Raw genomic sequence first — 72,089 nt, forward strand, 5'->3', positions numbered from 1 at the left:
TCACGTCCCCGGTGCTTAAATTTCGCTGGCCGAAAATCGCGAGGTGTTTCGCTGTGTGGAAACACACCGTTAGCATCTCCCCTTTGGAAGTTTGACACAGTAGGAAACGTCACTTGAAAATCCATAACTGACAACCAGTTGGTCATAACTGACCAATTAACTTACCATACTTACAACCGGACCCGCGTCACACAGAGCAGGTTGTTTGCGCCATGCCCCTTTTGAGGGGGAAACATTCCCTCAGAACAAGCCAGAGTGAACCGGGTAGACATGTACCAACCACACAGCTAAGAACCCTCCCTGAGTTTCTTTTGCCTACCATGTCCTCAAAAAAAAAACCTGACAGAAGAAAATTATGGCTACAAGCCATAAGAAGAGAAGACCGTATGACACTTCTGGTCACTGAGTGGGGTTGTTGCACCACCGTAGGCTACTTGGGATACTGAAGAGACGTGTTTTTATATTAATTGAATTAAGCTTTGTAGGTATCTTTCACGGTCAACGAATCGCAAAGTGGTTATGTATTGAGTGGTCATATTGATTTGTGGTATTTTTTGTTATTATTTATTCCTCTGCGATTTCTGTAATACAATTACGTTTATTGACCCTAATTTGCGTTGGAGTTAATGAGAGGGGTTGTTTGTTTTCCCCCCGAAAGGGGCGGGAACGTTTGTCACAAGTCAAGTTCCCGGATGTGCCGGTCTAACGTATAGCGTTAAGCAGTCTTCTAGTCATAGGTGCAAAGAATGCCTTTATACATAGGGAGGGAAAGTAATCTCATCGCCATCTAGTGGTTGCGTTCCTAGAGTTTAGCGGAGTGGATGGGATTTTTTTTGTTAAGAAAAAATATATCTCGGTGCACATTGGGATCTTAATTTAATGACTTCCATATGTTAGGCACTGGGGTCACCTCTATTGCTTCAAGTGATCATACCTTATTTTGGGGATCAGTTGAATTGTTTTGAGTTTTTGTCGTAACACGGTGATAAGGAACTACAGCTGCATGTGACGTCACATGTTTGGGCGCTTAATCTCTAACGAATCTATTTCACGCCGCCATTTTGAATATCGATAAACCGTAAACCCACTTCCGGAAACTAATGTTATTGGAGCTATCTACAAGTTTACAAGGAATTTGCGGCATCTGCCAAATACTAATCGGTCACAGGTGGCAGATATTGTGTAACATCACACGAAAACTAAGCGATCCAAACTGGATCGGGGATATAAATATGAAGGTAAAGTCAAGTCAGCTAGCTAGATGGCTAATACCAGATAACTAGATGGATAATACTAGATAAGACACAACAGCTTGTAAATGCACTTCAATAAAGCAGTGTAACAAAATTATCCTGTAGCCTACTTTTACTAAACCATCAGAATTGGATTGTGGATAAAGATTGTTCCATGAACAGTTTATGTTTTGTGAAGGTAATGTTGATGTCAGCTAGCTAGGTGGCTAACATCAGATCCAAACAGCTTGTAAATGCACTTCAATAAAGCTGTGTAAAGAAAGGATCCAGTGTTTTATTTTGAAATTATTACATGCATGTTGTTTTTGTGTAGTCTCCAACGTAGTAGGCCTAGATGGTAGTGTCTTTGTGAGATCACTGTGCTACCAATCTCTTAGAAAAAACGAGGAGCCGCACAAACTAGGTGTAGTGAACATTGAATCTGTCAGGGGCAAAAGGAACAAGTGCGCCGAAATAGCTATTGTTTACAACAGTCTTTTTAAAGGGGGTGCGTTGGCCAAATAATATTAGAAAGATTCAACAAAAATGGTTATGGTTTGTCAACAAAAAACGCTACCTACCCTGTTTTTCGTGCTAAACGTCACTGAAGCCTAGTTGATTGAAGGATGACATCTTACTTGCAACAGTGTCGATGTCTGAGACCTGGGCGATGTTTGAGCATCTTGCAATGTTAATAACAAATGCACCTTCCTGTGTAGACTACAGTAAGGAGCCAAACTTGTGAAAGTTAGGTGTGTTTTATGGGGAAATGTTTTGGATATCATAGAAATGATGGTCATATGAAGGACAGATATACACACGAGGCATTTAATCAATGATATACCAGCTTGGCTTTTTATGTAAGCTTGCCTTTTATGTAGGTACATTGTAAAAGGCAATCTTGCATAAAAAGCCAAGCTGGTATATCATTGATTAAATGCCTTGTGTGTATGTGTCCTTCATATGACCATAATTTGTATGATATCTAAAACGTTTCCCCATAGAAACACACATAAGTAGCAAATTGTTGCAACACTATGGAAGACAAAGCTCTTATTTCTTTCCCAAAGGTTTTAGTTGTTGTTCCACGAGTTAAGGTTCAGAAACTTTGGCTAATATGTTCCATTCACCGTGCTATTACTAACACTACTTCGGCCAGCAAGACTGCGGGGATATGCTGTTTTGTGTGTTTATAGAGGACTAATCACATTGTTGCACATGCCACGCACTCAGGTAAACGTAACCTAACCAGTTGGTCGTTAAAAAAACAAAAACATTGGGACGCTGCAGAGTGAAATCCACATTATATATGCCCTATAAAAGGTTAGTGTCAAAGTAACAAGTAAACAAGAAACATATTTTATTGAAAAACTTGTGGACATAATAGAAATACACAACATGGAACAATACATGAACACCCAAAATGAACACAATGAACAAACTATAAACCAATTATATATATATATATATGAAGAGTTCAGATGCAAAACCCTCTAAATCCATCTGACCACATTTCTTTTAAATGAGCATTTAAAATCCGGTTGCTATAGGTTTTTGCATAGAAATTGATATTTCAGACCAGGAGGAGAGTGTTATTTAGTGGGTTTGGAAGTTAAATTATTTGATTAACGTATACTATGTGAGGAGAGCATTCACTCACCATCTTTCTCATTTTTGACGTAGGTGGCATTTTGGCATTTAGAGGCTTTTGCATCTGAACCCTTCATATATATATATATATATATATATATATATATATATATATATATATATATATATATATATGTATATGTACACCCGGTGCCACCTGTGGAGAGCAGGCTCACAGCAAGCCATGAGGTCCTTGCTGCCAGGAGAGATGAGACCCAGCAGTGGTTGGCAGGGAGGATCCTCACGGGAACGTGGCAAACCGCAGATATGCGGCAGGGGCTGGAGCCAGAAGTGCTCCACCACTACTTGGATCTCTGGTAGGTCAAGGTCTCCCACTGCAGCATCGTTATGATACATCTGGGTGCAAGCCTAGATTGTCAGGTGGTTGATCCTTAGCAGGTTCCCTACTTTGTACTAATGGAGGTGAAATGGCCAGACATCACCAGCATCACGAGGCACCTCACATCAAGTTCGTTGGGGGGAAACCTCAACTAAAAATGAGTCACCGGAATTTCACCCAGGTGCAAGGTCAGCTTGCGGTCACTGGCCTTCCCTGGTGTGACAGTCACTGACACCAAGTCAGACATTTCCGCAGAGGAGAGGGATTTGGTGAGACGAAGTCCTTCATTGAAGTTCTGAAAGACAAATTAGATATTTTTTATCGTTCCACATTTATGGACGTATTTCTTCAATAGTATATGTGTGTGTGTGTGCATGCGTGCGTGCTTTGTTCAATTTTCAATTTGTCTGTTTTACAATTATTCTGTTGATCAGCATGTGGGCGTGCATGTGTGTGTGACATATTTCTCGATGTATTTTCTTGATTTCGGATTCAGTGATTATTATGACCGCCCTGCAGCTTAAGCGGCGGTCATATAGGTTTTAGTCAGATTTTTTTTTTTTTCGCATGCCCAAATTTCCGTCAATGATTCCCGGACACTGAAAGACCGGGTACACGAAACTTGGTGGGCATGTAACCCCATATGGATAGCATGGAACCATCGTTTTTCGTTTTGATCTGTAGCCCCCTTGCTGGACTGGACCCCCTGAAAGGAGGGTGGGGGCAGACACAGTTTTCTGTGAATATCTCAAACCGTAAGGTTTAGGAGGACCACCTTTTTTGTATGTTGATCTCAAGGGCCATGTCAACCCATTCCATAACCACTCATTTCATGTATAGCGCCACCTAGTTAAACACAAAAAGTAAAATTAGGTGTTGTAATTGAAGGTATCTGTGACCTAACATAGTCAAAACTGCACGAAATTGGAAGTGTAGGATCATTATGACACCCTCTGTATGCACGCCAAGTTTTGTGGAATTCCGTTCATGGGGGCCCACACAATAAATTAATTTATGTTACTATACACCAACTGGCCTGTAGGTGGCCGGAGACAGTTTTCTGTGAATATCTCGAGAACCGTAGGGCTAGGAGGTCCACTTTTTATGTATGTTGGTCTTAAGGGGCATGTCAACCCATCCCATTACCACTTATTTCATGTATAGCGCCACCTAGTTAAAAATTAAAAAAGCAAAAATTAGGTGTTTTCATCACAATATCTCTGGCTGACAAGGTCAAAACTGCACGAAATTAAAAGTGTAGGATCATTATGACACCCTCCGAATGCATGCCAAGTTTTGTGTACTTTCGTTCATGGGGGCCTTACAATAAAATAATTTATGTGTACATTTAGTGACGCACACCAACAAGGATTCCCCGGACACTGAAAGACCGGGGTACACAAAACTTGGTGGGCATGTACCCCCACATGGATAGCATGGAACCGTCATTCTTCGTTTTTGATCTGTAGCCCCCGCTGGACTGGACATCCCGAAAGGAGGGTAGGGCAGACACAGTTCTCTGTGAATATCTTGAGAACTGTAGGGCCTAGGATGACCAATTTTTCCGTATGTTTGCCTCCAGGGGTCATGTTAGCCCATTCCATGTGCACACATGTGCATAAACAGATACACACGCACACACATACATTTACAGTAATCATACATTATGACACATACTCACACAGTAGACATATGTACGCATGCATGCACATGCACAAACACACATACGCAGGCAAACACACAAGCACGCACATACACACACACACACACACCCACACACATAAACATAAATTTGTACACGCACACATGCACACAATTCAAGAATTTTTCCCGGCATCTACTCCCCTGAATTTTTGGTCATTGATACCGGGACACCGAACCACCGGGTATATGAAATTTGGTGGGTATGTAGCCCCACTAGACTTTTACGGAAAAATTTAATTTCGTCCCCGCTGGGCCCCCTGAACCGCAAAAAAAAAACAGTTTTTCCTAAATAAATACCTGAACCGTGGCACTGAGGATGAAGAATCTTTTATGGTATGTTGGTCTCAAGGGCCCACATCAACCTGGCTCATAATCACTCATGTGATTTGCACCCCCACCCCCGTAAAAATGAAAATGCAATATTATTCTGCTTTTAATCGCCCCTATCTTCAGTTAAGATGTTCAGAACTGCACTAAATTTTATGTGTATGATTGACCTGGCATTCTCTGGGGTATGCCCAGTTTCGTAGAATTTCATCCATGGGGGGGTCTAATAAAATTAGGTTATGTGTACATTTAGTGACTGTACACTCATTGGCCTGTAAATGGCGGTGCACACATATACACATGCACACACACACAGGCACCCACATACTATCGGTATTAGAACGGCCGATACATAATTACAAATTCAGTAGGATTAAAAGAAAGCCAAAATAAATATTCATCATCATCATGGCTGCATTTTCAGTATTGGCGAGAAGTAGTCGCTTGTCCACTAGATGGCGATCGCTGCAGTGAGGCGTAATTTTGTTGGAAGTTAAAAGTGGGTTGGAAAACAATGGACGCTTCCTACAAGGACTGTAATTTACCGCGAACATCTAATAAGGATAGGACGATGTTCACATGAAGTGTAATTCCCATTTCTTCTTGAAGCCTAAATAAATCTGAGGATGTTTATCGGACATGCTTGGTTTTACTGCAGGTACGTTAATCTTGTAATATCAATAAGGACCTAGGTAATGTTACCGCTAAGCGTTGGTTGAGTGATGGAGGCATTTGATTGATTGCATTTGTAGAAAACTATAAATGCGGTTATACCAAGCAAATGTATAGCAGCACTGTTTGTATCTTTCGACTGTCATTTATTGCACGTATACAAAATCATTCTGTGCAATGGAAGATTTACCAACGCTACAATCGGTCTGATACAGTTTTGCCTATACATGCGGAGACTGAGACGCCTGTTTATTTTGTTTTAAGTGCAGCAGGGTGAGAGGGGAATCGATGTGCTTTGATTACAGCTTGGTAGTTGTAGTCTGTGAAATTAAAAGCACGTGTGTGAAGTATCCAAACAATGACACCTTCATTTCATTATGGCTGCTTTAGCAAAACACCTTAAGCTACTGTGTAGTGGGTCCCATTTAGAAGTGGCTACTTCATTCGCCGCTTTCCTTGACTCATGGAGCTGCATGAATGTTATTACAACTTTTCATACGATATGACAGTTTAAGTCCGCTTGATACTGTAAGGCTTAAACCATTGGTTTCCAAAGGAGATTTTATTTGTGTCGCCAGCATAGCCTATTGACAATTTATGTTGTAAATAGGCCTACCTTATAATCCTACCTGTAGCTTAGGGAAGCTAACAGCTTTCTATTAGGATCTAGTTTGTTAGTTACCGTTTTGTCATAACTCCCTGATGCATTTTTGCATTTAGAATAGCCAGAGCGTATATCTCAATCGGAAAATTAAACAATATCGGGTGCCTATGGACTAGGCTGGGTGAACCAGCCTGATCTGCCCGCTATTTATTTTTGATTTCTTAAAAGATTGAGCTTGGTCTGATGAAAGCCAGACTAGCCATGGACCTCAGTTAAACAATGCAAGGGAACATGAATCAGCCTATATTTGCACGAACAATAACGACAAAAAGCTCTTCAACTTTGGGTCTGCTAAAATGTGTATGAACAGTCTAGCTTACGATTTCATCAAGGCCCATTTGACATGTCAGTTATTTGCACCACTGGTTAGATGTAAAACAGCATTTCGTTTCAGACTAGGCTACTGTTATTAATTTGTGCATTAACAATAACGCTTTCAGACTACTGTTACTTAATTTGTGCATTGACAATAAAGTATTTACATGAACTAAAGATGACTAAAAATCTTATGTAGAAGAAGAAACATTCACAAAAAATCCATCCATCCAAAATGACCTTTGTTTTGATAGCTGTTGAAAACGACATGGAACTGACAGAGATGTTTTTGTTTATAAATACATAAAAAAAAAAAAAAATAACATTATGCTGATACCTTTGCTTTTCCCAAATACAATGTAGCCTACAGGTGTAAGTGACCTTTCATCAATCCAGTTGCAATGGATGAACTGTGATGAACTGCCCTACTTGTGATTGTTTAGAGATTTTAAAGGTTTTATAACAATGCTACATCTTCTTTGGCTATTCTACAATCTATTCACCTTTTCAGCACCAGTAGGCTACTTTCTGTGCAGCCGACACACACACTCAGGCATGCCAAACAAGCATACACAAAAGTTTCAAGAGTGGGGATGGAGTAAAATATGGAGACAAATTGAAGTGTGATTTATTTTCGCGGAACGGATGTACAGGACTGAGCGGCGGTCATATTTTGTACCGCTATGCGGTACATCTAGTTACTAACAACTTAGCATGTGGGAGCGTATGGGTGCGTGCGTATGCATATATAAGAGCAGGGAAGTGAAAATACTCACGTGACAACACCAGCACCTCCAGTTCCACTATCCTCGTGTGAGCTGCATCCAATGCACCTACCTGATGTAAACAAATAGACAAGTAGAGAAAAAGTAGAGAAATAATGAAACAGATCACAGCACCTCTTTAAACTCAGTCCATTTCAAGAATAGCTTATTTTCCTGATGCTGACATCCTGCTCAAATGTAAACAACAATGCTTATTAATTAATTAAGGTACACTACAATTACTGTAGTGTGCAATGATGACATATTGTAGTAAGTTATGAGTGCTGTTACACAAAATAACATCACAATAATCTGTGTTTCAGTAAAAGGTGTATGAAATATAAATGTATGAAATAATCTCTCGTTTAGTTTAAAACAGACACACTAACACAATTTGCTGTCTAAACCTAGCTAACATTACTATCTATATCTTTGCTTTGTTACCTAGGGCTATTGGCTCTGTGCACTAGGTAGAGACAAACTCCACGTAGTGCATGTAGGCGGGTGGAAGCTAAAATCACGTAAATATCTACTTGAAACAGAGCAGACTGGCACACAGCAGTGCTCCTTGGAGCTGCCCACGGGTTTAAGAAGCGTAAAACACTTACAGCAACTGAAGCATTCATCTTTAGGTGTTTTTTAAAAGCGATTACAACGAGCGAGAAACGTGTGCCGTTCACCCACCATAACACAAACACGAAGTTCGTCTTTCATGTAATGCCGTAGCTGGTGTATTTAGGAAAAAGGTGGAAGCTAAAATTGCGTTTAAATATCTACTTGAAACCGAGCAGACTGGCACACAGCAGTGTTTCATGGAGCTGCCCACGGGTTAAGAAGCGTAAAACACTTGCAAACATTGTATTTCATACATTTTGGCACAACTGAAGCATTCATCTTTAGGTGCTTTTTAAAAGTGATTACAACGAGCGAGAAGCGTGTGCCGTTCACCCACCATAACACAAACACGGTTCGTCTTTCATATCATGCCATAGGCTGGTGTATTTAGGAAAAAGGTGGAAGCTAAATTTGTGTATAAATATCAACTTGAAACCGAGCAGACTGGCACACATCAGTGCTAATCAGTCACCCATGGTTTTAAGAAGCTTAACACTTGCACATTGTAATGTTATTTCTTACGGTTTTGGTACAATTTAAGTACTCATTATCTAGTGCACAGAGCCAGTAAAATCCTCCAAATAAACATAATGTATATGCAAATGTACACCTGGCTATTTATCTCTTGGGTTGTGTCAGAGACCCATGAAAAACAAAAGGTACCGCGTCTTGTTTAACTCTGGTTTGTTAAAACCACTTTTGGTGTTTTGTACAGGTCACTGCTATGGAAATGCATACTAGAAACGACTGTGCTATTAGAGACGTTAAACAGTGGGCCTTCCTCTCTCCTGATGGCTTGAATCCATTTTCTTCGATGGTCCACATTGCGGGGGAAATTATGAAAGCTCAAATATGGTTGTTTTTATCTGCTGTTGGTACACAGAGGTACATAATACCGCCTTGTGCAAATCATCTGTGCAATTGCCATTCACCGGGAACGGTGTTCCGAATGACCGGAAGTAGCGATCCGTCTTAACGTAGCAAAACGGAAGAGACGCCATTTTTAGATGAGATAGGCTTAACTGGCTTAACATATTTTCGTAATAACGGAACGTGATGTAAACCGCGTGGTGATAACCTTTTGTCTGGATAACTGGTGTTGTGCTTCTACTCACATGAAGAACTGGCTGTAAGTGTCAATGCTAACCAGGCTAATAAACAAACCATGCTACCGTGAGTAACGTTAGACATTCTCTGGTAATGTCGAAGGGTAAAGTCACGTGACTTCTTTTGTAGTTCGTTTATAGAGCTGGTAAGTCCCGCCCTTTCCGCTGGACCTCTAGATTGAAAAATCGTCAATGTAAGTGAATGTGAGAAAATAATTATTTTCTGGTCCCGTTTGATTTGTGCCATGAATGTGAACATATGTCGTCTGTGAATTTTTAATATAATTTTTCATGTTACGAGTTTGACAGTATATTATATGATTCTTCGGTTATCAGTTGTGGAAAAGACATAACGAGAAAGACTACATGTCGCCTGTGACGTGAGCTAGCTCTAATCGCTAACATTAACTGAGATGCTAGTTTTTGTAACGGCAGGAATAAACACACATGGTAACAAAAATATTTGAAACATGTCTAGCTTCACTCAACACATAACACTACGATACAGTGTGATTGTAAAGTTGTATGGTTCACTGTGTTCAAAGTCGATCTTAATAACCCTCTACATCTCGACCAACTGATGGTTGTTATGGGAAACTAGTGATCTGTCGTCTAGCGGAAAGTTGTAGTCCACAAAGTGCTCTCACACAAAGTTTAACCGCATCAAACTTCTACCCGCTCAATTGTAGCATTCTTTACACGAAAATTTATATTAAAAATTTCACAGACAACATATGTTCACATTCATGGCACAAATCAAACGGGACCAGAAAATAATTATTTTCTCACATTCACTTGCATTGACGATTTTTCAATCTAGAGGTCCAGCGGAAAGGGCGGGACTTACCAGCTCTATAGAGTGGTGAAGTCCCGCCTTCTCCGTTTGCCTCCATGGGACCTATCTATCAAAAAAATTTGAACGGCAGTCTATGGCGAAAAAGAAATTATTTTCTGGTCCCGGTTGACTTGTGCCTTGAATTACCCATATGATGCTTGTCAATTTTAAAGACAATTTTTCATGTAAAAATATTTGCAGTTTGTTTCGTAACTATTGAATTACAACATTGTGAAAGATCGTAATTCCAACGACTACAAACCCATCAGTCGCGCTAGTGACGTTAGCTCATTCACAGCCACACTAGATTGTACAAGCATACCAGCAACAGGTCTTAATTGGGCTTTCCTTGCCCAAGAAAATACCATGAGTCAGAGGATTAAACACATCAGGTAACTTGTATTCGTCCATAGACTGTACATTACATACTGTTAAGTGACAAAGCAGGCAGCAAGATGCAACCGTTAACTAGCATAACAGCTCTTATCGTTTCATTACGTTGGTGACGTACATCGTTCAAGACGAGAGATGTAGTCCACTGAGTGGATTCGCACAAAACCAACATAACTTTTGAAGTCTATCAAACAACAGTACTTTCTTGACATGAAAAATTATCTTTTAAATTCACACACAACATATGTGAAATTTGTGGCACAATTCAAACTGGAACAAAAAATTATTGTTATCTCTCCATTAACTCCCGTTCATAATTTTTTGAAAGATAGGTCCCATGGACCGGAAGTAGAAGGGGCGGGACTTCACCACTCTATAGACCTCTCCAGAATAAGTCCCGCCTCCTAACTTCCGTATCCATCCAACCTTCGGTCGTCAAATGTCTATGGGAAATAACATGGCGTTTTACTTAAACGGCACCGAAAATCAAAAAATCCAGTGGAAACTAGATGGCAGAAGTGTGTAGGCCAATCTGCCCAGCAATTGTGAGCCTGTTGAGATCGCTTCTTTAACACCATAAGAGAAAACGTGGTCCATAAAATCTCATTTCAAATACCTAAATCTCATTTCTAATCTCACTGATGTCTAGGTGAAACTAGGGAGATGATAATAAAATATAAAAATCTGTTTTTAGATTTTATTTTATTTTAGATACGTATGGTATGTTATCCTAGTATGTAGGTAAGTACTACATTATCTATCCCCTCCGGCAACAATTGGCACGAATCTCAAAAACATGAATTACAAAAAAAAGCCCTACACACAACTCGGATGGTTAAGCACTGCTCCATGCAGCTGAGCTGACCTCATTTGACCCTGCATCATCCCTCAGCCCACACAGATGCGGCAGCAGGCCTCCTCTAGTTTCCACTCAACTGCCTCCCAGATCCAGTCCTAATTGGTAGCACATCAATAATTAGTGAGAGGAACAGTAATCAATGCAAATGCACCTCTAACCACCAAGTATATGTTATCATTAGTGGGCTCTGTGTCATCCACATCAAATGGTCTGCTGTGTGTGTGTGTGTGTGTGTGTGTGTGTGCATGTATTTATGTGTGCATGCATGCCTGTGTGTGTGTACTATATTGCAGTGGAATATGCTGTTCCACTGATTTAGTATAATTACAGGTTTTCTGAAAACACGCTGCAAAAAAAAAAGTTTTCAGATTTGTGATGCTAGAGCAATGCATCACTGCCATGATTGCCTTCAGTTGTTTCATTTGATTTCAGTCTACGCTCTAGTTTCTCAGATCCCACTGATTGCTATGATAAATTGCTCCACGTCCATAGTCTAAAAACAATAACTACAGCAATCACTGATTTGAAGTTTTGCCAAACAGCTCAGCATCATCCTATCTGTATACAAATAAAGCAGTCATTGGCTAAGACCTGTCATAAAATGGCCTAGCTACTAGCCAGTGGGGCAGCCGTGGCCTACTGGTTAGGGTTTCGGGCTTGTAACCAAAGTGTTGCCGGTTCGATCCCTGACCAGTAGAAAAAATGTGGGCGGGGGAAGTGGTTGAGTACTGCTCTCCCATGTCCACATCCATGGCTGAAGTGCCCTTGAGCAAGGCACCTAACCCCTCACTGCTCCCCGAGCCCGGCTGTTGCAGGCAGCTCACTGCTCTGGGTTAGTGTGTGCGTCACCTCACTGTGTGCTGTTTGTGTTTCACTAATTCACGGATTGGGATAAATGGCGAGACCAAATTTCCCTCACAGGATCAAAAGAGTATATATACTTATACTCATCCTTAAGTATGCCGACGACTATAGAAGCCCCCCACCCCAGTTGGTGTTGTACATTTAAAGGGCATGAACACCTGTAAGTCATAAAAATCATTTAAAATTTTCCGTTTAAGTGGTTGCCCCAGTATTATCAGTGGTATGAAAAGAATCAGTTCACAAGAGCCCTCAATGACATTAGAATCCAGTAGTTCTGCTGAGGGCACTGGCGCATAATTGAGTATGAATGCCTGCTGGAAACGGCTGTGTTGGTTAAGGCAGCACACTCCTTCACTATGCACAGGCTGCATACTGCTGCTAACAGTGAGATTAATGTGGATAGTTAATCTCTCCTTGAGCCCTCATCCCTGGTCCACACAGAGGGAAGGAGAGGGAGAGAGAGAGAGAGAAAGGGAGTAGTGGAGGAGGAAAGGAGGTGTGGGGCAAGGGCCGGCATCTTGTTGGTTCCTTTAAGCTGTCAGTGGAGCAGCCTATTAAAAGGTCATCAGGCTATTAACCTCATGCCCATTCCTGTTCCATGGAGAGATGCAAGGTTACGGAATCCTATTCCACGCAGAGTTTATGGACAGCACGGTAGGGTGATCCACACAAAGACCCCTGCTCCTCATTACTGCCAGACAGACTTATCAACCGGGAAACACACACACACACTCAGATCATACTGGTCAGCTTGACATGAGTCAATGTGTAGATATGCATGTAGATGAAGAGTCTATAGGCATGCGTACGTATCAATGAATGCTGCATTTTCTTTTTTTGGTGCGTGCAAATCACGTGCGTGCAAGTTTTAGAATGCAAACAAAATCAGGGTAATTCTGTTATGTTGACCTACAGCTGAGATAGAAGGTACAAATAGAACTACAGTATGCATAGCTGTCTTGTGGATGGAAATCTGGACATTAAATATTGAAGATTAATCCCCACTAAAATGAGTGTGTCTAACAAGACTGTGTGCTGAATATGAATGCATCCAACATTCATGCACTTAACATGGATGAAACAGACTCGGCAGAGCATTTCAAATCTGTCTTGCATTGCTCTCCTTCGAGATGCTTGAGGCCATTCTTATTTTCACCGTGACACACATCATATAAGAAATTGGCAGACATGTGACATTACAAGTAATAATTCCACATGATGGCAAAACATCACAATTTAGTCTAAGGCTTTCCACAAAGGTGAAATTAATTGTTGTTGGATAGACTTCACGGATGAATCATGTATGTCTCTCGCCATCAACAGATAATCAGATGCATCAAACCACTTCAATATGTCCAGCTGGCAGTGCCCGAACGATATTGGGCACTAGGGCACTAACACGCATGAGCCACTGGGACAGAGGCAGACTATAAGGCGTGCCACAGCTCTTTGGCTGTTATTTGGGAATTAGCTTACGGAGATAAAACTCCTGCTGTGGTGGCAAGGGGCCCGATGTTATTATCGACGACGAAGACCATTTCCTTCATACCCTGCTTACAGCCCCACGCCAAGTGGGCGCTGTAGCTAGGCAACAGAGTGGCCGCACCAGCCATTTCATCTTGTACTCGAGAGGGAGCTTATGTGGACTTAAACTCCCAAGGAACTGTGGCAGTCGGCCATTGAGAAGAGAATTACCCAGGAAATCGCTGGCTTGTGTCTACACACGGAGGAGGGCAAGCTTTTCCACAAAGAGCATCTCAGACTCAGAATGGCAGCGTCTGGCACTGCATCCATCTACGGAGTGACTGAAAAGACTTGTCAAATAGTGCTGATCTCCAACATTGGCTCGCAAAGGAGTATGCATGGTTGTCCTTCATAATTGTATACCAGCCAGATCAATTTTTTAGCTTCAGCCAGGAAAAGCCACTCCAAAGGCTACCTTTGGATTATCAATGCTGCTTTCCACCATAACTTAAAAGTTGAAGAAACTTATCTGGTTATAGGCCACTTTGAACACACTGATAAATGCAGAACCCCTTTGAAAGTTCTTTGACCATTGACTGCAGGGCATTTTTTCATTTCTGCCTTCTGGATTCTCTATGAAACAGACTTGTATGAGCACCTCCATGGTGTACAGTAGCCTACTCACCCTGGATTTACCCTTGGCAGAATAGAGTTAATCCTCACACACCAGTCAGTTGATTAAACTTTGAAATGTTGACGTTAGAATTTAAGTTAAAGGCAGACCTTGGATAAAAGAATCAGGAGCTACCGTCCAGACATACATGACTCCTTCAACTAGCCTTCACTTGAGACAAAAAAAGTGATGCCTTTGTAATGACAATGTAAGACCTCTGCCAATCACTACAACATAAATGCCGGAATATTTCGCATAAAAATGGAATGTTTGATCTCATATTCTGAAAAGGTATCCTGCAGGACTAAGTCAGAGCTGAAGGAAATGGTGTGTCAGATGGATTATGGTAATGACGCAAAATCAAATCTCTGCAGCGGCGGCGGCTAGCCAGTCGCCGTCCGCAGGAGCTGGCATTAGCCTGTGAATCGGCAGGGTGTCTGAATCAAAAGAACTCGTGGACGTGCCTCCTGCCACAGAAAAAAAAAGACCTGACAGGTGAAAAGTGATGATGGAAGAGGATAAACTTCTCTCAGAAGCAGTGTGGCAGTGGTTTAGATAGATACACATATTTGACAAAGTAAGACTGTTCTGGAGACGCACCCTGATATTAACACAACTGTCATTCAATTTGGTCGGCAGGGCCAGATCATGAAATACGGAGTAATACTGCCACCTGGTGGCATCTATACTGCAGACACTAAGGGTTGAAAGGCTGACAAATTCTTACTGTGTAATTGATCCCTGAAGTGATTTGAAGTTATTAAGATTGTAACAATGCCATTCTCCCCTAACTGGTCTTGAATAAAACAGATATTTTAGACCTTTTAACCCATGCCATCTTTTTCGACCCCTGGCAAGCCAACTGAGTAATTACAGTTGCATTACATATGTGATGCCTGAATATAGAAATGAAATTAACACCTTTTATAGAAACTCTGTCGGTTTTATTCTTTCCAAAACATTTTTTTAGAAACATCACAGATATAAAAACAGATTCCGTACTCAGGATTCACAGTATGTTTGTACAATAGGTCATTTTGCATATTTTACGAGGAAAAAAAATCCCTGGGCTGTAGTAGGCAAAACAAAAGAAACATGTAAAATATATATTTTTAAAAGTGAAACTGTCATGATGGTGTGGTCGTGGCATCTACTTGAGGAGGGCGCGGTAGAGGAGCTGGGAGTGGCTGGTGGAGTCCTCATTCTCCAGGCAGAAGAGCAGGTCCCTGAGGTTGATACGAGTGATGCGCTGACGGGTGAACTGCCTGGACGAACCCGAGCCAGAGCTGGCCGAGGAGGAGGAGGCCTGAGAGAGAGAGAGAGAAAGAAAGAGAGAGAGAGAGAGAGAGAAAATAAAAAGAGAGAGAAAAAGAAGGAAGAGGGTGGACATTAAGAGATGGGACGCAGAGGTTAAGTTATGAGGGGTAGTGTGCAAGAGAAATAAGTCTCACATTCCGGTTTCAATAAATGCTAAATGTTTCACATACAATGTACACATGCAAAATAGGTACACATAAAACAAATATGCATTCCTTCTACAATGCCATCTTCTCCGAACATTCTTGCTGTTCCATTATATTGTTCCAGCATACTGTGCTGCATGTATCCTGGCAACTTCATAGCTATCTAATCTGCTATATCTATAAATCATTGTTGTTAGAAAGCTGATGTGATGGCGTCTATGATGTGGTCCCAGAGGTCTGAGATGATGGCGAGTCAGAGCAGCCTTAGCCCTCACCTCTGCAGCCCCAGCACTGCCGGGGGAGTCCATCCTCTTCCTCTTCCTGGGGCCGATGGCCGCCAGAGCCGTCAGATTGGCTTCCCTCTGTCTGATCTCGGCCAGCTCCTGCTGCTGCATCTGTTGCGCACGCACACACACAAATAACAATTATTCTCCACATGCAATCATAACAAAATCAAACTCAGATAGAAGCCTACAGACAAACAACTGCACACAGTCACAATATATGACAATAAATACAATCTGACACACAAGCACGCACACGCACACACGTAAACTAACAAAAGCTCTTTCTGGGAGCAAGGACTCAATTCAATGGCTTTGCTTGGGTAAAATCAGGATCACAAGGTTGCCTTTTAGCAATGCCAAATACAACTTTTAAAATATGTCAATAGACAAGAAGAGATGAAGACATTATTGTTAGCAAGACATGGCATCACAAGACCTGAATTGAATTGCCAGTTGTACCGTTTTAAATAATCAGTACCCATCTCTAATCTCTACCCTACCACTGCATTACCTCTGTACACACACTGTGAAATACACTCAGGGTTCCCACTCAGTCAATTCCATGACTTTTCCCTGACAAAAAAACGTAATTTCCATGACCTACTTTACAATGAAGGGTACAATATACACTGACCAAAGCTTTCAGAACAGTCACATAGCATCCAAGAATCTTTTAATTATTTTTAGAGCGGGAGATGAATAAATGGGTATTGAATGAACAAAGTTGGGCTAACCACAACTACTCAGCATTAAAGCAGTAAAGCTAATAACCAGATATACACCAACTCTGAGTGGAAATATATCTGTATTAATGTATTTTGGCAAGTATATTTTAAACTGCTACAACAAAATTCCCTGATATTACATGACTTTGCCCCCAAAATCATAAAATTCCCTGACTTTCCATGACATTCCAGACATTCCATGACCCGTGGGAACCCTGTACACTACATGTAGCTGGTCCAACACAACAATGGCATGGCAAGCAGAGATAAATACAGACATACAAATACACACTGTACTGCCAACACACACAGACGTTGAGGACCAGCTCTCTCATCTGGTTTTACACATCTAACACATTCATCATGTGGATTGTCCTACCTCTTTGGCTTTTTGTTTTAAACGCAGCTGTTCAGGGTCTTCTTGTCGCGCTCGAGACTGGAGAAGAAAAAAAAAAAAGAGGTAAACTCACAGCACTTACACAGGTTCATCAACAGCAGGAGGTGTCACTGGCCAGGTAGCAATGCCAGAGACTTTCTAAAGAGGAGACACAGCACTCAAAGAATCTCCCATAGAAATGTATGGGGCTAGTTCTTAACGCAAACATGGCAGTCGTCTACACATACTCCGGCCCTTCCGCCGACAAAAATTGACATGTGAATACACCGTGCCAATCATGTGTTGTGATCTCGCAGCTGGAGCGAGGTTGGTGTGTCGTGAATTGTGAAGCATTGCACACGCGCAGTCCTACCAGAAATAGATGCCTGATAAGTGCCCAAAAAGTGTTGCAATATGGCTGCCGAGTGGAGGGACTTGCCTAAAAGGACTTATGCTACAAGCGTGTGTCCCCCCCCCCACCTTGATATTTCCAGCTGCCTGAGCTCTCTCAGTCCTGCTCCCCACAGAAACTAGACAAATGAATGTAGTCTGGGGCGGTGGTAGTGTAGTGGTTAAGGAGCTGGGCTAGCGTGCAGTAGCCTGAAAGTTGTCGGTTCAATTCCCGGCTTCCACCAATGTGCCCTTGAGCAAGGCACTTAACCCCAAGTTGCTCCGGGGACAATGTGATCCCTTGTAATATAGCTGACATATGTAAGTCACTTTGGTCAAGAAGTGTCTGCTAAATGTAATGTAATGTAATGTAATGTAATGTAGTCTGAAATCTCCCGTACGTAGTCAAGTGACTCAGAGCTAAGGAAGAGCAGTAACCTGGTAATGGGGTTGTTAACAAAACCATATTGCAACCTGTTAGCAATTTTCAGCAACAATGGAAATTGCATTGGTTTTGGGAAACGTTAGCTACTATGGTTTTGGGAAACGCACCCCAGATTGTGACCTACCTTACCAAATAAGAAAACGACCACCACTAAGGTCTTAATCACCTATCCGAGGGGGTCTCAACTGACACCGAGTGAAGTATGTGCATCACCTGTCTGCGTACGTCTCACCTTAGCTGCCTTCATGAGGATCTCTCTCTCCTGCTCCTCCTTGCGCTGCTTCTCCAGCTGGTCCAGCTGCTCAAAGAACTTGAGCTGCAGCCGCACATCGCTCGCCTGCTCGTAATGATCGCCCTCCTGCAACACACAGCCAGCTGCACATTACCATCATAAACATTTGAACACACACACCATACGGATTAGGACTTGTGATGGAGTAGAGATTATGAAGCACTTAATCTCACTCCCCTCATCTACAGACAGTGCTGCTTGAAACCCTACAGATATGGTTATTACTTTATATATATTAAACGTATGTTTCCTTAGTAAAAAACACCATCAACAATAACAATAATTTAACAAAAACTCAGCCATTTACTTTACAAAAATGTATTCTACAGCAACTAATCTGTCCTTTGTGAATTGAGCACATTATTGGAACTGTAAATAAGATGATAACTGTGCAGTCATGCTCCCAGCAGGATGCAAAACAGAACTACAAATGACATTTAGCACATCTGAGAGGAAACATCTGCTCCATGGCTCCACACTGCACCACTTAGTGCATTTATCCACACTATCACAACATAATCATTGTGTTGAGATTTAAAAAAAAAAAAGAAAAAAAAGACTGCTGTTTCATGAAACAGCACACCTCCAAATCAGAGCAACATGTGAGTCGCTGTGCCCCGACTGACCTTGAGGTTGATGTTCTTGTGCTGGGCGGCAGCCGACACCTTCTCCAGGAGGCTGGTGAGCCGCTGCTGGGTGGCGTGGGACACAAACGTCACCACGTCAGGTCCCAGCTCAGTGATGCCGTACTTCTTTCCTGTGAGCAGGGGGGGTTGATTCATAAAAATCCAAGCAATAACAGGCCAGACTGGGATTGGAAAGGCTGTGGCCTTTGTTTTTAAACCCGATTCAACACAGGGAACCTCATACAAAGTTATACAAAATCTTATTAAAAAAAATATTTAAAAAAAAAAAAGGAAATCAAACAGGCTTAAAGCCTTCCGGTACTGTTAATTATGACCGCCACTAGTGCGGAGAGAATGTGCAGGACTGAGTGACCGGTCATATTTTGGACCGCCATGCAGCACATCTAGTTTTTTAAAGTTTACAAAATGGAACATTTTTCCAAAAACATTGATTAATCGGGTTAAATAATCCTGATCTCAATACTGATTAAAATAATCATGATTATGATAATCGCTACTGTACATACAGAAGGTAAAATATCATCCGGCTCATCCATTCTCAGATAGTAACAAACCCTCACCTATCTCCATCATCCTCCTTGTCAACATGGCAGTGTGAAGGAACGCCTCGTCCTTACACGAGCGCATCACCGTGCCCACCAGCTCTGAGTTGGTTGCCAGAATACGGGCGCTCTCCTCCGACAGGTTCACCCCGGCCATGGAGGCCACGTCGTTGATGTCGTCATCATCCCTGGAACGGTGCGTGCAAACGAGGGATTAATTAAACAAGGGCCACACATTCAAACCAGTGTGCCTGGACTCCATATACATCTAGCTCTAGCTTTTCTTCATGCATTCAAGGGTCAGGCCTGCCACTTCATGACCATCCAACTCTTAAAATGATTGGCAATATGACAGAGTAATATCAACCTGGCATCAGAACCTCTCATGGAAATGGCCATTCTGTGAGACTAGCGATGAGGAAAATGGAGGTCTTTGGCCTGATGAAATTAAAATTGTACTAATGGTCATCAACTGAACAAGTAATGTCAACCACAAGACACTTTACATTGATGGACCGATATGGACTCCAGTGGACCACTGCCTGGCCTGGAGAAGGCCCAAATGAGCGGCATGTACATTTTGCTCCTATTGAGGGTTATGACTCTAAGCCATAACCAGTGCCAGAGAGCAGTCTCCACAAGGGATGCAGAAACCCTCCCTAGAGAAACTACCCATCACACTAGCCATGAGAGAGTACTGAAACAGCACTGATCCAGATAACATCAAGTCATTAGGATGGCATTATGACATTATGACCTGGTCTCAATCCCTGCAATATTCTACATAAACAGATTTGCAGACAAAGCGGGTGCAAGTACAGTATACACACAAAAACACACAGGTGAGTGGCCAATTGGTCCGACTCACTTGAAAGTGCCTCCAGCACTGTCTCCTGGTCTGCCTTTTGATGTCCCAGCTGTAAGACAGGGAGAAAGAGGGTTGGGTGAGTGAGGAGTCAGAGTCAAGAGAGTAATTGGGGAATGATGCTGAGGACCTGACTGTTGGGGACTTGCCTGTCAAAGAAGAGCTTTTTAGTGCTGCCGCGATTAGTCGACTTAGTCGACCTAATCAACCATGAAAATTAGTCGACGGCAATTTTTTTTAGTCGAAGAGTCGTTTTACTATTGACCGCCTATTTATTTTTGGTCTCAAACGGCTCACTGTAATGTTATATTAACTCTATGTTATTAACCCTTGAAAAGTACAATGACTGTCTTTGGATGTTAAACAGGCTACTAAGACTTTGGCAGTCATGTTTTAAACCCCGCTATGCACGCAAACTGTTAACGCCAGCAGCAAAGCTGCGTGCCTGCTAGAGGTGGGTCGGTCGTGAACGAATCAGTTTGTTCGAACGGGTCTTTAAAATGAACGACCTGAACTGATTTGCCTTTTTAGTTCTTGTTCGTTCGTCGCTGAATCACGCTGACCTTGTGCTGCTGTGAATGCCTATGGCCCAGCTTCCTAAGGTAAGAGCCAAACCAATCGTATGCTGTTGTCTGTATTGTTTCTAAAACGTTCTCATCGAAGTAGCCAATGAGGGGCATGAAAGCATAGCAACCGTTTCCATGAGACTAGTGGGAGAGCATACGATAAAAAAATTACGATAATGGTTTACATTAACAATTCCATTTTACATTTCAATATTGGCATTTACATTTAAATATCTGTCTAATGGTAAATGCATGCTGTCTTTGTATTTTCTGTGTCATGCCAGGTTAATAAATGTCTCTTCTCGTTCATCCTCACACCAAGACCCCCCACCTGTTTCACTTCGGTCTGTCGTTCTCGTTCAGTCAGTCACTCGTTCTTGGCTAGAAGCAGAGTGATTATGGCTCTGTAGCCTAGGCAAAATGGGGACTTGAAACCTTTTCATCAATATAATCTTTCTGCCAAGCCATGTTTGTCGGCATAGCCTACTGGGTCTTTGTTCCTTTATAAATGAACAAATTTTTTAAAAAAGAAATTAGCTGATCTAGCCATAGTCTACTCTATTTACCTTCAATATGTCAGTTTAATGTCAAGGTGAATGAACACATTAGCTACTGCTGCTTTGTCTAAAAGTACACATAATCATGAAGTTGCAGCTATATATTTGCCGCTACAATTACAGTGTTGTGTTGACCGTTTGCACAAACGAGGAGCTGAGAACCTGCATTCCATGATTCACCGCTGAACTACGTTGCACCGGAAATGCGACTGAACGAACGAACGAACGATTCAGAACGAATCATTTTGGAGAACTGAACGACGCAAACTGTCTCATGAGAACGAACAATAAAATCCACCTCTAGTGCCTGCCTGCTTTCAGCGCAATTCATTATTAGGCAGAGCTAAGTGGGGGGAGCTAAGCTAGTAGGTTACGCTAGTCCAGACTAATATAGTATTGTGGAAATTTAAATAAATGAAGTAAAGAGTGTCTCACGTTGACAACGCAACGGCGTGTCATTACTGTAATTCATTCATACAAAAAAGCGTTAAAACTAAAAACTGAAACAGAAACTGAAACCACTTGATAACGTTGGTAGCAAAGCTCCAATTCAACCTATTGGAAGGCTATTTAATTATGAAACTACATTTAATAGAACAATGTGGATTTATGCAACTTCCATAAAAACAGAGCACAGACTATAATACACTATCTAGAGTATTGTATAGTCAAATGTGAATAACGTGGCCAAAAGCTTGTGGCATAATTAAATATGGCAATATTCTGTCCATTTGCCTACCAGTGTATGATGCTTGCATGAGGGAAACATCCCAAAACAACGACACCCATATAATTGCTGTTGTTTTGAGAAGTATTTATCATGCAATTAACCAGGCAAAAGCAATGAAACTATTGTTATTATATTTTACATTAGTAGAGCAGTCATCTGATGTGCATGTTTTCACAAACTTTTTGTGAACAATGTTAGCACTTTAAACACTGGCTTTGAAGTGCATGTATAACAATATAGCATAACAATAATAATTGTGATGTGATATAATGATAATTTGATGGGGGGTGGGTTCATGTAGGTGGGCCCTATGACCCCAAAGTATGCCATGACGGGGCTTCAGGTCAAAGAAGTTGTCTATGTCCATGGCAACACTGGCATACGAATCAAAGGTCTGATCATTAGATCTGAAGGTAGCATTTTCAATGGGTGTTTTTTTTTTTTTAATACATAATGTTTTTGAACAGTTTACTTACAGTAATACAGCTACACACACACACACAATGGCACCTGTTAGCAGCTTAGACTATGGCTCCGCACTGACACACACCTGTTATCAGCTTAGACGGTGGCCCCACAAGCACTCGGTTCTGTGGCTGAGCCCTGAGTGTCACCATTGGGGTCGTTGCCAGGGATACCTGCGAGGGCTTGCGTATGGAGCCCGGCTGAGGAGTCCTCAGTACCTTTTTAGACAGACAGACAGACAGACACAGAGTCAGATATACTTTTCATTGATCATAAGAGACATGCTGCATGGGGAAGGTATAATCCTCTAGGCTTGGCTAATGTTTCATTCAAACAGGCTAAAGTGACAACAAGAGACATGGCGGCCTCTATATTCTATACAAATCTTATGAAGTTCACATTTTTTCCCCCCCGCAGCACTCAGATATCTGTTCAACTTTCAAAACAGCACTGGGCTCGTCAATGTCACTTCTCTCATACTATCCAATTAAAATCGAGGAAGGGGCAGGATCTACATTGTCAACAATGTTGGTAGTGACAAAGAAAAACTCAATCAGCCCAGTCATCCGTGATTAAATATAAAACGACTACTGCAAACAGAACATAAATTCCAAAACCTAGAAGGATGACCTATGCTATTGCAATGCCAAATGAGCTCCTTTTGTCTGTCAAAGACATATTTTAGTGAGCGGAGTCCTGAACGATTGCTCCCAGACCAAAAAGGACGTGCTGACAGACGGTTTTGGCAAACCTAGAGACTCCAAAGAAGTGCTCTGAAAATGAGGTTCAGGGTGCTGTCCTTTATGTCCTCATTTTTTTCATTCCACTACAGACGTATGTAAATAACAGTGACCACCCTAGAAAAGTTTGTTTTCGAAGACAGACACAAACTCTGTGTGTGTGTGTGTGTGTGTGTGTATGTTAGGTACCAGTGTGGTAGGCTGGAGGTGTGGGCGTGGGGCAGCGAGGCTGGCAGTAGTGCCCACAGCTGTGGCATTGGGGCCAAGGATAGTGGTGGTGGCAGTGACAGGGCTGGGCATCAGACCCTGGCTCTGCAGGATGAAGGCTGCTGAGTCTGGGGTGAGCTGGCGCAAAGCAGGAAGACTTCTCTGGAGAAGGAGAGAAAAAAACACACACACACACACACACGTACATATTTAACATGTTGGGTCCTTCTCATCCAATGTCACTTTCAAATGCAGATTAAAATCCCACTTTTATTCATTAACTGTTTAAGCACTGGTCATATTTGTAGAAGACAATTTTTTTCCATTAATCCTTGCCTGTTAAAAACACACGCGCACGCACACACAAGAGGCTTTCTGCCACAGTCTGCTAATTTTTCTGTATTTTTTAAGCAGATGTGCCTGAGGGCTGGACTCAAGGTCTGTCACGACACAGTGCATTTCTCTTTTTTTAGACTGAAATCTTATGTGTAACTTTTTGAGCAACAAAGCATCTAAGATCCAAGCCATATCAATTAGAACACTTCCATTACTGAGGACATTATAAATGACTATACTACTGTTTTGCATAACAATTCTCACACCTAGCTTGACATAGTTAATAAATACCAGTCTTTGCTGTGTGATTGGTCCTCTTTTCTAATGCCTTCGTTGTCTTGTGGATCCATAAAAAGGGGAGGGGAATGTGTAAGCAGAAACATAAATCTTACCTTAAGAAAAGGCACAAGATAAGGTTGGGGTGAGGAGTTCAGCTCCCGGTACAACCGGCTAGTGAAGTCTTCAGGTTCAATCTTTCCCTCCTGTTCACATATTAGAATGATCACAATGAGACTTTTCTACATCTCAAACATTTCTTACCTTGTAATACATCACTTAGTGTTATCCTTCTCTGCAAAGCATTTAATCATCATTGACTGGTGAACTTTTGATGAATTTCATGGCAGTGGGAAATGTGAATACTATATAATGAAACTGACAGAAAGAGTGTCACCGATGGACTTTTTACATTAAGGCCCAAAAAATTGAGTCCAATAAAAAGGTATAATATATATGAACACAAAAGAAGAAAAAAAAAACTTCTGTAAAGATACCTGGTTTGTTTCACCCTGTTTACCCTGTCGTTGACACTTACTAGAAGCTTCCGCACCAGGTCTTTCACGTTGGCTGCTGTCTCTGTGGACTGCTTTCCACTGCATGCCAACTTGATCAATGTGGATAGGAAGTTCTTACATTTCTTCACATTCTCCATGGTCTCCTACAATAAAATAAAGAATAAAATGTTTCTGTTATGTTACTGAAGTGAGTTCATGTTAATATGCTACTACAACTGATTTCAAACCTCAAACAGTTCTTATATTAGGCACAAAATATATTGGCTTGGGGTTGTTTCAGAGTGGTGAAAAGCAGAGGTATGATTTAGGACAAGAGTGAGCCTCATATGCTAGTGGTTAACAGAACCCCCTACACACCCACACGCTACCTGGGCAACAACAGTTCTGTTAGGTGTCGCTGCAATCCTCTGAGGTGTCGTCTGCTGCACCGTTGCCCCTACAGAAGGAGTCACTGTCGTCCCAGCGGCCGCTGAGACTGGATGCTACACAGACACAACCATGACACAGTTTTAACCACAATTTCCTGCATTACATTCTCTTGGCCACAACTATCATCACAAACCCTACGAGATCCTGCTGGATAACTACTTTCTAATTGTTCCCATAGGAACTTAAATGACCACTACCATTTTAACCACAATTTAAATAACCACAATTTAAACTGTATTCATTCCCATGGCAACTTAAGTCACTTTCAACCTTAATCACAAGAACCTTGCAAGATCCTGTAGGGGACAGTATTGTGGTCTAGTCAAGAAGAAAGAAAGTCACAACACTTCGTATAGACTGATTTAGAGAATGTCTATTATAATTAACAATACGTTAACAAATGAAATCATTTCTCGACACTGCTTTAGAAAGAAGTAAGACAAAAAAAGAGCAGCTTGAGAGCAAATTACATATTTTCTTCTAACATGCATATCCTCTCACAGGACATGTTCTGATTAATTGGCACCAGACATGAATGTCATAGCTCATGTAGAATGTCAATATTGTACCTGACAACACATACAAAACTGCATTTAACGGCATTTAACAGTCTCCAGTCCAAATCTAAGGGAAAAGATTTAAAGGAACACGTCAACCTTTTGGGAAATAAGCTTATTTGACGTTAAGAGAGAGCTATAGTCTAACTGGTGTAACCAACTCCCAGTGAATTATGCTAAATTAGACAGGATGCAAAAGTGCCTTGTATTTCACTTACATTTCACTTACACACTTATTTATTCCAAATACTATAAATTCTCAAATTGCTCGCGACAACTTTAGCCCGTCAACACTTGCATAAAATGGTTGTTTGGTCGATGTCGGATTTTTTTTAAACCAAAAAACCTCCAAACAACAGACACAGCTCCTCTTTTTTGCACAAGTGTGTCATCATGTTCTACTAGTTCTGCAGCTTCGATTTTGGAACTTTCATGAATGTCTATCCTATCCATCTTCACCGTAACGTAACACCAGAGCACTATACCCTCGCCCCGCAGTCACACCATGCGTGTTTAGAAGCGCAATATTGAAAAGGGTCTCGTCTGAAACAGTGTTGCACGGCGCAGCGTTCCTAACGTATGGCGGTATATTAAAAAATAATATCATAACGAAAATATACACCTGTATTCGGTGTGAATCGGTATACCGCCCGGCACTACCTGTGATATTACTTATCATGTGTGAATTTAGGCGCTTATAGTCTAGGAGCGGTGGTGGGAGACACGTCCTATAGGCTACTGTTGATGAAATATACCCCCGTTTCCTAGCCTCTCGAGGTACTGGCTATCTGTATTACATGCCCCCCATGCACATCGTTGGACCATGGTTATCAGTCAGGGTTTTTTGAGGAAATAAACTCCATAAATCCACCATTAATTTGTAATTTTATCAGTTAGTTGAGGCTGGACTGTCTCATCTGCGTTCTAAGGGTGGTAAATAATCCATAAATCCACCATTCATTTGTAATTTTATCAGTTAGTTGAGGCTGGACTGTCTCACTGGCTCATCTGCGTTCTAAGGGTGGCGTTTAGCGACAAGTCAATTGCATTAATAGTTATAATTGTAAATCATTGTTAAAAAAAATAGTTACATGTAATGTAATACCTCGTAAAATCGCCACCAATACATTTTAATACCTTTTAAGGGCCTTAATTTTCGCTAAATTAATTTACTACCTTTTAATTTTTTTCAAAACCTGTGGATAGCCTGATAAGTAGACAGATGTACCTGTAAGACAGGTGGTCTCTGAAGGGTAGTGGTTGCTGGGGCAGGGCTGGGAGTGGGTGAGCCCTGCCTGTTCACAGTCAGCGGGGCCACTGGCCGGGCAACAATGGGGGTCCCAGGAGCCTATAAGAAGAAGGGGGCATAAATGAAGGGTGGGTCAACATCTGAGCAGCCAAATCAGAGATTCACTACAGTGACCAGAGGATCCTCTCTAAGTCACATGTCAAACTCCCTGATTTCCTGACCTCCACTGACTAAAAAGTTGAATTTTCATGACCTGTACTGAATGGAGAAAACTACCTTTGCTCTGCACGCACACAAAAAAAACCCCATCAATTTGTGAGCTTTACTCTCTAGTTCAGATATTTTCAGTATTTTCAAACTATAAAGTTTACACTGCTAAAATATAGTGCATAGTTATGATCAGATAACTCTAGGCCTAATACATTCATTAAAAGGTGTTGACGAGCAAGGGGTTCAAGTAGGCTAATGATTGTAACCATGCATTATATGAAATGCATTAAATAACCCAGTAAGGAAAAATACTGCAGGGAAAATACCGCTTTTGATAAATGCCTAGATAAATGTTAACATACTACAAACAAAAATACCCTGATATTCCATGTCTGGAATAGACCATTTCAAGTTTAGGCTAATATTCCATGATATTCCATGACCTATGGAAGCCCTGTGACTATGGCTGGTCTGGGGTTGTGGGTAGTTGGCCCTACTTCTACAACTTCTCAATGTGCTTGGTATGACGAGTATCATCAAGTCAGTATACTAGGATAGTTATGATCAGATAACTCTAGGCCTAATACATTCATTAAAAGGTGTACTTTACAGTGTAAAGTCCTTGACCGTACTTACTTACCATATTCATTTTGAACTTATGGTCTACTTATGTTTTTACCTTGACTGGCGTGGAGCTGGTGGGCGTGCTGGGCCGAGGTGCCATGGCGCTCTGTGATTTGGCCTGGGCTTGCATCTGAGCCAAGGTCTGCTGGGGTATCATCAGGAGCTGTCCATTCTGATTGCGGACAAGAACCATGCCTGGGAGGGAACAGAAAAAAAAAAAAAATTAAAAAAAAAATTACAAAATTTAAAAAAAAAAACACACATACACTACACAAGTCTTGATGTAGGATAAAGGTCCATATGTCTGTCCATCATGATGATTCTTGTGTGATTGTAAGATCGTGTGAATCTTAATGGAAATGTAACAAAGGTCTAGGGTCAAACACCTAGTGTAGGGACCGGCTAGATGATACTACTTGTGAAATACCTGGTGGGAGCTGGATGTTCTGGACATTAGCAGGCGGATTTGTCCCGGACTGAGGCATCCGGGGAGCGAACACCTGTGGCGCTATAGTCCGGATACCGCTCTGACTGACGACTGAAGGAGTCATAACAGCTGTCGGGGACATCGTCCTCGACACGGTTTGTAAAAGCGGACTCTGTAAAGTTCCTTGTGAAGTTGTGACGATGTGTGTGGTCGTCGTCACTTGACTTCCGTTTGAAATAGCGCCAGAAGTCCCCATTTGCACAGGCGGCCTTATAGTTACCGAAGTAGACCCGCTACCCAAACTGGGAGAATGAACAGTGTTCTGTGAGTTCATAGGTGTACGAATTACAATATTTGGGCTAGAGGGAATAACGTTGACGTTTGTCTTGCCGTCAGCCATTCTTGGTCCGTTGCTGACTACAGGGGCCGCAGCTGCAGGGTTGCTTGTAATGTTCACGTTGGGGCCACTTGACAGCGGCGTCCCAGCCAGAGCGACACCGCTCACCTTACTCTGACAGTTCACGTTGTCTCCATTCAAAGTTTGATTAAATATAGACGTTCCAGATCCAGTGACATCGGTCTCTACTCTGCCTTGAATATGTTGTCCCACTGCGTTTTCTGATCCTGCGACTGATGGGAGTCCTGTTATTCTTGTTGATACAGGACTCTGGGACATCATACTAGTGACACTCTTTTACACTGAAACTCCTGTGCGGCAGTGGAGACAAATGCGCGTGACAAGTCAAAAACGCTACACAATTGATAGGGCATGAAAGTCTTTTGAGTCAATACAACAACTAAAGTGAGCAAAAAAGTTACTTTAAAAGTATAAATATAACTGCTTCACTGCCTCGTCTATTCCTAGCTAACTAGCTAACACGCTTTCTTTCTATTTAGCAAACAAGCTAGCTTGTTAGCCTACTGCTCTTGCAGTCTCTCATGGAAGTCTGATTTGGCTTTCACTAACGGTAACGTTACTTGCATTGCTCAATCCTCCAGACCTGGCAGCGATATGGTAAGCAACAACTCAGCTCACAAATGTGCCCTGACCTGTCTCCCTTATCTTGCAGTCCAGTGATCCCACAATATTACAGACAACTTTGTTGTCTACCTCCGTGTTTAATAAAACTGCATCCAGCAGTCCGTGCTCCGCCGCCATCTTCCAAGCGCCATCAGTTTCGTGAGGCGGGGTTTTTCAAAATCTTAAATGCGCATGTGCAAGAAGGATGTATACGTAATATCTCATGAAGCCATACGTCTTGTGATTGGTTTGCTCTAGTCCAGGCGGGACAGCAAGCGTGTGAACTGCGCCATCGACTTTGAACAGAGGGCTGCCTGCACAATAGTGTGAGTTGACCACGAAACTCAGACAATGAAATCAAAGAATGAGCATCACATATTTCAAGAAACAAAATTACCGACAAACCAATACACTGGTTCCGGACTACCCACATAAGGCAGCCTAGCCTGGGATAATATTTTTGGAAGGCAGTGATCATATCTTTAATCTCACATGACCTAATTGGATTTTTTGTAGATTTTGGAGATTTTTGTAAAGGATGATCTGAAATTGAAACAAATTGGAGCACAACTTCCATAGTCTTCAAAATAATCACGGGTGGATATTAGGCTACCGCATGCACCGATGTTGGCTGGGCCCACTGATTAGGCCATTCATTTTTTATTGTCATGGTTGTTTAGCCTATAATTGTCAACTCACAGAACAATAGCAAATGGCAAACAAACAACTTAAATGATAAAAAATGTATTTATTTTGCAGTATTTAACTCAAATCATGAAAACAATTAATAGGCCAGGCTTAAACCTGGGCTAAGACAACACAAACGGCCTACACCTAGCGCCTAACACATCTGTAGTTCATTGTGGCAAATAAACGTAAAATTACTGAAAATTATTGTCCTCTGAGACATTTCCAAATATACCAGGATCTACCGCCGCATCTTCAGACCAAAACTGGTGTAGACCTACAACAGCAATGCAATCTGTCCTTTGCTGTGAGTCTAAAATCTACAACAATGGCTAAGGCTATAGGCCTATTGTTCTTATTAAATCTAAGCAAAGGTTATTTATACAGCACATTTTCAGGCACAAAAGGCAACACCAAGCACTGTATACACAGACATTAAAATACATACACAATCCAAGAAATTACAGTTTAGTGAAATTAGTTTAGATCCTGAGTTTGTAGGGTTTTAGGGATAACATCCCCATCCTGAGGGCCAGGGGCAGGAATTAATGCTATGGTACGCACACCCATCCCCGGCAAAAAAATTTCACGTGGACAATATTTGTCCGTTTCCCGGTTTACATAGCATAGCAACATTCACATGCAATAATACAACAACAACGTCTTCAATGACCTATTCATTTGGACAACTTGATACAGCCCTATACAGGCTAAAGTTACCTTTAGTTTTGTTCTAGCTTACCGTGACGTCTGGCTTGTCTAATAACTCCTATCTTTGCTGCATCGATCCATTCTTTCTGTTTTCGTTGTTTAAACTTTTGATATCCATGATGAGTATTGAGTTAGTGAATTATCTCAACATTGTGTGCTGATAATATAGATAGCGGAGGAGAAGAAAACAAGTAGCCTAGTTGCGTGCCTGCGTGCATATTCTCTCTCTCCTGCTCAAACAAAATGTGTGCGCATTCATTTTGATAAAGTGTTCACTAACTTCAATAGAAAATTGTAAATTGTAGCCTGATGGCATGCCGCTAATGGGATACTGTGCATAGTTATGGGAAGGTATGGTGGGCCAAAACACATAGACATAATATACATAGACGCCGCATCGACCGCTGCTCCCTACTAGCGCTGACGAGATTTGGAGCCGCCATCTTGGACCGGTCATCCACTCCACTCAGTGTAATCTGTTTGGCCGGTGCAATGAGCTGTCAGCACACTTAATTAATCATATCTCACTGAATACCGAACAGATTTTCACGCGGTTTTTTTTTTGCAAAGGTCATACATGTAGCTATGATACAGGCCACATTGTTCGAAATACAACCAATAGTACGGTAATGTTAAATCTTACTTGTGAAAAGTAAATCCCCCAGTATGGTCCGCCGATTTGAGCAGGAACATGCTTGCACAGTGCTGTCATCTTGTGTTTTCACTGTAAAAATGAGGAGTGAATCCTGGTGCCAGCAGCCAAATTACATGTCTATGCAAAAATTACACACACATGAAATTTTTTGTTGAAGCAAAAATGTCCTGGTGCTTAAAAACCAAAAATTAACTATTATGTTTTTCCCCAAATAAATCAACTACATTTGCGAGAAAAAAATTCAGAGAAAATGCTCCCTAAAAGAATTGTGGGAAGTTGCACAATTTCTCACTGATAAATGTGCAGCCTTTTCCTCAAATATTTTAAACATCTGAAAAACGTCCTTCAGTTGAGATTTTGAAAAGAATGCCTCGAAGACGGACGCCATTGAAGTTCAGCATGGAATAGTAAAAGGTAAAGTAATTTGTTCCTGCTACTTGTGAAAGCTAGCATGACAACTACTACAAATATACAATTAAGTAATGTCACATCACAGGTATATATTTTCATACCAACGTGTTTGACCTACTAGGAAATATTGGTGAAGTTAGCTTAACAGTAGCAAGGTTGCTAGCTGTACCTAGACGGTTGGTAAACTAACCAGCAAGCTAACCTTAACTTCGGTAGGTTATATTATAACCTTATCAATTTGAAATGGCCAAGTTTATAATCATTTGTAATACTTGGGACACTCTAAACTGACATTAATATAATATTGGAGTCGACGACGTCTTAATCTTTCTGTAACAAATTTGAAAAGATGGTTGGAATTTTAGTAGCCACTGAGGGAATAGCTAACATGCTAACGTAGCTGGTTAACATTAGTTAGCCAGGACTCCACTGTTCTAAGCGATCTAGTGTGGTGCCAAAGGCTTGTCTGGCACTAAGGGATCTGTTGACTGACTAATTAAAGCAGTCTGTCAACTAATTGACGTTTGATTGAACTGAACACTATTTGCTTTTAATTCGGGTTATATATATTTTGCTTGGAGTTAACATTAGCTGAGACCACCAGGGCATTCTATTAGGCATTTGTAGCATACACGTGGTGTAAGGTAACTGTTAGTGTTGTCGATTAAGGTTAGGTACATTGTCCATTCTCAGCAATAGTATGCCACTGATATTATTTTATTTGGGTGATTTAGCGATTATGTTAACATATTTGAACACACACACACACTTCTGTCTGTCTGCGGTTAAAACATTTGGTAGCCTACATGGTAAATGATTTCAGAATGAATTTAGGAAGTCCTTTGCTAGTTAGTTGATACTGCTGATAGTCAATTGTGGTTCTTGTGTTTATATAATTATGGATTTTGTTTGTTTTAACAGGGTTGGCAAAATGCTCATCAAGGTCCAGTACCGTGGACTAAAAAAGTACCTCAAACTGCAGCCTGGTTTTTCTTATGAAAGTTCAATTAAAGAAGGTGAGGTTTTATGTGAGCTTAGCTAGTGTTCATGCGCATACAGTATTTGAATGAAATAAATTTGAAATCAATGTTTGCATGCATCTGATATCAGATCACTTGGCCAGTGGTTAAGGTAAAAAAAAGATTTTGTTACCCTTTAGTTGAATTAAATTAACTAAAATTGGAAACTGAATTTCTTAAACTCTTAAAGCAACCCTTTAAAGGGACACCAGGCAACATTTTCGTGTTAATTACTCATCTTCGTAAGTCGGTATATGGTTAAATGACTCATTACAGGGCGAATGAAGACTCTCTCCCCCCTACTGCCTGTAGGAAGAATATCCCGCTTGCAAGTTCAGTGTATCGTACCCGGCGACCGAAGCAGTTTCAGTTTCCATCCTGCATCCACAGCACAGAGGGAGGCTAACGAAACGCTAGCGATTGTTGCAAACGTGTATATAATGACAGAGCCAGCGAAAAAGAAGCGAAAACCCTTGACGGAAGATGCAAAGAAAAGGAAAAGAGCTTCAGACCGAGCGAGGGGGAGTTTCGTGGAGAAAAAGCATCAGGCTTGCCTGATGTCCCTTTAAGATTCCAATTTTGTGTTTTTGCAGAATTTGTGCCAGCAGGTTCTTCTACTCTAAATTCTTCACTTTTCTCAAGTGATATGGAGAGGTCCTCTTCAAACAAGGGGCATCAATCTCCTGGTGCAGGAGAGAACACCTCTGCCATAGGGGATGCAGCAGAAAAGGCCAAATGGGTGAGCATTTAAAAGTAAAGTCTCACTAGGAGAAATCCTTGTCTGTCCTCCAAATGCGGAAGCCTGGCTTCGTGTTCCGGTAGTGTCAAATCAACGAGCACGTTCAATCTTGCAGCACTACACAGATCTGGCTGAACGTAAGGCATGTTTTTTAGATTCAGCCAGATCTGCTTGCAGATCCAGTGCTGCAAGATCGAACGCGCCCGCTCATTTGACGTTAACGGAACATGAATCAAGGCAATTTTCTTCCTTCAGATACAGGTCTTGATATAATCTCCCTGTACACTTTCAAAAGTTTATAATACTTTAGAAAAAACAAATGTACCTCCGCGCTACTGCGGGTCTACGCGCTACCTAGGTTGTATGTACTCTTGAGTTACACTTTAATACATCTCATGTGTTTTTAGAGGGTGCAGGTAAGTTTTCTCTTTACAAGTGTATCACCGTTATTGTTTCTTTTTACCCATAGATGGTCCAGGAGGTTCTGGAGAAGAGTTCAGGGGGAGAGGAAACAATGGAGGAGTATAAGAGATTGAGCACCGTGACACACTGCACAAGACGGCATCATATCCTTTGTCAGCCACATTGTTGAAATGCATGGGTATGTTTTGTATTGTAATGTGAAAAAACAAAGTAGAAGCATTATTGTGCACATATAGCCTCTCACACAACCTGCCTGCAGCGTGACAAGAAAAACCTAAATTTGGTAGTAGAATTGTTGTGTAAAAACAATTTTGAACTGATGTTTGTCCTTCTTTACACTTCTCTCATCTTCTCAAAGGAACTCTGGATCTCATTCATAGTCACCATTGGGTCCTTGGTTACCTGTCTGACCAAGGCCCCTTTGTCCGGGATTACTCAGTTTGGCTGAGCGGCCAGACACCATACTGCTTTTTTGCTGAGAGTTGGAGGATTTTGTGTAGATGTTGATGAAGATGATATGTTTGTTATATCTCTGTCAGTCATCTGAATATTTTTTGCCCAAATTGTTATTTTTTTTTTCTCAACATCAGGTTTAATTTACACTGAATAAATGCTGTTAAATGAAATCTGATTCTCTAATTGTGTATATACACCACATCCTTTAAAATGTATGGTAATAGACTTATTTAAAACATGCATAACTGCTCAAAATAAGTGAGGCAACTATATTACACGTGATTTTATCATGCGAAATTAACCAGAAAAAATCAGGGAATTTTCCTTGATTTATTTTGAATATGCTTAATTGCATTGAGATATTTTACACATTTTTTTTTGTATACATAATAATTTTAGTAAATTTCCATGATTTCTTAAAGTCTATATTCTTAAAAATAATAGGGTTATATTTTTCCTTGATATTTTCACGTGTAATAAGTTGACTCATTTTTTTCATGCATTCCTACTGTGACATTTTTTACAGTCCTCTTAGTTTACCCCACACTGATTGAGTAACAGCACCTTTAGTTCAGACATTTAAAAAACATCTGAACTAACACTCAGTGTAATATTAATCCTCAAATGAACAGTTCTCTGGCAGAGGTTCACATATTGAAGCCAGTGTGGAAAAGCTTGGGCCCAAATCCAGCAGCTGGTCAGGGTCAAATCTGTGTTCTGGGATGAGAATGGGGTCCAGATCAGGAAGTGTCTCCGATTCATCCTTCTCGTAAACGTATTCACGTGGCTCATAATCACACAGCTCCCTGTTGGGTGTCTCGATCAAGGACAATCTCTGCAGACAAAAAAATAAACATGGAAAAATTTAGCATCAAAGATTAATGCAGAGGTATCGATTGGGAGCTGCAGACACTGAGCTAACCGTTTCAAGCAGAGACTTCAAGGCAGCTCGATCTCCAGTGATAAACACTTCCAGTGCCATATCTCTTCTCTGTGTTGTCATCATTTCCTGTCAAAACATTAGAACTGCTTATGAGTCCACTTTGATGACGTACAATGAAGTTTACTGGAATGTGTCAGTAAAAAGTAGATTGCTATAGTGTTACCCTGTAGTATCCATTTTGATGTTGGTAGTGTTCATTTTGATGACGGTAGTTTACATTTTGATGTTGGTAGTGTCCATTTTGATGTTGGTAGTACTGTAAGTACTGGTCATTGTGGGTAAGGGCACCCATACTCTGATAAATGAAAGTTGTTAGTCAAATGGCATTCTATCAGAGCAAGATTGAGAGTGCCACTGAAAACGTTTTTTCACTTTCAAGTCTCTTCTCAATCCTACACCACCTCCATCAGCTACTTCACTGTCAGCAGATGACTTTGCAACATTTTTCATTGAAAATGCTGCTAAACTAATTCCTCAGTCTGATGAACCTATTAGGAGCAGGCTTGTGCAAAATTCCAGAATTGAATTGAAACTGGCTCTTAAATTCCAATTCAATTCTTGAACTTCACTGGCATTTCAATTGAGGTAGCAAACAGGAAGCAGAATTGCAATTCGAATTGTGCACAACCCTGATTAGGAGGGCTTCAGAGGTGGAAAAAGTACGAAAATATTGTACTCAAGTAAAAGTACCAATACCTTGATGAAATATTACTCAAGTACAAGTTAAAATACTGATCTGAAAATGTACTCAAGTAAAAGTAAAAAGTAGTTCATTTAAAATGTACTTTAAGTAAAAGTTACTTAGTTACTTTTTTTCGTGGGGGGGGGGGAGTACCAGAACAACCAGTTTTACCAGAGACTTTCTAATGAGATACAGCACTCAAAAAATCCTCCATAGTAATGAATGGGGTTAGTTTGTAACGCCAATATGGCAGTTGTCTACACATATCACAACCCTTCCGCAGCAAAACGTCGACATGTGAATACATTGAGCCAATCATGTGGTGTGCTGTGAAGACATCGTGCCAATCACCTGTTGTGATCTCCTTACGCTGCAGCTGGAGCAAGATTGGTGTCGTTTTGAAGCCTTACGCATTAGCGCATTTCTGCCAAAATAGATGCACAATAAGTGCCCAAAAAGCGTTGCAATATGGCCGCCCGGTGGAGGTAATTTCTTGCCAAAAAGGACTTTGGTCCTAGCTCGAGTTGCTACAGCCAGCAGCTAAGGCAGCCATGTTCATGCTCCCAGTGTGTAGCGCTGTAGCTGCAGCAACTCGAGCTAGGTAAAACCGATTGTTTCAGTTTTGTTCATACCGACACGTTGAGAAATGGAGATCTATGGATCCAGTATTGGGCCCCAATGGAGGAGAGGGCCCTTGAAAAGTGAAATACGAGGGGCACGACATTTTCACCAGGCATTAGTAATAACTCAGGTAATCCACACATAAAAAATCCAAACAACTCCATAAGTAGAGTCATGTGCAATGAAGTGAAATAACACAGGGAAAAAGTATTGAACACGCTAAGAAAAAGCACTAAGGCAAGGAAAGGGACGAGCTGGAATCTGTAAGTAGTTAGAGAGTAGTTATCCTTTCTATCTGTGCAAATTAAAATAAGCTTGGTTAGTAGCCTACATATTGATGGGTTTTTCATTACCAAGGTGTCACACAAGAAACATTTCATGATGGATAAAAGCAAAAAGCTCTCCCAAGACCTTTGCAACCTTATTGTTGCAAAACATATCAATGAAACTGTTTACAGATGCATTTCAAAACTTCAGAATCTTCCAGTAAGCAGCATGAGAGCCATTATCTGCAAGTGGAAGAAACATCACTGCATCATCAACCGGCCATGCACAGGCAGGGCTCGAAATTAACTTTTTTTCTCGGTGTCCTGCAGCTGTCCCGAATTCTACTTGCCACTGTCCCGGACTTAAACACCAGTGTCCCAAATTCAAGTTCTTGTTTTTAATAAACAGCATAATAATCAGTAACTTGCATCACTTAATTAATTCGTTCTGGTCCACCATGTCAGTTCTGAACAATTTATTAAACACCATTTCATTAATCATCTGCTGTTTCACACAACACTCATTTTCAGAGATTGCGCTTTTGGCTCTTTTTTGAGGTTGCACTAAACATTCATTGTCCATCGTTTTGACGGACAGGGTTGTAAAACATTCCGTCAATAATCTATTTTCACGTGTCTTTAATTTCAATGTCAGTTTGGTATGATGTCATGGCCACAGATCTCAGTGAAAACAATAAGTAGCCTAGCGTGGGAAATTACCACAAAGCTGTCAGATAGGCTAGCCTACTCTCCTGCCACGCTGTCACCCTCAAATGCATTCCCAATTAAATGAATTAGCAAAACGTAGTTAGAATATGTATCTCGATGTAACAAGCTGTTTTGACATTGTAAACGTTCTCTAAGAAGAGTGTAAAGCAGTTTGCAGTACCCTAAAGTTAACCACAACGTCGTCTATTGCTGGAAAAAATAGCGAGCGGCCTATTTTAATAATTTGATAAACTAATAAATGCTCGGCGGGCCGGATTAAAGTGCATGGCCGCAGTTTGGACACCCCTTAGAACTGCCACAGCGAAATGTCAAATGCTAACTTAAATAACTGTTTTCATTGTTATAGGCTACCTTGCAACACTATCGTTTTGTCAAATCGCAGTTGCAGTAGGCTATTTAGCTCAGCATGATATTGGTGACGTTTGTCTGTCAATGACAGAAAACACGTACCGTTTTAGTCAGAGAGGACTGTCATCTCGTTTTTTTTTAGAACACCAGTGTAACCTTAGGCCTACACTATCAGTCAAAAATGTTCACAATGTCATGAAAACAAATGCCATTTACCTGCCTGCTAGTTAGGTAAGTTAACCTCTATATCGGAAAATGACCCATTAGGCCTACCGCCCTTGCCCTATTTTTGTGTCGGCCTATAAGTCACAATATTCATTTAACCAATACGGCAGATTCCTAAGGAAACGCAAGCACCCAGCCCATTTGGGTATCTTACTATATTTGTACCAAAAATAACATTGTAGCCTACAGTGATTTGAAGAGCAGTAGCCTAAACAGTGTTGTAAGGCTGCGCGTACAAAACCGCTTTACAGATTTCTTTACAGATCAGCTGGCTAACGCTGCTTTTTGCCAGCTGCCCGTCCTCAGGTCAAATTTTGTATAGGCCAGATTCTGTATTTTATTCAGACAAAGAAAGATACGTTTAGATTCCCATGTGAACAGTTTAGGGAAAAAGTACCTATTTTGAAATTTGCTTTGCCATTTTTTCTACTGTCCCAGAGTTGTCCCAGACATCATTCTATTGTGTCCCGGAAGCATTTTTTATGGTCCCCGGGACGTCGGGACATCGTTAATTTCGAGCCCTGTGCACAGGATCTCTTCGCAATATTTCTGACCAGGGAGTCAGAAGGATAGTCAATTCCAAGAGCCAAGGACCACTCGGAGAAAGCTCCAGAAAGACTCGAAGGCAGCCAATTCAATTAAATTCAATTAAACAGTTCTGGAAGTAACTAAAGATCAGGATTCACAAGAGGGACCCCTGGAATCTGTTTAGAACAATGCTGCCCTACAAAGGCTAAGAGCAGTATCTGCACTTTTTCAAAAAAAAAATGTTTTGCACAAATAAGAAGTACATGGTCTGCTCTTCAATCTTTAAAATTTCATATGGCTACCTAATATATTTCTTAGCTAAATTTACATTTTTAGTTTGCAGTTTGTATAGAAAAGTAGAGTGAAACCAAGGCAGAGTGCAGTATCTGCCCTTACTGCTTTGATTTCACTTGCCATTACTGCATTCTGCCTTTGTTTCACTTGCCCTTATTCTAATAGTGTGTGTGTGTGTGTGTGTGTGTGCACAGGGACAGACTGGGACTAAAAAAAGCCCTGGACTTTCTTCTAAAAAGGCACACTACCATTCACACACACACACATTAGGTGTCTATCATGATACAGTCTCACAATATTAAATGCCAGTGAAAGTATCATATTCATTCAAAATAGTCAGTCAGATTTTACAAAAAGTAATTAACATATACTTTGACAAATATAAGCAGCAGTGAGCAAAGGTGTCAAAGGTTAGGTTTTGGTGTGCAGCAATGCAATATTGCTTGACATGAAAGTCTACAAGAATACCCGATTGATTTTGTTCCATTTTTACATAAATGTTTATAAATGACAGAGTTGCCATTGTTAAGGCATCAAGGCAAGGCATCTTCACTAAAAATGTACTAAGTGCCTCCTCAATTAATATAAAAACTGAGTGATTATGATCACATGCTACACTTACTGCAAAATGTTATTGTATTGCCGTATAAGCAGTAATGCAAAGGCAAAGTGCAGTATAGCCTATAAAACTACCAAATTTTGCCTAAATGTCAAAAAACAAAATGTTTAATATTCACCTCACTTTGATCTATCTAATGATACCCCTTGTTGTTGAATATAATTTGATGCTTACACAAAAAGCTGTTTTTCTCAGTTTGGCATTTTTGCAGATACTGCTCTTTGGCTTTGTAGGGCAGAATGGGCCAAAATCACCTGATACTGCGACTAATAAGTTTTGTCACAGGAAATGTCTTGAAGCTGTCTTTACAAACAAAGGCTTTTCCACAAAGTATTGAAGAAATTTCAGTAGGCACGTTCAATCCTTTTTTCTTGTGTCATTCCACTTTAATACACATAACTCTTATGTTTGGATTTTTTATATGTGTGTTTGACAGACTGGATTTTGTATACAAAACATAGTGAAAACTATCTAAGGTCACTCTCACTTCTCTTGCTAAAGAGCTAAATGGTTTAGTCCGCCTGCACGATTCATAAGGTAGGCTAGTCTATCTTTTGTTTATTTAGTTGAGCATCGCTAGTAGTGGAGCGCTAATTGTTGTGCTGCTGGTGCAATGTCTTTCTCCAAGAAAGCCAAGTCAGGTTACTAAAAACAAAGGCCAAAACAGGAAAAAAAAGAGACATCAAAATAAGGGGAAACAACTGCTATAAACTTATTTCCAAAGAAAGGAGAGCACAAACGTCAAAACACGAAATCTCATGGTGTTTGCTTAAATATATCCGCAATCATTAGTGCTAAAACGAACTGAGACAACCCATTGAAATAGCGGAAAATACACTTTCATAGGTTATAGGCTACACATGTAATCTGATGCATTTCGTGATCCATCTCCATCTCCATCACTTTCAGAAAGACTGCATGGCGCCAACTTGATTCATGTCCTGTTGTAGGCTACATGCTGATCATTATTAGGCCTACTAGGCTAGTGGTTTAGGGCGCTTTTTTCTCTCCCTTTCTGTTTTCGTTAGTCGTAACTTTTTTTTTTTACTCAAGTAACGGATGGGATTTTTGATGTAGCGAAGTACAATACTTCACTCAAAATGTAATCAAGTAAAATTTAAAATACCGATTTTATAAACTACTTAAAACATACAAAATACACAGAAAAACTACTCAATACAGATGCGTGAGTAAATGTATTTCGTGAGTAAATTTGCCTTTAATAATGTATTTCGTTTCTTTCCACCTCTGGAGGCTTTTGCCTGTCCCTCTACTCTTCTACACTCACAAATGTGTTTAACACTCCCACTCAGGGAATAGGTGAATACATAATGGCCCTATCAGTTGGTCTTTTCTCCTCTTTATCATGAGCGGTCTCAGCAAAGTCGTCAAACAACATGCCCTTTGGATCCTGTCCCCTCTACTCTTCTACACTCACAAATGTGTTTAACACTCCACTCAGTTCTGGAATAGGTGAATACTGGTGTGTCAAAGGTTATCAGAATAACCTACTAGACCCTACAAGTAACCTGGGCATCATAATTGATGAACGACTTAACTTCTCTGAGCATGAAGCCTCAATCGTAAAAATCATGTTGGTTTATCCTTTACAACATTAGGAAGATCAGACCTTATCTGACACAAGATTCCATTCCACACAACATCTTGTACAGCCCATGGTTATCTCCAAGCTGGACTATTCACTGTTAGCTGGCCTACCTGCTTGTGTAGTAAGATCATTATAACTGATTCAGAATGCTGCAGCACACCTGGTCTTCAATCAGCCAAAGAGGAAACATATAACTGCTCTTCTATTACTCTCCACTGGCTCCCTGTAGTGGCCAGAATTATATCTAAATCTCTTACTTTGGTCTATAGGACACTGACTGGATCTGCTCCCGGCTATCTTAATTCAATGATTAAGATATATATCCCCAACCGCTCACTGCGGTCTTCTGATGAGTATCTGTTGTGTCGACCAGCCATAAACACTAGGTCAAATTCAAGACTCTTTTCCTCAGTGGTTCCTTGTTGGTGGAATGAGTTGCCCAGTGTTCTCTGTTCCTGTCTGTGATAGTTTTGGGTCTTTCAAGAGGGGTCTAACTGTATCTGTTCAATATGCACTTATTCAGCGTTTCTTATGCATTATGGTTTGTATATTATAGTATTTATTTATTTTCATTAAGCTATTGATTGAATTGCATTGTTGTTTATTATTACTGTTCTCCTTAATAGTCTTATCATTTCTTTAAATTGTTTACTGTTAAACTGAATTTGTATTGTTGTTATTTGTATGTCACTTTGGACAAAAGTGTCTGCTAAATAACATAACCATAACCATGTATAGAAAAGTGTTTACATAGACAAAAAAACATATAAATATATAAAAGTGTGCATACATGATAAAGGCTTCCAGCAGCATAAAGACTCTTGACCTGCAATATAGAAAAGAGGCGGGTTGGGCAAAGGAAATTCTTAGGCTTGGCTGACTGCATGTGATCATGCAAATATAATAAGGGAAGCGCTACCTGGTGATGTTCACTATATTTCCCAGTGTGTTGGTATCTGTGTGTATCGCCATAGATGTTGTAGTAGCTCTTGTATAAAATCTGAAAGAGTTAAAAATAATTTCATTTTATTTTGTTTCACAATGTTAAACAATTCCTCCAGTATTGTTAGTGCATAAAATAACAAGATCTGCTGACCTGCTGGTTGTTACTGAAGTGCTGAATCGAACCCTTAGCATGATTCTTTTTTTTAAGTGTCTGTGCCTGATCCCTGGAAACCAGTGTGGTAGGGAGCTAACACATAGAACATCCATAAATAAGCATACAGCCCACAGAAAATTATTTTATGAAAAAAGAACCATTGTGTATTGATCGATTAGCACCATACATTTCTGATGAAGTGTTCAATCGACATATTTTGTTGCAGTTCAGATTTTACCTCACAGTCAATGCCTGGCATTTCAATGTTGGATGGCAGCAAGGACTCTCCAGGGATATGTTGAACATCAAACACTGGTTTCTCAGTCCCACATGATATATAAAGCACCATCAGCAAAATGCCTGTACAGAAAGTCAAGATTGACCACTTTTTGAGGATTTGTTTTGTGGAGTGCTCCTTGAGTTAAAACAATCTGTATTGTAATGCTAATTGGTCCAGTGAAATACTCTAAGGAAGGATGTTCACAATTCTGTTACTTTTATTTTTGCAACAGTTAAAAAGTAAGACCAAAAGACATAGACAGATCTGCCAGGAAACTGACAGGACATGCTGGACAGAACAAACTGACAGGAATTCTGGTTTAACATGACCTGCTGTAAACATTGATTTACCCAGGAGTAGGAACAGTGCCAGGAATATGATGCCAACAGCTCCTCCTGTCATGGTGTGGACACTCGTCCTGCGTAGCAGGCAGCTGGTTGAGAAGGAACAGTCACACACTGTGACTGAGAGGTTCTGTATGGAGAACTGGCCCTGCCTGTCTGATATCTTCAGCATCAATGTGTGGTGACCAGCAAAAACCACACTCTCTTTCTTCAGACTTACAGACATTCCTAAAGTAAAAAAAAGACAGGGTTCAGTGGATTCAGTGTGAAGGGCTGTATTTTGGGCACCAGCGCATGGCGTAAAACTCGTTATTCACCCGCGGAAAGTTTAATTTGGTATTTTGCACGTTTATTTTTTTAACATTGCGCCCAGGGGTGTGGCAATTAACAACCCTAGGGAGGGGCCTGGCGCATTGTCTAAAAATCGCTATCATACACCACCTAAACCTGGTCAGAAGTCACTGGCGAGTTGTTCATATGCTATTTTAAGAGCGCATGTCAACAGTCATATTGGCAGGTGCACGCACCATCCTTCTATCATTCATGAACGCACACCAGCGCACGTCCATGCAAAGCATTACAAATTGCACGATTACAAAGGAAACATAATTAGAATAAAGATATTAAGAAATACTGTACATCTCATAATGAGTAGTTATTCACCATCATTTGCAAATTGGTAATGTTGGTTAAAAGTGATTAGGGGAGAGGCAAGAGACACGTATGGAGCACAGCTGAAGACGCACTGTCACAAGATATAAGCAACTCCTCTGCAGGATAAATGTTGTTTTATTCAGTCATTTGAGCAATATTAGGGTAAGTGTTGCTTTTTCCAGCCTATGTTTTCGGTGGTAACCCATTGTCAGTCAATAGTGAAAGTGCATATAACTGTCTTGTCGTTGACTGACTCCTTGGTGAAGTTAGTTTCACTTTGCCAATGAGTTCAAATAATAGACGAGTGCAAATGCGTGAAGGCTATGCTAGGTTTTAGTAAAGGATACAAGGATACAAGGATACAAGGAAGTTTATTGTCACATGCATATAGTTACTGGAAGTAAAAATGCAGTGAAATTATGTCTAGTGTCAGCCTATTTGTGCATTAATGGGGGTGCAGTAGAAGAGGGGGTTTAGTAGATTAAGTGGCAAGGGCTGCATAAAAAAGGTGGGAGGATTGGGATTGGGTGGGGGCACCAACAAGGAGGAGCACCCAAGAGCAACAGGGGCAAGGAAAACTCCCTTACCAAGGAAGAAACCTTGGGCAGATCCACGGCTCAAGGGGCTAACCCAACTGCCAGGGGTCTTGGTGTGTGTGTTGGGGGATGACAGGGGAGATGGGATAGTGTGCTGTGTATGTGGGGGGAGGGGCAGTGTGCAATATGTGTGTTGGAGAAGCTTCCTCATGAGACAATGTGCTGTGTATTGGGGGCAGGGACTTACTATTGCAAGCAGAGTACTGTATGTAATGTATGTGAGTGATGACAGTGAAGATGTGTGTGTGTGGGGAGGGAGGGAGCAGTGACTGTGTGTCTGTGTGTGTGTGTGTGTGTAGTGTGTAGGTGGGGGCAGTGTGCTGTAAGTATGTAGAGGATGTGTGTTGGAGAAGATCCTGACAATGTGCTGTGTATGTGGGGGGGCAGTGTGCAGCAAGTATGTAAGTATGTAGAGGCTTACTGTAGCAAGCAGTGTGCTGTATGTATGTGAAGTGATGACAGTGATGATGTAAGTGTGTGTGTGTTGGGGTCAGGGACTTACTATGCAAGCAGAGTACTGTATGTAATGTATGTGAGTGATGACAGTGAAGATGTGTGTGTGGGGCGGTGGAGCAGTGACTGTGTGTGTATGTGTGTAGTGTGTGTGTGTGGGTAGGTGGGGGCAGTGTGCTGTAAGTATGTAGAGGATGTGTGTTGGAGAAGATCCTGAAGACAATGTGCTGTGTATGTGGGGGGGGGGCAGTGTGCAGCAAGTATGTAGAGGAGTGCTGTATGTATGTGAAGTGATGACAGTGATGATGTAAGTGTGTGTGTTGGGGATGGGGGGGGGGGGGGGGGGGGGGGTGGGGGGGGGCAGAAAGGCTAGGCAATCAAGGACATGGGTAGATGGAGGAGAAATCAAAAATCAAAAATAATAAATAAAAAAGTGTGCAAAAGTTGGAGAAAGTCAGATATGTGTGTGTGTGTGTGTGTGTGTGTGTGTGTGTGTGTGTGTGTTGTTTTGGCGTGTGATGAAATAAGAAAATAAATAAAAAGGTCTGTAGCATAGGGAGAGGGATGTAAAAGTGCTAAAAGTCTTGTAGGTGTGTGTGGGTGTGTGTGTGTGTGTGGGGGTCATGAGTGCTGAGGAGTGAATGAGTGCAAAGTCAGTATAGTGTGAGTTCAGAGTTGGGAAATGTTTGAGAGTGCTGAGGAGAATGTGTGCAAAGTCAGTATAGTGTGAGTTCAGAGTTCGGATGGCCTGGGGATAAAAACTTCTCCTGAGTCTCTCAGTTCTGGCTTTGTGACTACATAAGCGTCTTCTTGATTTCAGCGGTAGGAATAATCCATTGTTAGGATGAGAAGAGTCCTTCAGAATCTTTTGGGCTCTTAGGAGTACTCTTCTGGAATAGATATCTTGTAGAGCAGGGAGTTGAGTTCTTATAGTACATTCAGCTGGCACTACTCTCTGCAGAGTACTACAATCTCTAACTGTGGAGCTCCCATACCAGGTGATGATGCTACCAGTTAGAACACTCTCAACCGCTGAAGTGTAGAAGGCCTTCATGATGGATGTAGAAACTTTGAATTTCCTTAGCTGACGAAGGAAGTAGAGTCGTTGTCTGGACTTCTTCAGAACATATTGAGTGTTAACAGTCCATGTTAAGTCTTCAGTAATGTGGACACCAAGGTATTTAAAACTTGTGACTCTCTCTACAGGTTGCCCACTGATCATTAGTGGGGTGTAACTGTAGTTCTGCTGCTGCCTTCTGTAATCCACTACCATTTCCTTGGTTTTATTGATATTCAGTGTCAAGCTGTTAGATTGACACCACTGTGCCACCTCATCAACCTGATCCAAGTAGAACTGTTCATTGTTGTTACTAATCAGGCCCAAGATCACTGTGTCATCTGCAAACTTGATGATGGAGGTATGACTACTGTTGGCTTTGCAGTCATGTGTGTAGATGTTGTACAGCAGTGGACTCAAAACACAGCCTTGGGGAGCACCAGTGCTGATGGTTAATGAGTCAGATGTCAGACCCCCACTCTAACCACTTGTGAGCGGTTGGTGAGGAAGTCAAATATCCAGTGACACAGGGTGGTGTTCAGTCCTAAGGCCTTCATCTTTGTGACCAAGGTGAGAGGTACTATCGTGTTGAATGCTGAACTAAAGTCAATGAACAGCATCCTCACATAATTCCCATTCCCTCCTCCAGGTGAGTTAAGGTGGTGTGCATGAGGTTTGAGATGGCATCCTCTGTAGACCTGTTGGCTCTGTAAGCAAATTGGAGGGGGTCGAAGGAGGCAGGGAGGGATGAGCAGATAATGTTTTCACAAGCTTCTCAAAACACTTCATCACTGTAGGCGTCAGGGCTACTGGGCGTAGTCATTCAGACATGATGGACTTTTGTTTTTCGGTACTGGAACAATAACAGACTGCTTGAAGCAAGTAGGAACTGTCTCTTGAGCCAATGATGTGTTAAAGATATAAGTGAACACAGGAGCTAACTGAGCAGCGCAGGATTTCAAAACCCTGTTAGAAATTCCATCCGTCCAGTAGCTTTTCTACAATTTACCCTCCTAAAGGCATTGCTCACATCGACCTCAGAGACACAGAAAGGTGCATCCTCATTTGCTTCACATGCTGCAGCTAGTCCAATATAGTCTGTGTTTTCATGTCAAAGCGAGCATAAAAGCATTAAGTTCATCAGGGAGGGCTTTACTCACATTCATCATAGGAGGGGACTTTCTTTCCAAAGCCAGTGATGGTTCGAGTCCTTTCCACACTCGTGCTGGATCACCCTCCAAGAAATCAGCTTCAACTCTGTCTCTATAGCGCCGCTTAGCATCTTTAATAGCACTACGTAAACTATAAGATGCTGCTTTGTAATCCGTCATATCCCCTGAAATAAGCCCAGCATTATAAGTCATGGTGCGTGTCTTTAATGCCGTTCTCACTTCTCTATCCACCCATGGTTTCTGGTTAGGGAAGCTTCGGATCTTTACAGTTGGGATGATGGAATCAGTTAGCATATTGATGTAACTCAATGATACTTCCGTAAACTCATTGATGTCAGCAGAGTTCGTCTTGAACATCTCCCAGTCAACGTTGCTAAGGGCGTCCTGTAGCCTGGCTTCCGATTGGTCAGTCCAGCGCTTGACCTCCTTCGTCACTGGGGGGTCCGTCCGACTTCTCTGTTTGTACATAGGCAGTAGGAAAACAGCGGCATGATCTGATTTTCCGAAAGCTGGTAGAGACTTCGCTTTGTAACTGTTCTTGAACTGTGTGTAGCAGTGATCCAGTGTGTTGTCACCACGTGTAGGGAAGTGAATGTGTTGAATAAATTCAGGCATGGACCGGTTCAGATGTACTTGATTGAAATCACCGGCCACAATAAGCGCAGCTTCAGGGTGCGTGTGTTGTTGTCTATTTAACACTTCTTGCAATTCTGAAACCGCAGCATCTGTGTTGGCTTGTGGAGGAATGTAGACAGCGTTGAATATTACCGAAGTAAACTCACGGGGCAGGTAGAAGGGTCGACAGACGATCGCTAGATGTTCTAGGTGAGGCGAGCAGGACTTTGAGAGAACGGTGACATTTCTAGGATCACACCACGTGCTGTTCGTCATGATGCAAACACCGCCACCTTTCGATTTTCCAGATTCCTCAGTCCTGTCAGAGCGAGCAGCAGAGAAAAACTCCACCGGAGTGATGGCACTGTCGGAACAAGTTCAGTTAGCCATGTCTCAGTAAAGCATAGAATGTTACAGTCCCTGATGTCTCTTTGAAACTGTATCCTCGCTCTTAGTTCATCCATCTTGTTCACAAGAGACTGGACATTGGCTAGGAGAATGCTAGGCAGTGGAGGCCTATGAGCTCTATTCCGCAATCTGTTACGGGCCCCAGCTCGTTTTTCCTCGGTGTTTTTTCCTTCTGCGCCGAGATGCGTCTCCATGGTTCCCTGATGCATCTCGGAGAATCTCAGTCGGCCAGGTAGAATCGTCAATCGTAAAGCATGGTTTAAGAATGACTATTCCATACGGTCTCGCAAGCAGCCCCCTTCAAATGCGCCGTTGAATGCCAAAATACCGATGCATTTATTTGACATATCACGCGTTGCGCCGTTAAAGGGAATGACAGATGCCATTCTCATTGGTTTAAAATGATGTTACGCCCCAAACACACCCATATGACTGATTAAAAAACCTAGGAACACCCTGTTGCGCCATGCGCTCCACGTTTGATAACGAAACCCCTCCCAATGTGAACTGGACATCCTACTAAATTTGAATAGACTTTTGACGAGTGACGATGCACTTTAGAATGTCATGATAGGGCCCGAAATCATTGATATTTTTCCCTTACAGAGGCATTTATGATTGCTGACATGTTATTAGCATCCCTGTAAAAGCTCAATGGTTTTTGTGGGGATCATCCATAATTTACTATAAATACTATTTTATATGGCTGAATGGGATTTCCCAACGTTCTACAGTAAAATATGTAAGGGATAATTTATGGAACGCCGGTCATGTACCGCAAAGCATTCTCTCCGCAAAAATACTGTAATACACCCATGCAAATCTCTAGGTAAAGTGAAGGGTATGTGATGATGAGGGGCCAAGGGAACTTTATCAAGATGCATAGTATCCTGGATCCATGAAATAACTGGCCTCTAAAACTAAAAATCTGCCTGCCTTTATGGGAATTTAACATAGGGGTAGGCTATATATACTTATGAGCCCCTGTATTTTAAGAAAGAACATTGGTGTCCTTAAAGGTTGGATTTTCCCTCATTTTTTTAATTAAGTCATTGAAATCAATTTCCAAAAGATGATTTTTATTCCTTATTTTAGTCAACTTTAGCATGTTTATGTACAGTGTATACAAATGTATGAGCACAACTGTATATTAAATTCCATGAATAGAGCCAATAATAGCAAATATAGTCATAATTAAATTCCTGTTTGGCTTCTTTACCATACTCAGGGTCAAGACTCCATCCCTTGTGGTCCTCAAGAAGTTTAAATGTGAAGGGTCCTGCGAACGGATCCCCATCCAAGTCATTGGCCGAGATCTCAGCCTTCGTTGTGCCGTCTGAGGCACATATGCCTATGGAGGTGGCATTCAGTACGGGTGAATTGTCGTTCTGGTCCTGTACATAGATGTTAAGAGTGGCTGTGCCAGTCATGGGTGGATCCCCTGTTATCCAAACACAAGAACGCACGACTGAGTATCTTTGACGTTACACAGAGAGAAATGTCCATTATGTAAGATACTCGTAAGTCTCTGCTGTCATAGTCTTACCATTATCAACTGCTAAGATTGTGACTGTGTAAATATTGTCAACAACATGCAAGGACTCTCTGTCAGGTGTGCCTGCTAAGAAAATTTGTCCATTTTTTGAGTCAACTCTCACCCAGTTTGCTGGGTCATGTCCTATCCTGTACCTGTAGACAGAAACCATAAAGAAAATTATGACTTATTAAAATGTAATAAAGGCCAAGTTATGAACAATATTGAAAAGAAACACACTTATTATCATATCCATAATTTGTAATGATCACTGATGCTTCCAAGTAATCTATGCCTTTCGATTTAATTTACACTCTTCACTTAAACTACATACAGAAGACCTACACAAAGTCACTTGTGAAGGTAGTGTCAGGATCAACTGCAGTAAATTGTTTAACTAATTGCCCGATGCCTTCATTTTCTATGACCGTAGCATCTTGTTCTGGAATGAGGAATCTGGGTGGATCATTGGCATCCTCCACCGTGATGGTGAACTCTTGGCGGGAGTAGGTGTTGGTCATCATTTTTGTATCCTGACTGGTGACCACTTTCCAGAGTCCAGCCGTTGTCTTCTCTTTCACCGTGCAGGAAAAGTATTCTCCCTCATTCTCCACAGAAACGGAAATGGTCCTCTCTGCGCCGTCTTCAAAGTCTAAAGGCTGTCATCAGAGGAGAATAATCTGTATTGATTTCCTAATCTGATTTACTTTTCTTATTATTCTTACATATTATTCTTGTCTATTTACAGTATTGCTAGAGTGACACCAGCGGCCAAAACACAATTTCTTGTAAGTGCCAACATACTTGGCGGATAAATCTGATTCTGATTCTGAATGAGCAGTGATTAAAAAAACAAATACCATCACAGAAGTGCTATGAGTTTGCACTTTCCTGTGGTGCCTATAAGCGATGAAAGCAAAGATTCTATACATGTAGTTAACTTTATCTTAGCTTATTTATCAACCGTCTCTGATGAAAGTCAGCAATTGCATTTTCTTTAATGACAAACATAGATCACTCATCGTAAAGATGTTTTGGACAGCATGTCTACAGAAGCATGCAACAGCTTTCAGAAAAAGAAAAATACTGCTCTTACAAATAACCCATGGAATGTCTAAAATGTGGCATGACAACACCAACCTTGAGTAGTGTCAGGATGCCATCATTGGTTTCTGGGTTTGTGTCTACTTGGAAAAAAGCACTTATCTCCCCGTGTAGCGTGTATCTAACTCTCCACCCTGGACTGTCCTGGGTGTCTTTGTCAGTGGCATGGATATGAATAGGAGAGATCCCAATCGCTCCCTCTTTCACCATGCCAGTCCCCTAAGACAAAGGTTCATGGTAGAGTCAGTTATTACACATGGGAGAAAGTTTAATGATGTAGCTCCTCCTTAATAAGCCAAACAAACATTTTATATACACACTGTAAATGCACTGTGAAATGACATTATGTATATGTTCACGTTGCAGTTCATAATATTCATCACAAGCAGTTATGAGCAGTTTAGTTATTGACTATTATAATTCCAAGGTGTAAGTCATTGCTGTTCTATTTGGATCGTGAACTCTATTATGCAAGTAATTAGGACTTAACATTCAGACACTGTTATATGAAAGAAGCGATGGATAACACTTACTGAGTGACCGGTAATGATGGGCAGGTGATTATTGCCATCCTCAACATGGACAATGACTGTCGTAGAGCTGGACAGACTTACGGGACTGTGGTCTTTTGCCTGAACTGAAATTATGTATTTTTGTGCTATCTGAAAGAGGGCACCATTGTTAAGTGCATTGCAATGTATACAAAGGTATGTGATGCAGATGAACACTGACACTGAATATCAATTATAGATATGAATATTAACCCCCAAAATGCTGCCAATGGTTTATTACAAATGAACATTAACTTCACATTTAATTTGTAATTGTATTTAATATGACACAAAATAATGGATAATCTCAAGTTTGATACCTTTTGGCTGAAACCAAATGGTTGAATATAAAGGTACTCTAAGCGATGCTGGGCAACGTCACTTCTGTTGACTTTCAAACAAAACAGAGAGCTAGCTCGCTACTTCCTCCCCCTCCCTCCCATGCTGCTCCCGTGCAATTGAAACTCCTAAACGCGGATCTCGTCTGATTTGCTGGAACAGTTTGTTATGTTAAGCCTGGGCTGTCCACAGAGATCGTGTTTTTTACAGTGTATTCAGCTAGTGGTTGGTTAGGTGATGTTTGCAGTAAGTGACATAAAATATTTTAGCCTAAAAAACGTGTGGCATCGCTTAGAGCACCTTTAAGATAGCTATGAACTCACTTCATAGTCCAAGCATCCTTTGAACGATATTGCTCCAAAGTCGTTGATGAAGAACTCAACATTTGGCGTATTTGGTTTTACAGCTGTGATCCTATAGTCAAAGGTTGAATTGACTGTGCCTGGTTTGTCATCATCGTGTGCTAACACAGTCATCACATAGGATCCTTCAAGACAATAACATGCATGTGACAAGCTGTGTCATTTAAAATAACATGACTAATAAAAATAGAAGGCTGAATATTTCATGAATGCAATAACTGACTTTAATTTGGGTATTCCAGGGAACGGAGTGTTGCAAGTGTAACGGAGGCGAACTGAGCTAGCATGCTAGTTGCGCGTGTAAATCCTCACACCTCTAACCTTAAGAACACTTCTAACCGCTGAGTTGGAAGCCTGGGCTTTTAGCTCAGTGGTAAGAGCGTTCGACTCCCATGCCGGTGTGTGTTGAGGTTGAGGTGGCGAGTTCGAGTACCCGTGAGCGGCGGACAAATTACGACCTCGGTTACAGTGGTGCTGTGACCCGGATCATGGGAGTGAGGATTTAGGGAGGTGAGTGTAATGGAGGTGAACTGGGCTAGCATGCTAGTTGCACGTGTAAATCTTCACACCCCTAACCTTAAGAACACTTCTAATCGCTGAGTTAGAAGCCTGGGCTTTTAGCTCAGTGGTTAGAGCGTTCGACTCACATGCCAGTGTGTGTTGAGGTGGCGGGTTCGAGGGCCGTGGGCGGCGGACGAATTATGACCTCGGTTACACAACTTACCTCAGTAAAACCACCAGTGCATAAAACATATGCGAAGCGCCTAATTTAGTGACTTTCACTTGTATTCTCAGACTTACCCTGTGTTGCTGACTCTGAGATCGTTGTCTCATAGACATCCTTTTGAAAGCGAGGGGCGTGGTCATTAATGTCAAGAACTGTAATCTCAACTCCAAGTTTGGTGTCAATTTTGTTGTTTGATGAATTCTTTGCTGCAAATGTTAACTTAAGGGGACAGAAATAGGATTTTTACACTTCATGAGCTTAACTTTCCCAGTGTACACAGAAACAGACAAACAACATGGAGGCCTTTGATTTCAAAGCCCACCTTCAGGAGTTGATATTGCTCATAATCGATTTTCCTATTAACCATCACCATGCCAGTCCCAGGGTCCATGGTGAGAAGGCCTACAGGATCTTTATCAACGCCGCTGCCTTGAAGCATAAATTCCATTCTGTATGTGCGTTCCAAGTGAATCTGAGGAGCCATGTTAAATTTCATATTGATTTCATAAATTACATCACCTTTTTGCCACCCAAATGGCTTAATCATACCCAATGGATATGCAATCTAGGCTTAAGTACTATTAGAACACTACTGTACTGAGCTACCCAGGGAATGTTGTAATGTTGCTTATGATCAGTGCCTATTTCCAAGAAATGTAGACTTATGGTAGACTCCTCCAGCATGACTGATTGGCAGTTTTCTTTTATGAAACCCACCTTATTAAACATACTGATGTAACTTAAACAAATAACTTAATTATAGTATTATAAGAAGCATATTTCGGCAAGTAACAACAGCATTTGGCTGAAATGAGATGTACTTCATTGGTCTCACTCACCCGTCCCAGTTGGTATGGATATGGGCCTGGATGCTCCTCCACGATACTAAAGGAATCAATGATCCAGGCTCTCTTTTGCCTCAGATGAGCATCTGACCAGCTTAAACTCAACATCACCTTAGGTCAAATTTGCATATTACAGCAATGACGAATGGAAAATGACAGCAGCTCAACAAGGCATTGCTCATTCACATATTGACATTTTGTAATCATTTTCTGAACATTTTGGAAACATAGCATGCATAATCTCTTTCAGTTTAGTTTTATGACAGTATCATCTCTTTCTCATCAATTTATTTTGTACGCACATGTGTAAATCATTTTTAACAGGAGGGTATGTGTGTATGTAAATGTTGGTTTTGTGAATATGGGTGATATCGAGATAATGAAGAGAATAGTGTGTGTTAATCTGTTGTTTGAAAATGTTTCAAGGGGTGTGAAGATGAGGGTCATTCCAATAATCTTTCAATGGTGTGTGTGTGGTAATGGTGTCAATGGTGTGTCTGTGGTAATGGTCTGTCACCATCTGTCAAAGGCCTTATATGCAAATCCTCTATACGTAAGTCTGTGTAGGAGAGCGGTAATTGTGTGTGCAGCCACATACAGCTCAGTTGTCGGGGCTGAAAGAGGCGCCACCTGTTTTGCCAGCTATGGCCAGTTGACCCTGTTCACTGTGTCACGCCAGCGCACCGTAAATAAAGATGAAAACCCATAACCCCACTACGCAAAGGGAGAGGAAAGAGATCATGTTACAAGCAGGAAACTGTTTGACCACAATAATAACTGGTATGAAAGATGACACTGTGGTAGTTATGCGTGTAGATCAGAAGTATGTCATCACAAATGTAAAAATATAGTAGGTATGTGTGTAGATCACATAACTGTGTGCAGGTCACACGATTGTCCACAGCTATAGTGCCGAACAATGACATATTTTCTTCAAAATATGAAGACCATGGGAGAGACCACAACTAGAAAAAACAGGATAGGTCCACTTATATGTACTGAAATTTCCCGACTAACCAAAAACAGGGCAGTCATGGCCTACTCGTTAGGGCTTTTAGGCTTGTAACCAGAGGGTTGCCGGTTCGATCCCCGACCAGTAGGATTGGCTGAAGTGCATCTAACCCCTCACTGCTCTCCGAGCGCCGCTGTAGCAAGGCAGCTCACTGCTCCGGGTTAGTGTGTGCTTCACCTCACTGTGTGTTCACTGTGTGCTCTGTGTGTTCACTAATTCACAGATCAGATAAATGCAGAGACCAAATTCCTTGTATACGCAAGTATACTTGGCCGATAAACCTGATTTACATCTACATTATACATTGATTTTGTAAAATTTCTTCAGCTATGGCATCAATACACGGGGGCCAGTTATACATCTTTATGATTAAAGCACTAAAGATCTGATTCTGATTCACTGAGCTATTGGGCACTGCGGTTTATACACAGGTGCAGTCAAAACATGATTTTATGTCTTTTTGTTGTTTTTTGCATAAAACACTGTCCTGCAGAATACGCAATGCAGCTAATAAACAGGAATGACTGTAGTCAGAGGAATGTTCACTTACCAGGATCAAAACATTAGTAATTCCATGCATGGTGATCTAAGAGCAGCTCTCCGTGTATGCGTTGTTTTCATTTAACCTTTTCTCCCTTTCTTCTTTTAAAGCCTCTAACAGAATTGATGACAGACCTCTACAGATACACACAAACACACACACACACACACAAATATGTTACTCGATCTCACCACTACTTGTGTGAGAGGGGAGGGTGACTGTTGGAAGGCAGCTAGAAGGAGTGAACAATGGGAGTGACCAGGTGGATTTGCATACAAGGACAACACACACACCATAAGACACCAAACTTCCTCAGACTTCCTCAAGCGTACATATGTCTACTGTGTGAGTAGTTTTTGTGTTTAACTAGGTGGCGCTATACATGAAATGAGTGGTTATGGAATGGGTTGACATGGCCCCTTGAGATCAACATACAAAAAAAAATGGTCCTCCTAAACCCTACAGTTTTCGAGATATTCACATAAAACTGTGTCTGCCCCCTACCCTCCTTTCGGGGGTCCAGTCCAGCGGGGGCTACAGATCAAAACGAAAAACGATGGTTCCATGCTATCCATGTGGGGTTACATGCCCACCAAGTTTCGTGTACCCCGGTCTTTCAGTGTCCCGGGAATCATTGACGGAAATTTGGGCATGCGAAAAAGAAAGAAAAAAAAAATCTGACTAAACCTATATGACCGCCGCTTCGCTGCACGGCGGTCATAATAATATACTGTTAGGGTGAAAAAGCACAGTATTTATAGTTAATAAAGTGAAATAAGCATGTATGTTGTTACATACAGGTACACCATTGTGTACTGGTACATCTTTGTACACATTACACCAATGTCAGATTTCAGCTATTCTCTTTCATCCATTTCTGTGGAAGTTGACAGACTAGACTAGACTAGCCTGATTTGAGAATAAGAATGTGGCTAAGAATGTTGCTGAGAAAGTTTCAGTCCATTACTTGAAGATATCTGTCATCTTCATTTTTGCCATAATTCTACAGAAGATTAACAAGCACATAGTTTAAATTGTTTCTTTACAACTGCCTGTGAGACCAGCCTTTACAGGGATTATTGTCTATGGCATTGAGCCATTGAGGATTTGCTCAGAATACTGAGAGATAAGAAAAATAAATGTTGCTTGTTGATTGTTATTTTTTCATCAGATATACAATTAGATCAGTGTATCAGTGTATGAATTCATAGTATCAGTACTCTCAAGAGTTTGGGAGTTTATTGTTATTTATTTGTTTGAGTTTATTGTGTTTTCCAAGTAATTTCAGTGGAACTGTAATTGGGTTATTGTTATTTGATAGGGCCTATCTTTAGTCAATCAAAACAGCACAAATGCTAACTTCACATTTATGTCACTGAGAGCAAGATTTTTTAATCAGTAGCTTGTCAGCAATCCATGTTGTTTTATGTAGATAGATACTAAGAGCAATGATTACCTTCTTATCACATATTTTATTCTCTTTATGACCTGTTGAGTGTCCATCTGTATGAGAAAAGATTATATATAATAACCTTGTTTAGGAGCTCTATTGCATAAATGTGCAATGTTAACATAGTACTGTAGACTGGGAACCAGCCCAAATTTACACTGCCAACAAAATATGAATTTGGGAAATTCGTTATGTTGGAGCGGAATATTTGTAGCCTGGGTGCCAGCCGAACTTAGTCCCGCCCACAACATTTGAGGTCGGAAGTTCTTATTCTGACTAGAATTTGAGTATGACAACATCAGGCTAGATTATGTAAGGGATAATGCCCGACGAGGTGTCCATTATCATAAATAAATGGACGACACGGAGGCGTGAACCGTCTGACGCGAAGCAATCTACTTCCTCTGCATCAATTCTGCATTAAGATAACATATGGAATGTTAAAACAGAAGCCTTGTGGGGCCAACTATGATGCTGATAACCAACTTGAATGCATCAAAGATGGGTGCTGCTAAAATGACTCAAAGTCAATCGCTGGCGTCAAACTCCCTGGAATCTCAGCAAACAAATGGATGTAATGAGCATGAGGAGATAGCACCTATCAAAGCTGCTGAGGGGCTATCAGAAAGGAAGGGTCATGTTGTAACACCAGTGCCAATACCCCTCCCCACCTCCATCAACTTCTTGTCACCACTAAGACACAACAACATGGAATACATCACTGGAATACATGCTGAAAGCGGAGCGTCTGCAACAAACTCCCCAGGGCCTCAGCAGGCAGATGGAGACTGAACCAATATTCAAACCCATCTTCCTTGATTTCTCATCACCACCTACACCCAATCACGTATATCCATCCTCATCCCAACACTCCCCCACCCGCTCAAACTCCCCAGGATCCCCTGTATACCCATCACCATCCCCACCCCAGCACATGATTTTCCCTGCAAGAATGGAAGGACTGCTGCCAGTAGCCTTGCAGCTTGTTAGTAGCCCAAGACCTTCAACTGTATACCCATCAACATCCCACCTTGTTAGTAGCCCAAGACCTTCAACTGTATACCCATCAACATCCCACCTTGTTAGTAGACCAAGACCTTCAACTGTGCGTTTTTGGTACCCTTAGCACCAAAGGTGCGCATGACACCTCCACGGCCTCCCTCTTTCCATTCAGAAGGATCTCTTAAGCAGCAACAACCTCTTAGTTCATATTCTCAGCTGGCATATAGCAACTGCAGGCAGGGGACAATTATTTGATGATGATGATGACTGTATTGTATGATATTCTCAGGGTCCCTGCAATACAAATGGTACTGACAGTAGTTTTGAGAACATGCCGGGACCCAGTAAGCCCATGACATTCTCTATTCCTGTATTGACAAGAAATAGAACACAAATGCATCGAGCTTATAGGGTAAACCAGTCCAATCTCCTACCCTTACCAATTCAACCTCAGATTTCCCACATGGACAATTTTTCCCCAACACTTACAGCAAAACTAGCACTCCTAAATATCAGATCTCTTTCCAACAAATCATTCTTAATTAATGATCTAATTTGCACACACAACCTTGATTTGTTACTTTTAACTGAGACATGGTTAGATCAAGCAAACAGTGCTGCTACTCTCATCGAATCAGCTCCCCCAAATTTCAGTTTTTTGAGTGCTACCAGAGCAAATAAAAGAGGTGGAGGGATAGCCACAATTTTCAAGACGTCTTCAGTGCAATCAGTCGTCATTCGGTGACTTTACTTCATTTGAATGTCTGTGTGCACGCATTAAGTCTTCTCCTCAGATTTTATTACTGACAATTTACAGGCCTCCAAAACATTCAGCAAAAGTTTTTCTTGAAGAGCTAGGTGAACTGCTATCAGTCGTTTGTATAGAGTTTGACTGTCTTATTATATCAGGGGATCTAAACTTGCATGTGGATAATCCTGAAAACAATTACGCCAAGGAATTCATTGCACTAATCGATACTTTCTCCCTAACACAGCATGTACAGGGGCCAACACACTCTCTCGGCCATACCCTCGACCTTGTTATCACAAAGGGTCTCGATGTCTCTACAGCTGTTAAAGACCTGGCCTTATCTGATCATTTCTGTGTGTTCTTTGATGTGTCTATGTCCCCACATACTCAAAACACAGAATAAATTATCAGACAAGTGCTCTCTTTGAGCAAGCACTTTCACTAAAGTCCAGTCAACTGTCAGACTCTGTAGAAGACTTATTTGATCACTTTAATGCAAAAATGGCAAACATTATGGATGACATTGCTCCATTACAATTCAAGAAAGTTAAGGACAAACAGAAAGCACCATGGAGGCAAAATCCAGCAGTTAAACTTCTAAAAAGAGAGTGTAGGAAGACTGAAAGAAAATGGCGTAAATACAAACTTCAGATCCACTATGAAATCCATAAAGAGATGCTCCGCACATATAACTCTGAAATATGCAAAGCAAGACAGTCCTTTTTTTCTAACATTATCAATAGAAGTTCAAATAACACTCGTATTCTATTTTCACCTGTTGATAAGTTAACAAATACCCCCTCACAATTAGCGCCTGAACTTCTCTCAACTAATAAATGCAATGAGTTTTCATCTTTTTTTAAAGGTAAAATTGACAAAATCAGACTCAACATATCTGCTCAATTACAAATTAAACAACCTGAACTTCCAGCAACAAACAGAGGGAAACTAAACTTGATGTCAGAGTTCAGCTTGATAGACTACGAAACACTTGAAAAAACGGTACAGAATCTCAGCTCTTCTACATGTGTCTTAGACACTCTGCCTACCAATTTCTTCAAAACTGTTTTTCACCTCATAGCGGCGGATGTCCTTCAAATTGTAAATGTATCACTGCTGTCTGGCACTTTTCCTAAGTCACTGAAAACAGCTGTTGTAAAGCCACTTCTCAAGAAGAATAACCTGGATGCCTCCATGCTAAACAATTACAGGCCCATATCCAATCTACCTTTTGGCAAAATTATTGAAAAAGTAGTCTTTAATCAATTAACCACCTTCCTAACATCAAATGGGTATTTTGATTACTTTCAGTATGGTTTTCGGGCAAATCACAGCACTGAAACAGCTCTCATTAAAGTTTCCAATGACATATGCCTCAACACAGATTCAGGTAAAACATCAGTCTTAGTGCTACTGGACCTTAGTGCAGAAAGGAGCAAGAAGAAAGGAGCTTCTTTGATGCCATCGGAAACTGTACCTCAACACCAACGTCCTTGACCTGTGGTGTTCCCCAGGGGTCGATCTTGGGGCCACTATTATTCAACCTCTATATGCTCCCACTTGGACAAATCATCCAAAATAATTTGATTTAATATCATAGCTATGCAGATGACACACAAATTTACTTAGCTCTGTCACCAAACGACTATGGTCCTCTTGAATCTATGTGCCAGTGTATAGAATCAACACCTGGATGTCTCAACATTTTCTTCAGCTGAACAAAGAAAAAACTGAAGTAATTATATTTGGTAAAAAGGAGGAAAGACTTAGGGTTGCCACTCTCCTTGACACAAAAGGGTTGAAGGCAAAGGATACTGTTAAAAATCTTGGTGTATTAATTGACAGTGATCTAAATGTCAACAGCCACAAGAAAGCGATAACTAAATCAGCTTTTTACCACCTCAAAAATATTGCCAAACTCAGAGGGTTGATGTCAAAATATGACTTAGAAAAACTCATTCATGCATTTATCTCCAGCAGGGTTGATTACTGCAATGGACTGTTCACAGGCCTTCCTAAAAAGACTATTAAACAGCTTCAGGTGATACAAAATGCAGCAGCTAGGATTCTAACAAAAACTAAAAGAACTGACCACATTACTCCAATTCTTAAGTCCTTGCACTGGCTTCCAGTAAGTCACAGAATTGACTTTAAAGCACTACTCAGTAAATGGAGCAGGGCCTAAATACCTGTCAGACATGCTTCAGTACACACCTTCTCGTCCTCTCAGGTCCCAGGTGAAAAACCTGCCAGTAAAACCTACTGTTAGAACTAAACATGGTGAAGCAGCTTTTAGCTGCTATGCGGCTCAGCTGTGGAACCAACTTTCGGATGACATCAAAAAGGCCCCAACTGTAGCCAGTTTTAAATCTAGACTTAAGACCAAACTGTTCTCAGATGCTTTCTGCTAACTGTGCCAAGTTACAAATTCTGAATCTGCCTTGATAATTATTCTACCTTGTCTTTTATTACTTTTTTACTACTTTTGCCTTTGTTTTTTGCTTACTAATTATTCTTTATTTTTGAATTATTTTACCTGTGTTTTATGTTTTCTTTTTATTATGATCTTCACCTTTTAACTATTCTTTGACTATATTGACTTTCTATGCTTTTATTTGTTATTATTGTTTGGTTTTGTTTATGTAAAGCACATTGAATGACCTCTGTGTATGAAATCACTCTCTTGAAAGGTCAGCGGAGGGGTCTTGTTCCGCCCTGAAGGGACTTATTTTCCCAATAATGACCGGCGTTCTATACATTATCCCGCTTATTACATGGCTACTTGCCAAAACGAAACAATAAACTCACCACGATGTGACTCTTTACACAGTGACTCCTACATAGCGTAGGCTATAGGCTATTTGTTACCGTTTCGTGGTAGCTTTTGGTGAGAAACAAATAGTTCGCAACAGCACACACCGGCTGAACTTGAATCAAACATTCTTATCTTTAGAACACAGCTGATCAACCGTCTACTTTTACTTTTGAATGAAGTTCCAGTCCTTGGGCAGTAATATGAAAGACGTATCCGGCCCGCCAAGCACTTTCATCCGGCCCGCCGAGACGTTGGTTAGCTTTAAACTGCTTTTCACTCTCCTTAGAGAACATTATGTCAATGTCAAAACATCATGTTAAATAGAGATAACATCATGTTAAACTAAGTTAACTCTTAGTTATCTCCTTTGCAGCAGATCTAACGTGAACATTATATGCGATCCATTTAATTGGGAACACGTCTGCACTCACAAGAGAGAGCCGCAGGTTCCAGCTCGCTTGTCATTGTTGATAATTGATATCTCCTTCTTATAAGAAACTTTGAAGGCAACAGTAGTTCCCACTACTGACCATTTAAAAACTGTGAGAGATCCCAGTACAGCGATAGCCATAGCGGAGCAGGCAGAAGATCAAATAAACATGAATTAAAACGACTGTCTTAAAGCGACAGTGCACAATTTATACATTTGTTAAACAGCATCAAATTAGCAGCATTTTTAAGCAATTCATATTTTAAAACAAATACTTTTCATACTAAATTATAGGCTATAATAAATGTATTTTTTTTATGTGTGTGTCGTGGGGGGGGGGGGTTGTTGTGCGGCCCGCCGGCCAGTTTTCAAAACCCAATGTGGCCCTTGAGCCAAAAAGTTTGCCCACCCCGGCCCTAGGCTATCTGTGCATAATTCCTGCATGGCTTGTTTATCGTTAAGTCAAATACCACATGAGTGTGTTGTCACAGGTGTGGGTGCATGTTAAAGAAGCCCTATGCAGGGGCGGAGCTTGAGGGGGTGCGGGGGCAGCACGCCCGGCCCAGGGACCCGCAGGGGGCCCGTGCGGGCCCTCCCCACCTCCGGGTAAGGTGGGACGGGCCTCTCCCACGGCACAAGGTCGGAGGAGCTAAGATCATGCAAACTTTTCAATCATTTTCAGCAGAGTGGGACGTATTAGGCTTATAGGTTGCCCCAGTCAGGACGAGTTATGATGGTTGCTGAAAAGTTTTGAATTTTACTTTGATGTTCTGCTGTATGACTGGCTTTCTTTTAACTCTCATATTGAACTTTACGACGTGCAAATTTACAAAATTGGATCTTCTCCTACAGGCGTCACTGAGAGAACACTTAAACTTACATGATTTTGGTTTCGATTTTCTAATTGGAGTAAGTCTTTGTGACAACACGTCATGATACATTTGATAATGTTTGATCGTTATTTTGGTATGAAGCATCTTTTACGTAGCCTAATGAATGCGCTCTAGAAAGTGAAAGTAGCCTAACCTAGGCCTATATTCGCTCTGTGTCTGAGCTGTAGCCTATGTGCACGTCCGCAATTGATTACGTTCCTCAAATGGAGAACACATCAATCCCATGGTAGTTTTTGCCCTAAAATGCATGAAACATGCAAGTTCAAAATCCCGCAGGTAGCCACGTTACATCTCCGTTTCATATTTGCCTAGGCTAGCCTACTAGCCTACAAAAAAATGAATTGAACGAACTCAACTGACAACAGGTATATCTACTGATTCGGTCATTGCGACTATACAGACTACATACAGATTAGGCTACATAGCCTACAATTTGAAGTTTATTTTTGTATTCCGGGGTACAGTAGCCTAATTGCCTAATGTCTTGACAATAGTTTTTCTTACCGGCTTGCTGTTTAAACCAGTGTTTCTCAAACTTTTTTTTTCTGGGGACCCACTTTTTAAAAATGACAGACTATCGCGACCCAACTCGTGACTGTCGTAGTTAACAAACTAAACTGACTGCGCCGCTCTGAACTTTCCTGCCAGGTTGATGACGCAAACCGCTACATCTCGGCTCTGGCATTGCCTAAACTCATCGTGTGGGAAATCAGGTTATCTGTCAATATTGGGCTTTGAAAGTAAGGGATATTTGCTCAGTAGGCTAATAGTAGGCTACATTTTGTAACATTTATAGAGAAACCGAGGGGAAGTTAAATTAGAAATTAGAATCGTTGGAAATTGAAAACACATAGGGCCTACAAAAAAAAATATTCGGGCTTTTAAAAGAGATTCGGGCATGAGCCCCGAAGCCACCCTCGCCCGCCAATGCAACCAACCAGCAGTAACTTCTGCATTCAGTGAGATTTGCACATCCCTAATTTTATTTTTTGACTCTTCCGTCACCAACCTCTGAGCTCATTCTCCAAGTTATAGATCATTAAAAACCACTTGAGGAGCACAGTGGGACAGGAGAGACTGAGTGGACTTGCCATGTTGTCCATAGAGAATGAGAGAGCAAAGAAATTGGACATACACAGAGCATCGTGGACCGAGTTCGGCGGGCTAAGGCTCTAGTGCTGCGTATTATTGTTTTTTTATTATTAGGGTCATGTAGCCTAATGTTTTGTTGTTGTTCTCTTGGTTACGCCGCACGTTCGATGGACTTCAAAATGACATAGTTGCTCTCCGTGGCGCTGACGCTTGTAAGACCCGCTGTTGCGGGCATGTGTAGCCTATGTTGTAAAATTATGTTATGATGAGTTTAATAGCCTGAAGGGCCCGGTCATGTGCCCTGCCCCCGGCCCGGCTCTGACTTGTTCCGCCACTGGCCCTGCAACAATTTTAGCAAAAATGACCTTAATTATGCAGGTTGAGAGTCGTTCTGATGGTTCTACAACACTTTTTGGGTCGTTTGGTGGTTGCTTCGTCTCCCCCTAGTGCTTCCCCGCGGAAAAACCGAATATGCAAATTTCTGGTCCCGGACCGAAGAAATCCGGATGTGACTCAGCGGAAGGACTCGAAAATGTAGTCAGATTGTAGTTTCTAAGAAGACTGTAAAACGGACTCCGACTTGGTTTTGTTGCTGCTGAAATTGTAAGTAGCCTACCCTTGGGTGAACTTCGTTTTTGTAATGTGGGTTGATAGTCTCTTGAACAATGTGTTTGCTCGACCGTTTTATTGTGAGCCCTGTATGTGTTTAGCTTGGTTTCTTGATGGCTAGCTTCGCTAGCTAGTGGGGTTTAAGCGTAGCAGTCACTTGCTACCGAAGCTGCAGGGGGAGCTATGTCGTGAAAAATGCGAGCCCAAATCAGGCGAAAACCCAGAAACAGCGAAGGAATAACCAGACTTGCATAGGGCTTATTTAAATGACAACTTACATGTCATGCCATTAATGTACAGCTCATTCAAATTTGTTCAGATCTTTCAACAGCAAAACATGAGTCAGAATTTACAGCCTTGAGAGAAAGGAGAGTGTAGGCTACGTTGAATGGAACACTGAGAGATGAATATATATATATATATATATATATATATATATATATATATATATATATATATATATATATATAGTAGCCAATTAATGACAGGCGTAATCCTATGCGCACTAATAGCATTACAAATTTTTCACGGCTTTATTTGTGAAATCATTCAATATTAGCCTACAACAATACAAAAAAAACTTGTGTGACAACTAACAACTATAGCCTATATTTATTGACTCATGTGCAATCTGAATATTGGCATTATTCCGAATAAAACCGGAATATGGTGTGCATGGAAACCATAGACTATATTATATATGAAAACGTAGCATTGTCATGACATGATAACGATTGACCTGTGGCGGTTTTCGGGCGTGGCTTTGGATAGGTCAATTCTGGCACTTAAAAACACAACGTTCCATTCATTCATAGGATAATAGCCTAAATCATTCAGTCATGAAAAGAAAACAACAGCAGCAGCTTAATATTTTTCAGGCGTTTAACCGTAACGTTAAAAGATGTAGGCGTACAGTAAAAACTATGTCTATGTTTAAAATGCTGAATTGTTTGTTTAGCCTACCTCTGTACACTGGTTGGAACAGGGATTCAGTTAATGCGTAGAGGTTCTCAGCCTTTTTGGGGCTAAGGCACGTCATGACGAGTCGGGTTGGTGCGGGTGTTAAAATTCCTTGACTGTGCGTAGGCCTATGCCTATCATCTAAAAGTTTGGGACAACCAAAACAGCAGTGCAATGTAAGAGTGTTGTGAGCAAATCCTTATTATTAGTAAGTTACCATAACTGTGTTTTTTGTCTCGCAAATCGCGACATAAACTCATTGGTTCATTTTTTCTTTTCTTTCCCTTTTTCGCGGGTTGGGCAGTGAAGTTATAATGCTCATATGTTCACCTAATTTGAGTCAGAGCCGCTTGCTTTGTAAAGGCATTAATGTCCTTTCCAAACTGCGTTAAAATAGTATGTTTAGCAACCAGAATTTAAAAAAAAAAATCCCGGGAGAGAAATCTTCCTCATCCCAGAACTTTTAAAAAGCGTGAAACACCCCTATAAGCCCCCGTAACCTACAGCCAGCTGTAAAAGTTATAGACGCTTAATGCAGTAGGCTATTTGATAAGGGATGACATAGGTTGATGTTATTAAGAGGGGCTTTCTGTTCCAGTTTATGTAAAGGTTTGTCTTAGGCTCAATAAGGGTAAATAAGGGTATCTTTTGGGGGGTTGGGCCACGGATGGTGCGTAGGCTACTATGGAGTACAACCCTAGCGGCGACTGATATAGCCTACGAAAAATGAAGGCAACACTTCAATCATAAATTGGATCGGTACTCTGACACTGTTTGGACAAGTACAACTTTTGAGGTGAGTGTTTTGTGTTTTAATTAGGGCTGTCAATCGATTAAAAAAAATGTTTAATTACATACTCTGTGATTAATTAATCTAAATTAATCGCATATATATTTTTTGCTGTGAAAGTATTTTAAATATTTAAATTCAAATGAATCATTGAATTATTATTATTTTCACTGTTCAAATAATTGCCATAATAATCTATGATATGACCTAATATGCTGAGGAAATAAATTCAAAAGTGCTTTGGGAATAAGTTTTTTTTTCACATACAAGGCATTTCAGGCCACATGTCTCTATCTGTCCTTTCCATCTGATGACCCCTTGGTTTCAGCACGGATCTCGGATTGCCTCTCAGACATAGCTACATGGATGAAGGCACACCACCTCCAGCTGAACCTCTCAAAGACTGAACTGCTGGTCCTCCCAGCTAAACCTACCATACACCACGACATCAACATCAAATTTGACTCCCTGTCTGTTTCACCTTCCAGGACTGCAAGAAATCTAGGAGTTGTTCTCGACAACCAACTAAACTTCTCAGATCATGTTGCCTCAGTCGCCCGGTCATGCCGCTTCGCACTCTACAACATACGGAAAATCAGGACTTACTTGACTCAAGATGCTACCCAACTTCTGGTTCAGGCAATAGTCATCTCACGACTCGACTACTGCAATGCCCTCCTGACAGGTCTCCCAGCCTGCGCGGTGAAACCACTTCAGATGATCCAGAACGCTGGGCGGGCCTGGTCTACAACCAACCCAAAGGGCACATGTTACCCCGCTGCTCATCCAGCTACACTGGCTACCTATGGCGGCCCGCATCAAATTCAAGGCTCTAACGCTTACAGACATACGCTACCTCCAGACCGCTGCGCTCCTCAGACGAACGACATCTAGCTCTACCACCGGTACACTCAAAGCAATCCAAACTTTTCTCATCTGTTGTTCCTCGTTGGTGGAACACACTGCCAGTTCCTACAAGGGCAGGGACATCCTTCTCCATTTTCAAAAAACTCCTGAAGACCCAGCTCTTTAGAGAACATCTCCTCTCATAGCAACACTTACAACAAGTCTTACTGATCCTAGCACTCACCAGCCGTCTTAAACTGACAAGTAACTGTTAAAAACAGCACTCACTGATGCACTTATTCTTACTGTACTCTAATGTTTTTAAATTGTCCAAAAATTGTTGAGAATTGCTCTAAAACTTAAACTGTTTACCATGTTGTTAGTCGCTTTGGCTAAAAAAGCGTCAGCCAAATGTAATGTAATGTAATGTAACATATATAGCCTAGGGGACATAATGAAAATAAATGAACACTCCCCTCAATGTCAACACTATAGAGTTGATGAACTACGGTGATATGCAAATTCCTTGCTGCAGACATTGCAGAGGACTTTATTTTCAACACTTTATTTTTATCAACACCATCAGGCCATTTTTTAAAAGTAAATGTTCCAATCAATGATCCAGGCAGCACGTTTTCTTCTCTCTCCTTCATTTTGCAGTCTAATTTTTACTGACTAGAACGGCTCGGGGTCAAAGGTCATACGGAATCGATTAATCTGCACAAATTTTTTTAATCAGTTATTTTTTCTTAAATTAATTAATCGAAATTAATCAGTTATTTTGACAGCCCTAGTTTTAATTTGCAAGAACTGTCAGACATTCTGTGAATGTAGTTTGAGAAAAGGGTGGAAGGTTTCAAAAAATGTGTTTTAACAATTGTGGAAAACTGTAAGTGTTCCCTTCATTTTTTTTGAGCAGTTATAGAGAGGAAGATATGACTTTTCTTTTTCTTCACTTCTATATATTACTTCTGTATCACTCCATCTCCTTCCTCCATGTCCTTCATCAGCCATGTTATCTGTGATGTTAAAGATGTTCTTAATAATCACGTGTTGTTCTTAATAATCAGACAAAAGAGGAGTTGGTCTTTTAAAGATTATCATGTAATAAACTGGAGCGTAAACTGATCTCCAAAATATCTACAATCTACAAATGTTTATTTTTTGTTGGTTAAGCAGAAACAAAGGCGATTTTTGTACTTTCACCTGTCAGTGAAGCATGCTTTCACCAACAGATCTCTGATATTTACAGCTTCTGAGTAGGTACAGTACATGGCATGGGGAGGTGCTATGAAAATTACATATTTCAATAGACCTTTACGATAGATGACAAAAAGAGAAAACCAAAGCACTGACTCAAACATGCAGTCGCATAGTTATTTAGTTAATGATAGCCAATGATCAAAAGTTATTATTGAGTGCAGAAAGTCAAACTGGTAAAGTTGGTGAATGAAGGTGTACCAATGTCTTTTGAGCTTGTCTATGAAAGTCTTTGGCAGTTTTTGGAGTGGTCTAGAACATTCTGCCCACTTCAGGTATAGTCTTTCGCCAATTAAACTAGGCTTTTCTTCATTCTGTCCAAACAGAATGTTCAGGGAGAGAAAAGGGGTGGGGCATTCTTCTCATCCATGCCTGTGGGTGTCAGCAACAGGTCGTCACTGTGACCATCCTCATCTTCTGATTGGATGGTGGGGGTTTCTGGCCCTTCCCCATTGGTCCCCTGGCTGTCGTAAGAGGCGGCAGAGGATGTGGAGGACATCCGGGACTTGATTGAAGAGCTGTTGGGCACATGCAGAGTGATTCCATCCTCGCCTGGCTCGTCGTCCTCTTGGCCTGCATGCAGGGATATAAAGTGCATCAGATATGAGACTACTGAAGTCAGTGTGCAGGACATACAGTGCTCCTGTAGCTGATATGGTAAAGTAAGGTTCAACCAACACGAACACCCAAGCCATTGGTTACCCCGAAGGCCTGGATTTACTTCTGCAGATACACTCATGCTGTTTATACTGTTTATACATCTATACAATCGTGCGCCTCAGTGTCTCGTATGGTCCCAAAACTCTGGTGCAGCATGGGAAGGCCATATAGCCGGTGCCGGTGACGACATTTGCATCATCCACACCGACAGACAGCATCCGTAGCAGTGTACTCATGGCTTAAGTGCATGCCATCTGCATGTTCTCCTGAATGACTCAGGACTACATTAGGCAGCTGACGTGGGAGCTGTTCAGACGTGGCTAACATGTGGCGCTGATCTGGCCCTTATGTGGTTCTGACCTGGTCCTGCTGTAGCCATTATGTGGTCAATCTGTCCCACTTGAGGGTCAGATCCATTATATCTGTCATCTTCATGTTTGGCATAATTCTACAGAAGATTAACAAACACATAGTTTAAATAGTTTCTTTACAATTGACTGTGAGACCAGCCTTAAAGGAATTATCCGGAGTAAAATGCACTTTAGATCAATTTACGGATGATTGGGAGTACATACGCTGAGTTGACATCAAAAATCATGTCATTCGATGTGTTTTGAGAAAGTTTGATTTTACCGTTTTTAGTCAAAACTCCTTAGCCTGGAAGTGACCCGGCATGTAAAGTCCGTAGGGAGTCGCATTGAGAGTCTTCCACATCACGTCACGCGGACATTTTCAAAATTCCAACCTGTTAGTAAGCTAGGGTTTGCTGTTGCATACAACTTCATTTCACCTCAAAGAAATACTGACTATGTTTTTTACTTTTTTTAATTCTTTAAACGCATGACGAAATCGAATTTCCAGAGCGTGTTACTCCACACTCGGCAATCGATCTACGGACTTTCCCCAAGATGGGGAGCTGCAGCAGCAACATTCGAAAGGTACTGGCTATTTGATGAAATTATCTCTCTATCCCACCACACATAAAGACCTCGATACTCACTTGGCTTTAGGACCCCACTACCTCACCAATGTAATGTTGTTTGGAACCGTAGAAGAGGTAGCCCATAAAATACCGCTTGTAGCGGCTTAAATGACATGCCCGGTCACTTCCAGGCTAAGGAGTTTTGACTAAAAACGGTAAAATCGAACTTTCTCAAAACACATCCGAATGACATGATTTTGATGTCAACTCAACGTATGTACTCCCAATCATCCGTAAATTGATCTAAAGTGCATTTTCCTCCGGATAATTCCTTTAACAGGGATTATTGTCTATGTCATTGAGCCATTGAGAATTTTCTCAGAATACTGAGAGATAATAAAGATAAATGTTGCTTGTTGATTGTTATTTTTGCATCTGGCTGTGTCTGTATTGAGATATACAATTAGATCAGTGTACCAGATGGGTTTACAGAAAATCCCACTGACCTCTCAGTGAACTCTGACTGTGTATCTAAAATATACTTGGCTATATGTGGCTAACATGTGGCGCTGATCTGGCCCTTATGTGGTTCTGACCTGGTCCTGCTGTAGCCATTATGTGGTCAATCTTTCAAACTTGAGGGTCAGATCCAACCCAGACTTGATTCAGCTCCATTCTAAGTGCAGCCCTACTTCATGACCAGCTCTCTGATGAGGAGCGATCCCAACCCTCACGCTGACCAGATAGCTACAGCTCCTGTAATACCAAACCCTAATAAGTGCTAGTGCTTCTGCCTGTTTTCGTGCTGGTGTTTGTGTTTGTGTTTGTTGTTGTGTTTATATTTGTTGTTTGTTTACCAGGCAGAGGAGAGGCCAGCCCTCCATCGTCTCCTGCAGCACTGAAGAACACGTCCAGGGCGTCCTGGTCGGAGAGGTCCAGGAGCTCCAGCTGCTCCAGCATGTCCACGTTCACCTCCATGGACGAGATGCTGCCGATCGGGGCTGCACAGAGAGACAGGAGCCCACAGGAGCCCAAGGTATTAAAAAGCAGGATTGGTGTGTGTGTGTGTGTGTGTGTGTGTGTGTGTGTGTGTTTTGAGTGTGTGTGTGTGTTATATGTGTGCATATACATTTGGACACACGTGTATGTCTGTCCTGTCAATGGAATCACTCACGTCTCTTGTAGTCTATCTGCAGGTGTGAGTTGGACAGGTAAACGTCCACATCGTGCTGAAAGACCTCCTCAAAGAAGAAGCGCTGCCTCTCTCTCAGCTTCATCTCCCGGGACGCGTCCATCTCAGATACCCTCTGAGCATGCTCCATTTCCGCTGCTGACACACACAAGAGCTCAAGAGTCATTCACACATCATGATCTAACATGTGCCTCTGAATGGCATGCAGAGTATGAATGTTGAGTCACTCTTCTACCAATAGGGGGCAGCAGATTACTAAAGAAACAGCAGACAATAGAACTCACAGTACAAGACCAACAATACAAATATTCCACTTGCACCTTATTTATTATGACCGCCGCGCAGCGAAGCGGCGGTCAGGTTTAGCTTTTTCTTTCGCATGTCCAAATTCACGATTCCCCGGACACTGAAAGACCGGGTAGACAAACTTGGTGGGTATAACCCCATATGGATAGCATGGAACCATCGTTTTTCGTTTTGATCTGTAGCCCCCACGCTGGACTGCACTCGAAAGGAAGGTGACATGCTTGTGAATATCACGAGAACCGTAAGGTTTAGGAGGACCATTATTTTGTATGTTGATCTCAGGGGCCATGTCAACGCATTCCATAACCACTCATTTCATGTATAAGCCACCTAGTTAAACACAAAAAAAAGTAAAAAAGGTGTTAATTGAAGGTATCTGTGACCTAACATAGTCAAAACTGCACGAAATGGAAGTGTAGGATCATTATGACACCCTCTGTATGCACGCCAAGTTTTGTGGAATTCCGTTCAGGGGGCCACACAATAAATTAATTTATGTTACTATACACCAACTGGCCTGTAGGTGGCGGAGACAGTTTTCTGTGAATATCTGAGAACCGTAGGGGCCTAGGAGGAGTCCACCTTTTTTTGTATGTTGGTCTTAAGGGGCATATCAACCCATCCCATTACCACTTATTTCATGTATAAGCGCCACCTAGTTAAAAAATTAAAAAGCATAAAATTAGGTGTTTTTCATCTCAATATCTCTGGCTGACAAAGGTCAAAACTGCACAAAATTAAAAGTGTAGGATCATTATGACACCCTCTGAATGCATGCCAAAGTTTTGTGTAATTTCGTTCATGGGGGCCTTACAATAAAATAATTTATGTGTACATTTAGTGGCGCATACACCAACAAAATTCCGGACACTGAAAAGACCGGGGTACACAAAACTTGGTGAGCATGTACCCCCACATGGATAGCATGGAACCGTCATTTTTCGTTTTCATCTGCAGCCCCCGGCTGGACTGGACCCCGACAGGAGGGTAGGGCGAACAGTTCTCTGTGAATCTTTTATGGTATGTTGGTCT

General features: G+C 41.3%; 3 protein-coding genes across 5 annotated transcripts in view; all 3 read right to left on the bottom strand.

Annotated features, from left to right (window-relative positions):
• Positions 1-15,399: 15,399 nt before the first annotated feature.
• taf4a (TAF4A RNA polymerase II, TATA box binding protein (TBP)-associated factor) lies at positions 15,400-29,592 on the bottom strand. Of its 2 annotated transcripts, none has more exons than XM_048255817.1 (16): positions 29,451-29,592; positions 28,401-29,108; positions 28,029-28,168; positions 27,119-27,238; positions 25,273-25,386; positions 24,925-25,047; positions 24,503-24,592; positions 23,757-23,936; positions 22,913-23,045; positions 20,513-20,561; positions 19,663-19,832; positions 19,082-19,212; positions 18,396-18,521; positions 17,332-17,388; positions 16,216-16,335; positions 15,400-15,783 (listed from the first exon to the last, which is right to left on the bottom strand). In XM_048255817.1, exons 2-16 carry the CDS (start codon positions 29,077-29,079, stop codon positions 15,628-15,630), a joined length of 2,388 nt encoding a protein of 795 aa, XP_048111774.1. In that variant the 5' UTR covers positions 29,080-29,108; positions 29,451-29,592; the 3' UTR covers positions 15,400-15,627. The 2 variants fall into 2 exon arrangements, with proteins under 2 accessions (XP_048111774.1, XP_048111775.1); XM_048255818.1 differs by having other exon boundaries at positions 29,512-29,571.
• A 5,125-nt stretch (positions 29,593-34,717) lies between these two features.
• Positions 34,718-55,191, bottom strand: cdh27 (cadherin 27). The gene is made up of 17 exons (XM_048255223.1): positions 55,089-55,191; positions 53,521-53,637; positions 53,004-53,153; positions 52,756-52,900; positions 51,916-52,079; positions 51,236-51,364; positions 50,739-50,921; positions 49,944-50,257; positions 49,611-49,753; positions 49,284-49,505; positions 43,116-43,337; positions 42,724-42,845; positions 42,483-42,578; positions 42,306-42,386; positions 42,177-42,212; positions 35,445-35,531; positions 34,718-35,357 (listed from the first exon to the last, which is right to left on the bottom strand). Exons 1-17 carry the CDS (start codon positions 55,116-55,118, stop codon positions 35,136-35,138), a joined length of 2,463 nt encoding a protein of 820 aa, XP_048111180.1. The 5' UTR covers positions 55,119-55,191; the 3' UTR covers positions 34,718-35,135.
• Positions 55,192-67,847: 12,656 nt separating this feature from the next.
• The window catches only part of si:ch211-253b8.5 (dysbindin), a 19,601-nt gene continuing 15,359 nt past the window's right edge, over positions 67,848-72,089 (bottom strand). Inside the window, exons 2-4 of one of the 2 annotated variants that reach the window (XM_048254164.1) lie at positions 70,734-70,886; positions 70,417-70,560; positions 67,848-68,550 (exon numbers count right to left, since the gene is read on the bottom strand). In XM_048254164.1, the coding sequence (XP_048110121.1) occupies positions 68,309-68,550; positions 70,417-70,560; positions 70,734-70,886 (539 nt within the window). In that variant the 3' untranslated portion in view covers positions 67,848-68,308. Of the gene's footprint in view, positions 68,551-70,416; positions 70,561-70,733; positions 70,890-72,089 lie in introns of both variants that reach the window. The other variant, XM_048254163.1, reaches the window with a different exon arrangement.

The sequence above is a fragment of the Alosa alosa genome, chromosome 10 (genome assembly GCF_017589495.1).
Source record: "Alosa alosa isolate M-15738 ecotype Scorff River chromosome 10, AALO_Geno_1.1, whole genome shotgun sequence".
Taxonomy (NCBI): domain Eukaryota; kingdom Metazoa; phylum Chordata; class Actinopteri; order Clupeiformes; family Clupeidae; genus Alosa; species Alosa alosa.

What these genes read in the sequence shown, in the direction of transcription:
- cdh27 (XM_048255223.1), bottom strand. Translation starts at nt 55,118, where the DNA reads ATGCATGGAATTACTAATGTTTTGATCCTG. An exon ending in AGCAATATCAACTCCTGAAG is followed by an intron (nt 52,901 to 53,003) that starts GTGGGCTTTGAA and finishes TGTCCCCTTAAG; the next exon opens with TTAACATTTGCAGCAAAGAA. An exon ending in CTGCTGGAAGCCTTTATCAT is followed by an intron (nt 35,532 to 42,176) that starts GTATGCACACTT and finishes ATGTTTTGACAG; the next exon opens with GAAATGATGACAACACAGAG.
- taf4a (XM_048255817.1), bottom strand. Translation starts at nt 29,079, where the DNA reads ATGATGTCCCAGAGTCCTGTATCAACAAGAATAACAGGACTCCCATCA. An exon ending in ACCTGGTGCGGAAGCTTCTA is followed by an intron (nt 24,593 to 24,924) that starts GTAAGTGTCAAC and finishes ATATGTGAACAG; the next exon opens with GAGGGAAAGATTGAACCTGA. An exon ending in TAAAACAAAAAGCCAAAGAG is followed by an intron (nt 16,336 to 17,331) that starts GTAGGACAATCC and finishes CGTGCGCAACAG; the next exon opens with ATGCAGCAGCAGGAGCTGGC.